The 72,089-nt window shown below is 37.6% G+C and overlaps 2 protein-coding genes across 4 annotated transcripts in view; both read right to left on the bottom strand.

Moving 5' to 3' along the window:
• Positions 1-1,435: 1,435 nt before the first annotated feature.
• thsd4 (thrombospondin type 1 domain containing 4) lies at positions 1,436-41,663 on the bottom strand. 3 transcript variants are annotated; one of them, XM_023331748.1, is made up of 19 exons: positions 41,374-41,663; positions 40,775-40,829; positions 40,562-40,628; positions 36,838-37,157; positions 36,640-36,681; positions 35,026-35,446; positions 34,063-34,165; positions 32,658-32,794; positions 11,194-11,398; positions 8,515-8,690; positions 8,257-8,353; positions 7,765-7,959; positions 7,504-7,633; positions 6,708-6,912; positions 6,221-6,394; positions 4,555-4,728; positions 4,259-4,438; positions 3,706-3,850; positions 1,436-3,494 (listed from the first exon to the last, which is right to left on the bottom strand). In XM_023331748.1, the coding sequence occupies exons 2-19, from the start codon at positions 40,801-40,803 to the stop codon at positions 3,352-3,354; spliced, it is 2,943 nt and encodes a 980-aa protein (XP_023187516.1). In that variant the 5' UTR covers positions 40,804-40,829; positions 41,374-41,663; the 3' UTR covers positions 1,436-3,351. The 3 variants fall into 3 exon arrangements, with proteins under 3 accessions (XP_023187516.1, XP_014328716.1, XP_023187517.1); XM_014473230.2 differs by lacking the exon at positions 36,640-36,681; XM_023331749.1 differs by lacking the exons at positions 32,658-32,794; positions 34,063-34,165; positions 35,026-35,446; ... (3 more) ...; positions 40,775-40,829; positions 41,374-41,663 and adding an exon at positions 21,220-21,364.
• A 3,155-nt stretch (positions 41,664-44,818) lies between these two features.
• Positions 44,819-72,089, bottom strand: part of lrrc49 (leucine rich repeat containing 49) — a 33,062-nt gene continuing 5,791 nt past the window's right edge. Inside the window, exons 9-19 of the mRNA XM_023332935.1 lie at positions 70,650-70,793; positions 65,304-65,365; positions 62,790-62,937; positions 59,845-59,928; positions 57,758-57,933; positions 56,650-56,745; positions 52,587-52,821; positions 51,581-51,766; positions 50,336-50,445; positions 47,979-48,132; positions 44,819-45,568 (exon numbers count right to left, since the gene is read on the bottom strand). Coding sequence (XP_023188703.1) covers positions 45,353-45,568; positions 47,979-48,132; positions 50,336-50,445; positions 51,581-51,766; positions 52,587-52,821; positions 56,650-56,745; positions 57,758-57,933; positions 59,845-59,928; positions 62,790-62,937; positions 65,304-65,365; positions 70,650-70,793 — 1,611 coding nt within the window. The 3' untranslated portion in view covers positions 44,819-45,352. The remainder of the gene's footprint in view (positions 45,569-47,978; positions 48,133-50,335; positions 50,446-51,580; positions 51,767-52,586; positions 52,822-56,649; positions 56,746-57,757; positions 57,934-59,844; positions 59,929-62,789; positions 62,938-65,303; positions 65,366-70,649; positions 70,794-72,089) is intronic.

Here is a 72,089-nt window from a genome sequence, read left to right on the forward strand (position 1 = left end):
GATCAAGATTGTAAAAGAAAGAAGAAAAAAAACAGGACATAAGAATATCTTTAAAATAGTTAGGAAAGTTTACCAAAACTGAAAACAAAAGCTTCTGTTCATGTTTGTTCATTGCTTAAGCATTCCACCATCAAAAAAACAGACGTTGGCATGAAAAGGGACCTGAATTAAAGTATTTTCTTGTTACAACATGAAACAACAGCTGTTTACACTCAAGAATGTATGTATTTTTTGGTCAAAACTAATAATGAATTCCAGTAGCGTTTGACATGCTATCAACATTTATCATTCAACATGCAGCCATTAAATTTTTAAAAATGAGTTCAGTGGGTAAAGAACTTCAGTTCATTATTCTGCTCCTTCCGGTTAGCTACATAAAAAATATTCAAAACTTTACTAAAATATGAAACATGTTAGGTTGGAGCATTGCTCACACAGGAGGTAAATCAGGAGTCCTGCATGTTGGTGCAAACTTTATCCACTAGATGGCTCTAAAGTAATATAGTTAAGTCTTTGCTTTCAATGAAAAACAGAAATTATTTAATATAATTTCCTCTTGGATTGATAATAAACTCCAAACTCCCACTGGCTCTCGACAAATTTGTTGAGGATTACATGGTAAGTGACCTGCAACTCTAGGACAAAATTTATTGAAGACAAACATGCAACAACCTGTAGCTTCATGGATGTGTGAAGCATTTTTACATATTAATCCAAATCTTTCACTGGCCTTTAAATAAACTGAGTTTATTTAAACACAGTTTAAATAAATGTAAACTGTGTTAATGTCTTAGTATAACTACTAAAGGTTCTACTATGTCAAATCCATGAGGTTTTCATTTTTTAAGTTATTGTTTAGTATGTTTTTGAGAAAAAGTGTAGCCATGAAAGGAGAACATCATGTTTCAAAAGGAAAGATTGCTTTGAGATGACAGCACATATTGACTAGAAAATTGCACCTGCCAATGGTTAAACATAGGTCAAACTAGAAAAAAATAAATAAATTTAAGAACCCACATGCCACAATTTGTCATTTAAACAGGAGATGAGCGCTCAGTTTGAACATCTGACCCGTTTGGGGCAGCAACAAGCCGACTCTAGACCGATTCACAGAGTCTGTTTGTAGAAAATGAGGGAAAACTTCACCAAAAATGTTAACTCCACCAACAACCACCATCAGAAAAGTGCAATCTTCTTAGAAAAGGTTTATGAGTCCCATACCACATATTCCTTTCACGTTTTTAAACATAGTCTATGTAAATTACATCCTCAAAGGTAAACAAAAACAAAGAATAGAGAATAGATTGTGTTTTTTTTTTCACATTTACTTGACTTTTTTCCCCCAATAGGAACAAATGGTTGAATTAATTCATATATTTGAGTTTTTATGATAAACCAAATTTATTGATGGCGTGCTGAATCTGAAACCGTTCTGTTTTTTTCTGCTGTTATTCACACAGATGCATACACAAGCTTCTCCTTCGGTGAGACGGAGAACAGGGTAAAGGTGAGGATCAATGAACAATTTGCATCCTCCCATGGCTTATTTTAGAGAGAAAATGAGTTCGCCCAGGCTGGAATAACAAAAAATATTCAAAAGTTGGGATTGACTTACAAAGTGTGGTCTGCAGCTGGAGTCAGTGCTTCATGATCCACCACACATAGACATGTCCAGGACATAAACTACAGCTGCTGCATTCCTTGCTTTAACCCATCTGGAACCACATACATCAGAAGATCAAGGTATGATCTCTTCAGATTTTCAGATTAACATAATCTTAGCATTTCATTTAGAAATCCAGAGATTAGAAGAAAAGTGGAGATGCACAGAGTACAACTTGATTAGGGTTCAGTGTAAAGTTAGTGAAGATTTAAAGAGTCGCGTCTGGAGTTCACTGGTTCATCGAGTCCGAAGTCAGTGCAGCTGTTCAGCATTTTCTCAACAACTTTTAGGGAAATGTTCATTTCCTTTGCTAGAAAGGAATTGAACATGGCACTTATCCATACTGACAAAAGTGCAGATATCTGGTTTAATAACAGTATTTCTGTCCTAGACTAGCCAGCAAACCAGCTTGACCAAAACCCAATAGAGAATCAGTGGAGTATTGTTAAGCTGAAGAAGATCTAAAATGCAGACAAACCTTTTTTGGCTCTCATTAGCAGAAATGAAGGTCTGAAATTGTGTGTAACGTCTTAATTATAATCTCAACTATTGAAATACCTCTAATTAGTAGCCAGAGGTAAATTGAGAGGGGATTAGTAATAACAATGCTCAACACTTGTGAGGTACTACATGAGAAAGTTTATAAACAACATTGTTAATGTAAAAAGAGCTAAATTATAAACAGAAATTCATGAATCACAGACATATCAAATCAAGCCATCTGTACAATGCAGCTATATCAATAAAGAATTAATATTTTAAAAGTTGTGTGTACATTTTCAATTATTGTTCATGACCCACAGGGAAGAAAAAAATATATCATGTTTTCAATTTGTCAAAAATCACCAGTGTTAGGAGCACCTGGTTCTGCCATCCAGCAGCCTGTGGGACGCCCACATCCAGTTCAGAGGCTGTGATTGGCTTAGAGGCAGAACAGCTGAAAAGAAACCACCAGTGGCCGATAAAGTAGCATCCACCCTGGAGAGTCACATACATAAATAAAGAGGACTCCCCCCTCCTTTTAGGTTACGTGGGAGGGTCAGAGAACCATTAAAAAAAACAAAAAAATTATCAAACGTTGTTATACACAAACATATATACAGATAATTATATTACAAAAGTTGCTTTTACATCTCAGGGCAGTGTAGGAACGGACACGTCGTTAGCCCCACGGAGGGTTTAATGCACAGAATTTGTTTCTATGAAAGGAATGCTTTCGTGCTGAGCTCAGTTTAATGAACCGATGTTAGTGAGGCTGGATGTGAAACCGCTTATTATATGCTGGACAGTTTCCACTTTGTTAGAATATATCCTCCACAGAGGGTTTACTGGCAGTCTCCTCTGGACAAAGTGATGCACAAGAGCCAGACGGTTCATCTCAAACTGAGGAACAAGAAACCAACAAGTTTTTCTGATTCCTCTGTTTGTTGTGGCTCTCGTTGATCCGGATAACGTTCCTCATTTCCAGCACCTAGATTCATGTCACACATGATTTGTAGCCTTTTTTGTTCCCCAACAGCAACCTGTAAAAGATCCAACACAAATGGTCCTTCTCAAGTTTTCATCCCTCTTAACATTAACGAGGGTCCTTTCTGGAAAAGGTCCTGTCTGTCTGTATGTCTGTCCAGGTAGGCTCAGGGTCAGAGAGCCTTTAGTGGGTGTGAATTAGGATCGTCAGGAAGTCGGTGCTAGCTGTGACCTCGGTGTACTTTCTGTTTGTGTGCAATGCGTGAACAAGATGCACAGCATGCTGTTTTGTAATAATCGTAAACACAGAGGCGAGCCTGGACCACCACGTTGCAGTTGTAGTACTTGTCTCTGCAGTTCAGGTCTGAAGGAAACAAAAACAAAAATCACTAGTTATCAGGGCAACTTCCACATTGAGGTCTTTTTTTCAAAACAAATGAATATGAATTTCCATGGAACAAGTTCAACATTGCAGATACTACAGTGAACATATGTTCAGGAGGATGCTGAAATCATCAGGAGATACTGATCCCCTGTCAGTGGTATTCCAGACAATGTAGTAAACGTTGGCTGACCTATCTGAGGTATGCAGGGCTCAGGGCTGCAGTCCTCCCTGTCCGCTGGTCTCAGCTGCTCATCACAGGCCTCAGAGGACAGCATGTCGTCTGACAGACAGCGCACCTCCCGAACGCGGAAACCTCCTTCACATGTTTTTGAACACTGAGAAGGGCATAAATCAGTGGATCGAGTAAGAACTGCTTCAACAAAATATTTACGTGCAGTTTATACAGCCGGCACAAATTCTGTATGCATAAAATACGCATAACACTGGAACACTTTACAGCAGGGGTGTCCAAAGTGTGGGCCAGGGGCCACTTGTGGCCCATGAACTGATTTTGAGCGGCTGGACAAATTCAAGAATCCTTTAATTAATTGTATTTCAGAGGTGAAATTCCTAGTGTAGAGCAGCAACAGGAATAAGTAAATAAAGCACACAGTTGCAAAAAAAGGTAATAATAGAAAAAAAACCTTTACAATAAATTAGAGTCAAATCTGGAAAAAAAAAAATATATATATATATATGCATTATATATATATATTTTTTTTTTTTGTTGCAATTTTACTCACCGCACTCCAGTCAGTGTGGTACCACTTCGCCCCACAGGTCTTAATGTTGCAGCTCTGCTGACTGAGTGGTCGGTCCAAGGATGAGCATTCATAGGGTGGCATGACGGTAAATCCTTCATCAGACTTTACCAGGCACACCACTGACCTCTGCTGACTGCCTGTGCCACATTCTGCAGAGCACTGGTTTAAAAAAACCCAGCATGTAATATTTTAAATAAAGAAATGGTAAACAGACACAAGAAAAACACATAAAACACCAATATTTTTCTGGTAAAGTCTTTTGCCTTTCTTTTTACCTGGCTCCAAGGACCTGTGAACCACTCGATTCGATTGTCACAGGGACCGTTGTTGCAGACCTGGGAGTCTGCGGGCTGCTCGCTGCCACACCCCTCCAGAGGGAGGCTGCTGATGTGGTTGGTCAAGCAAAGAATGCTGCGGGTTCGGACACCCATCCCGCATTCAGCGGAGCACTTCGAGGAAAACGAATTGTAGTTAATGTGGGGTAGTAATCAGCAGGTTTGTCATCAAAAACATATTTTTTCTTCTTAGTGTAGAAGAAAAAATTATATAAAAATGCTTATATATAAATATACAATTATATGAAGACTGTGAACATTTCTAACCATAGCAGGCGCCTAATAATAGTCAAAGAAACAAACTGTGTTGCAAGCGCTTCTTATTCTGCCAATGAGGCATTCAAAGTTGTGTTTCCTAATACTCAAAGTTGAGAAGTAACACAGTTTATAACATGGCTAAAGGAAATACTACTGAGTACCTTTAAAACTGAAGGAAAACCTTCCTGCTTAGAGTTGCTTTTGAAACATGTGAAATGAAACATTAATCAATATTCTCATGTGCAATGTTGGCACTTGACAAAATGTAATGCTTCAATTGTTGACTGTGTGCTCTATGACTTTGTATTTCTGTGTTTTTATGATTTTGAGCACTTTGAATAGCCTTGATGCTGAGATGCACTATACAAATAAACTTGATTGACTGATCAACCAATTGTGGTGTGAACATAAAGTTCATAAGTTCAGCTTAGTTTAGTAAAATGCATTCCTTTACCATTACTTTTTCTTTTTATGATCCTCTATCAGGATAAGTCATCTGCTGGTGTAACAGATTGTTTTATTAGGTAAAACTATAGCCACTTCCTCTTAATGTTTCTCCTACATTTTTTTCCCTTTATGCAGGAGCCAAATGAAGGAGGATGAGTATGTTATGTTCTTTCACTCCACCACATGGGCAAGCAGCATGCAAGAAATGAAATTTCAGATCTACTTCCAGAGATTGAGTGGTGATACAGACAGTGTCATTTGAGCAATGTCTTGACCATTACATTATTGTTGTGCAGTTAAAGAAGCAAGCATAAACCATGGCTTGATGAGAGACTGGAGGAATATCTGCATGGCTGTCTAATGCTTTTACCGCCAACAACAAAAAATAACTGGTGGAAAGTTTTACTGTAAAATCTCATTATTGTGCAATGCATTGCAGGAAGCAGTGTTGACAGGATTATCTCTAATGTCTGCCAGCACTGAACGCAGAACTTTACTTCATTACTCAAACCACTGCAAAAAATTAACCTTTAAATCTCTCCATAGGGTGCATGTTTATAAGGTCAGAAAGCTTTTGACTTTGAAAAGCATTTCCCCAAATTCCTGCTCCTCTCTGGGTAAATGACTAATTTCTATTTCATAAACTAAAACTGAAGGTACAGACTTTCGGCTGCCTTGTATAGATATTTTTTTTCTTTCATGCTTTTTTTATGTATTTCATCATTTCAAACACGAAAAAGTTTGTGGGTATGGTGAGCAAAATTAAAACACCAAACTAAAAAAAAAAGAAGAAGAAAATTCAAATTGAACATTTTGTAATACCTGGTAAGCCTGGATGCTGTATACAGAAGGTTCATAAAAGTGAAAAAACTCTATAGCATCTAATTGTTTCTTCTCCTACCCTGTTTCCCCACTCAGTGTAGAACCAGCTCTTGGCACAGGCTCCCATGTCGCAGTTCTCTACGTTGGTGGGTCGCAGGTTCATGTTGCACTCCTCATCAGGAACGAAGTCACCCACGTTGCTGACACAGCGCACCTCTCTTGACCTCTGACCCACCCCACATGGCACCGAACACTATGGAGACACAGACTGGTTGGTTACAACAGGGACTGTTGCCTCTTCATTGCTGTAATGAGTTTCATTCGCTATACCTATGAATAAACTGACAAGACAGCAATGTAAAAACACTAAGCTAATTTATTAAATGTAATCCTTAATGATTACATTAAGGATGTAATCATCCTTAATGATGATTTAAATCATTGCTGATAAACTTATGATAAACTTATGAAAAATGATCTTCTTTGCAGGAATAACTTTTCAAAGCTTAAAGTCACCAGATGAATAATTCATGTTTGAGTCATACCACCGGACTGTTTTCACTCACAGATGTCCACTCAGAGCGGATCTGCCACTCACTGCAGATCTTGAGCTGGCAGGTACTGGCCGTTTCGGGTCGCTCAAGGTGTTGACAGCGACTCATGTGGACGTTGAGGGTGCGGTTGGCATAGACTTGGCGGCACAGAACCTGCCGGTGCTGCATGCCCAGTCCACAGGTCTTGCTGCACTCTGACCACTCTCCGATATCCCAACTAATCCAATGAAAGCTTAATGTTAGTAATACTGCATAAAATATGTATTTTTCTAGAGATGTGTCTCACCAGTAAAAGTTATGATATTCAGATTATGCAAAACAAAACTGAATGTTCAGGATGACTGTATGGGAAAGTATAGGCATGGCAAGATACACAAGTTCTGAAATAGCAAACCAAAGAGTGGACTCGGTTCTGTAAAACTCCCCAAATTATTATAATAGCAAATCATTTTGGGGAGACACAGAGTACAGTTTACTGTTAAGTGGCAATACCATCCATCAGTAAACACTGCTCAATCACTGCATCAAAGTAAAATTCTAAAATAAAACAGGACTCAAAGTTTCCCAGCAGCAAAACATGTATACCAACTTCCATCACTTCAATAATGAAAGCTGAAACCATGTGGTACTAAAGTCTCTAAAATAATTAATATTAAACTCCAATAGTGACATTGATTATAGTGACTCCAAGGATATTATTTTGATCATTACCTAGAGTTTACTTTTTAGCTGTGTATTAAATACAATGTTCTTCAAGTGAAGTAATTGCCAGAAATTAGCCAATGAGAACAGAAGTGATTTCCCTTACAATGCTGGGCAGGGCTGCAAGTTGCAGGCCTCCTCCTGTGGACCTGGGCGGCTGCTGCTTTCACAAAAAGCATCTGACACCTCGACGTGATTCAGCCGGTGGACGCAGCGGAAGATTGAATTTCTGAAACCTGAGAAAAATTTCTGCATTGGCTATAACATCTAATTTGGCCAATGATATAGTCACGATGGAAGCAAAAACTTTTAACATTTGCTTGAAATTCAACACAGTAAACCATATGCCCAAGTAGAGCTCTCTAACCTTTTCCACAGGAGGCGCTGCACTCTGTGGTACCAGTCAGTTTCCAGTTGTACTCCCTGTCACGTCTTGGAGGAACCACAGCAGGTACCTGGTTGTCAGGAAGATGTGGATGATATCTTCCCCCACCTGCAGAGTTGAAGTTCTCCTGCTGCGTGTGGATCTGCTGCGTATACTCATCCTCTCCTCTCGCAGATTCTTTGGAGGCACAAAACAGAAAAAATACCAGACTGCACCAGCCATCACCACCATCAACTGTCATTTAAAATGTCTGATCTCAATTTTTTGTTAAACCTTTCGATCTTAAAACATATTCCATTTTCTTTTAAGAACTTTAATATAAGTAGATTACAGGAAAAAGGCATTAGTACCTATTTCTGTAATCTTTGTGTCATTAATTATCAGCAATGATTTAAAATCAAACTAGCCTTTCAGTTATCTGCTGGAAGTCTCTCTCTCTGTCTCTTTCTCTCTACAGAGTTAGCTGTAATTCACCTTCTGCTGTTTGTGTTGGTTGCTGAGGCTTGACGATTTTCTCAGAGGGGAGAATGTACTCGTAGTGAACCCCAGGGTTTGGTTGTTGAAAGATCATCTAAAAGAAAAGTGATGGAGACTTTGAAGACAAGGCTAAAAAACTTTCACAATATTTTGTCATGCTTTTCAACTTTTTTGCGGTCTCAAGTCAAACTCGTGCCATTAAACTGGAGAGAACTTTTTTTATTTTTTGGAATAAATTATTATTTTTCTGCTTACATAAACATCCAGAATTTCATTGGTGGGGCCCTCAGCAAGAAAGGATTCCCCAGCTGTACTGCTGATCTCATTGGGTCTGCGGTAGGTGAACGTGGTACCTCCACCCTCATATTTTCCCGGTCGGTCAATAGCCCAGTTTCCATTTATAATGGATCTCCCTGAGCGGCTTCGCAGAGCTGCAAGAGACAGAAATTAATGACCATATAATCACCAACAACAACTCTGAGCTCAAACCAATCTTCTCAATAAATATTACACACAAATCTTCTCTACAAGTATTACTTATAGTAAAATCTTGTTGAGAAGAAAACAAAAGACATGCATCTTAAACTATGCATGTTTCAGATGCATGTCTGAAACATGCACACAAACATCTTAAAATGGCTCTCATACACACAGACATTAATGTTATTCTGTACAGAAGTTTACGTATAATTATGAACATTAATGTCACATTCATTTTGAGTTTTTTATCAAAGCATTTGAACTGCTCTTTTTACAGAATGAAGAAACTATAAAGTATTCAGTTTATACACCCTCAAAACTGAATCACCGCTAAATGCTTGAGGAAATGTTTGGTTTTTCAACACCAATATTCTTGACTACTGTTTCAGTCCCCTGATGCTCGCAAAATCTTTCATGCAAATCCTATAACAAACTCTCCCTGGATGTTTTCTGCTGATTTGGTGGATTAAATGCAAGAGGCAATTAGAAAAGCATTAGGAGTGTAACATTAGACTGGCTTGTAAAAGAGTGTTTGGACAACTAAAAGCACTGTTAGATATCTGCAGTGTAAAACAGAGTCTGATCAAGAGAAACAGAGACAGAGAGAGAGAGGAGAGAAAATAGGACATAGTGTGGACATTGTAGATGATTTCAGATTTATTTTAAATGAGATGTCAAACAAAATGCTGGAGTGACCGTCTTTTTTCAGCTACGAGTCACTTGTCTGAAGAAACGTTTCCACAAGTTGCACTTTTCTTACAAGAGAGACTTTTTTGGAAGTAGATATCAAGCAGTACTAGCCCTCATTCTTTGATTTCCGAATACATGAAAAACACAACAATGTTTAAATAGAGTTAAGGTAACATTGTTTGAAACTGCAGAGGAGAAGTTAAGACCACAGCCTTACTGCCACAGCAGATAGCCCGACTAACTAAGCAGCTGATATTAGCTTATTTTGCTGGTGTTGCTATTTAGAGAGCAGAAAAACACAATCAAATTGTATCAAAATCAAATGAACAAATCTCATGGATAATGCTATGCAACTGTAAGTAACCACATATTTTCTAATTTTAGCAGTAGCAGGAATAATTGTTGCTGACTGTGTTGAATTATGCTGTGAAGTTTTGTTTGTTAAGCTAACGTTTCTGTAAATATTGTGAACTTGTGGCATTTTGTCTCAAGTTTTTCCTACAGGCCTTTCCATAACTTTTTAAAACTTATCACGTCATCTAAATTTTAAAAGTGTTACATTTATGATTAATAGTCTGTGTCATCACTCCTCATGAGGTTTATTTTCACTGCTGTCATAACAGTGTGTGCAGGAGATAGATTTCAGTTTTTTTCTACATATGACCAGGAGTAAAATAAAGGAAAGTACTGAAGTAGACGACAGCCAAAAACTGTAAAGCAGGATGGAAAATTAAATGTTCTATTTGGAGGGAAACAAAGCGTGCATTTAGAATGAATGAGAACTCCAACTCTGCCGTGTTTCCAACTTACAGTATTTGTCAAAATACTGAATATAGCTACTCATTCTTGTTAAATTAATGATTGGATTTAAATCTTCAGTTGGTACTGCAAATATTCAAGGACCATTATACTGTTGTAAAAAAGGACTTAAGATGCAGTGCTCTTAATAAAACAAGCAGATACTAAAACTTCTCTATTCAAGAAGCTTTAGTGACGGCCATTATAGACATCCATTCATTGTCTACAATTGTTCATCTTTTACAGCGTCGATTTCGCCAGCTGTCCGTGGACAGGCCACCTGCCCATCAGAGGGAAACACAGAGACACAGAGGAAATAAGCATGCCTTCATTCTTGCAAGCAATCCAGAGAATCCATCAACCTGACATGCATGTTTCCAACAGTTGAAGAAAGACAGACAATCTGAGAGAACCCAGGTGAACATACTCCATGCAGAGAGACTCTAGGCTGAGATTCAAACCCAGAAACCTCTTGCAGCAAGTCAGCAATGCCAATAGTTGCAACAGGTTAAGAGGTTAAGAGTCTGTACAGCCCACAAACTCTTAACCTCAAGGGATGAACCAGTGCCATGTCCACAAGTATAAACTGAAAGTTTGCCCAACAGTTGATCAATTTAAGCACAACATGTTTCTAAGGTTCATTCTTCACTTGATGTTTCCTCTACTATTCATCCACTGATTATGCACTATCTAAAAGTTTAAATACTCTAGCAGCTATACTCCTCCTTATGGTGTTAAAATACAATGCCTGGACTAAAGAAAAATGAAAAATCAGCTAAAATCCAACAAAGAGAGTTGAAAATAATTGCTCAGTACCACTTTCAGAGATGATAAGAAAGTCTAGCTCCTCAGCTTTCAGGTGTACAGATTAAAGTAAACATGCAATGCAAAACCACAGACACTAATATTATTCCACAAAGTTGAGAATCTTCTGTATTGTCATCAAGGTCTGTTTCTGTTGCCCACCCAGGTAGTTTCTGCTTTTCACCATCTCCGTCACGTTGATCCTTGTGGCTCCCTCTGGGATCTCCACGATCTTGTGGTAGCCAATCTTGGACAAGCTGTGTTTGAACACTCCTGAGACCAGCCTGCAGGTTGAGTTGTCACCTCCGCACACGCCGCATTTGTCAACCACCTTCACAGATCCAAGATACTCATCGCACCCAAGGCTCTATGGAGCAGAGAGGGGGAGGACAAGGAAGGATTAAGTGGTAGTTATTACAGGAGAAAGTTCATTAAGGTGAAACACAAAACCATGCTATGTTCCTTAAAATAATTTAGGATTTACAGGATGTGCGAACGAGTCAGTGCCTTATTTTCCTCCTCTTTAGGGTATGAGTTTTATGTGCCACATCGATTATAGTAAATTACAGGAAAGCTGGGTGTAGTAAAAACAGAACAGTTAACATCAGCACTCCATAATCAGGAGTAAAACCAGCAAACTGTGTAAACAGGTGGTCAAGGATCCAAAATGGTTTCGGTAAGCTACCATTCACTCAAACAAACAAAGTGCTATAATCTGAATTTTATGTAGATCTACCATATGTACAATAAAACAACCATACTTCTCCTTTAGGACTGAAGCTGTATTCCCACATTAGCAAGACAAACAAATAAATACATTTTAAATAACAGCTCCTCCAACACAGACTGGATTCTGCGCATGTCACATGGCTGCGAGGTGGAAAACCCAACTCGACAGACAAATGAGACAAACAAATTTACAAGACATGTATCATAAACTCACTCAATTTTTGGCCATCTCAGCGGATTTTGCCTTTCTTAAGCTGCGATAAATCTGCAGCATACTTGTGGCAGAACAGGCATACAGCAATAAGATCATAAACAGGTGGTGAAAGATAGAGTGAAGGAGAGATGGAGGCAGGAAAAGGTGATCTGAGCCAAAAGAGGGAAGTTGTAAAGGAGAAGCTGGCCCTTTCCCTCTCTTAGCATTACTCTCTATTTTCAGCCAAAGCAAGCATGAAGTGCCCACTTTCACACAGGAAATAGTAAATGATGGAAATAAAGAGAAGTGTTGAACAGCTGAACACTTCTGTGGTCAGTATATTGTGGCACAACTTGGCATTGACTAAAGACAGGATCACATCATTAAACATAACAGTTTGACACAGCGAGCGACGGCCACGTTTTATGACCTCTTTTTACAGATCAGCGCAAATGAAACAGCTCTTTAGTTTGCCCGATGAATGAAACATGAGGTAAAACATAGCAAGGTCCTTTTACATCGCTGACCAGCCACATTTAATTGCATGTCTGGTAAAGATGAGTAAAAAAAATCCTAAAATAAATTAGTGTTTTATTGCTATAGCAAAATACCATGTTCATGTACAGTCTCTCTGGTGTTTAATGTGGTGTGAATGTGTTTTTCTACTTGCAAATAAATTTTATGGCAGACCAGGATGCCTGCCATGTCAAAGTTAAATCTGTCTATTCTGACTAAAGCAGACAGTTCCAGTTAAAGACTTTGCAGAGTTTGGTAAACTTCACACATTTATGTTTGTGACAGAAGGACAAAGTAACACTTTTTTTTAAACATAAAAAAGTAACACTTTTTTTCAAACATAACTCCCAACCGATCAGTTGACATGTTGATGGTACTCTTGCCATCATCTTGATTTTGCATTGTGGAAAATAAATGTGGTAACTCATCCAGTCCAGGGGCCTGAAGTTAAAGCAGTTCGGCATCTGCATCACAACATACTGATACCCAAGCAAAACCAGAAAATTATAAGTGGAGGCTTCTTAAAATTCTTATTAATCGATCAAGTAAATCACAGCAATATAATTTTTTTTAAAATATGATATACATCTAAAATACATTTACCCAAGAAAAAAAAATTATAAATATTTACCTTCGGTCCAATAAATGTGTCCAGCACAGTGAGCAGCTACACAGGAACAAGAAGCAACTCAAAAAAAAGAAAAATCTAGTTTGAAATATCTACTAAGCATTTTAATGCATTCTAAAAAAATCTCTACAGCATGAAGCTATCTCAGCATAAAGCCACGAGCAATCGTGTGGTAGTTGTGGTTGGAAATGATGATTCATGCTGTACAGTTGTTATTTTCCTTTACAAATACAAATCCAGCTCTAGGCCCCATGATGTCGAAGAGTATAATCACACAACATCATCACTGTTGTCCTCATTTACAGCTAATCAGCCACAAAGAAACATTAGTCCTACCATGGTTTAAATGAATGACCAATCATGTGCAGCAGTTATGGTTGGAAAATGTGATATGATATTTACTCTTTTCATTTGAAACATAAACATTTAAAACCATTCTTCTTGATTACAAGGAGTCATTTAAGAGCACAACTTCAACAGTTTAATGTTCCCAGAATTTGTTGATTTATTGGGTATTAGGTGAAAATGAAAGGAACCCAATTGCTGCCACCATGTGAGTAATTTCATCTTAGTGTAAATAGAGCTGTTTTGTTAGCGATCCTTACAAAACAAACAACATCATAAAGACCCAGGGACACACCCGACAGGTCAGGGATAAAGCTGTGGAGAAGTTTAAAGCAGAGGTTGATTATAAAATAATATCTTAAGCTTCACAGTTCAAACCATTATCCTGTAACGGAAAGAGTACAACTACTGACCTTCAAAGACATGTCCTCTATCTACACCAGTAACCAGTCATGGAGAGTATTACCATACCAACTAATAGTTACTCTTGAAGAGTGTCAGAAATCCACACTGCAAGTGGGAGAATGTGTTGACAGGACAAATATGGTCTTTATATAAATGTGGTAACAGGAAAGCTATTTTTTGAAGAAAGCCACGAAAGATACTGTTTGGAGCTCAAGTTGAATGCCTTTGGGCATGTTGGGAGGACCACAAACATGAACGATGATCTGGTGAGAAAGGAGATAAACAAAACCTTTTGGCTTGTTTGTAAATTCTCTGTGTGACGGAGAAAGAAAATTGCACATCACCATGTACACAGCATCCCCACGATGAATCACGGTGGTGGTGAATTTCAAAATGGCATGGTTGTGGAACAAATTTGGGCCAGTCTGGGAATTTCAGAAATTGCTGATAAGCTTGTATTTCTACACACAACCATCTCTATTGTTCAAGCAGAACGGTTTGAAGGGGTAAACGTGTGTGTGTGTGTACTTAATGTTAATTATTACGCTCCGTGTGGACCCTTTTTTTTTAGGATCGTCTCGAATAACCAAGAAAACAGAGTTAAAATCATCAGTCCAATTTGTTAAAGTCAAGTAGCAACAATGTGTAGAAAAAACAAATAGTTCACAGTTTCAGCGCTGGACAACTGTCATGAGTCCTTAAGGGACAAGCACAGAGTGGCCCAGAACAATAATATTCAACTCCTCTTTTAGGTCTCTCGCTTAGCTAAACCCTAAAAAGGGCGATCCTCTGTGAAGTCATTTCCTTAGCTTAACATGTGCATGTGTGTTTATGTGTGTGCATGCAAACAGATAAGAGATAGAAGAAAGACACAGAATCATATATTTGTAACAGTTACCAACAGGAAACCAAGGCTACAATTTGGTAAAAGTGGACAACAGGTAGGAATTATATTGCCTTGTCTGCTGACTCTTGATTTCCACTCCAACCTTCTAATGATTGGGTCAGAGTTTGGAGAAAACAACATGAAGGTATGGATCCATCCAGCCTTGCTTCAGAAGGTGGTGGTTTTAATGGTGTAATAGGTGTTTACTTGACACTTTGGGCTTTTTATTCCCCACTGAATGTTGTTATTCATCTTCTTGTGTCAACATAACCATGGTTGTGGACAACATGAAGATGAAAATGAGTTCAATATGTGGCTTCCACAGACATCAGATAACAATTCAATAGAGCACGTTTGGAGGTGTTAGAATATCAACCCAACTACTGTACTTCATTAGTCTTATCAAATTAAATTGGAATAAAATAAACTTAAGTTTGTGCTTGTAGCACACAGGTGTCAAACTCCAGTCCTGGAGGGCCACTGCCCTGCAACTTTTAGATGTGCCTCTGCTGCACCACACCTGAATAGAATAATTAGGTCATTAGCAAGGCTCTGGAGAACTTATCTACACAAGAAGCAAACATTCCAGTGTTTTGTACCTGCGGCACATCTAAAAACTGCAGGACAGTGGCCCATGAGGACTGGAGTTTGACACCCCTGTGTAGCATGACAAGGAAGATCAGGAATGGAGACACAAAACTGGGATTTCTACCTAAAATCTGGAGGATCACTGTTAATTCCCCTCAACTAAGCATGAGGAGGCCCAGCACATTTGTTTCTCTGAAATAACTAGAGCCACGAGACTCTGCTTTAACGACCCAGAAAGATACTCCTCATTTGTTTGACAGGAGCATACATGCAAGAAGGATATGGAATGCAATTTGTCCCTGAATAATCTTTCAAATTGTCAGACCTTCCCTCTGGACTGACTAAATTCAGCCTTAAGTGTGAACCCATGGAAGCGAGGCACAGCTGGTGCCAAAAGAACCCATGAGCACATGCAACTGTAGTTCAGGTAAAATGTTGCCAGCTTCTATATACCTGAATATTATTTTTAATAACTACTGAGTCAGCTTTTGAGTCTTGGATTTGCTTCTTCAATGAGGGAGAACAACTGTTTTTTTTCATCCTCTCTCTATGGGTGGCTTTGTCATGGGCTAATAAAAATTGTTCTGTTTTTAGTGGAAGTAAAACGTGGTTTTTATAGCGTCACTAAAGCCAGCCCTCATCTGGATGTGGTTATGTGCGTCAGGGTAGCAGAGTTGTCTCCAAGTCAAGATGTGAACCCAGAAAACATCACCCAAAGTAAATCCTGGCAGGTTTCCATACAAGCAGATGATTTTTAAACTCGTTGCATTCCAAGGTTTTTGTTAGACAGGGATTCAAACACTTGAGTCAGTAAAGATTTCATCTCTTTCCAGGAAACAAAACAAGTCTTTAAATTGGACATGGTCGCTATGAAAGACTTTGAGTTTTGGTTTCTTTTATATATAGGTTTATCTGGTCCAAAGTTCAGCTCTAACAGCACTTCCACTGCAGCTTTGACTTTACAATAGATCTCGTCAAAGGCGTCTCCAACCCAGAGCTTTATTGAAATATAGCTCTAAAAATGCATTTCCCCCCTTACAAATTTGTTCTGTTTTAGTTTTTATTGTCACATTTAGATATTTCAGTTTAGAAAACTAATTTTAATATTAGACATAGTAAATACAATAAACAACTGTGGGAACCACATTGCTTCAGAAAGCACTAGAAGTATAGCAGGAACATTTTAACCACCAGTAGAAAGTATTTCTTGCAACCCTACTTTAGGCCCAAGGAAGCTTCTAGTTGCCTGGCAGCTAATACTAATGCATTGTGTAATTGTATGTTTGTACTTTTTGAATGGTCTAGCTTTTAACTTACCAACAATTTGTAAGTTGTACTAGACTGCAGGCCATGTACCAGTTTATTTTTGGCAGTCACAATAATATGTGGTCGTATTTAAAAGTGCAGTAGTACAAAAGTAAAAATTTACAATACCAACTGTCTTGAAAGGAAGATATTAGCGGCAAAAAACTTGAGAATTTTTTAGAGAATTCTAAAATAACAGCCAGAGCAACAATGCTCTGGCAACAACACAAGAGCGTTGTTCCCAGAGATTTTTAGACTTTTACTGGAACTTTTAGGAAGGCCCAGTTAAAGTCTGGAACTGGATCTAATTCGAGAAATTAGGGCAAATCTTTTTTTAAAAAAATCGATATTTACAGATGCTATCCATCAAATTTGACAGAGCTTGAGATATTTTGAGAAGAAGATGCCCATCTTTTAAAGTGGGCATCTTCTTTATATCTCTTTGGGTAGAGATATACCCAAAGAGATATGCAACTGTAACTTCTTTTCTGTCCAAATAAATACATATTTGCGTTTGTAAAAACAAAGATGAAAAAGGGAAATCCCTTTCTTTTCTCTTGACCTATCACATAAAATGTAAATAAAATACAGAATGTCTGTGGTTGTATTTTGACAAAATACTTCAAGGATCAATGGGTGAGAATATATTTGCAAGACACTGCACATAAATATTTGCCATTTTATATAATACAGACTTTAGTACATATAGTAAAGGACTAAAGTGGTCATGAATTTACATGAATGTACAAATGTTGCTCCTGTGTAATTAAAAGCGTCTTGTATTCTCACAGACAAAGCTTAAATAAAACCATTTGGAAAATGAAGGCAAGACTGACAGTGGTTTACACCTAAATGTCTTTTTGGATCTGAAACAGAATGATCTGCGGCTGACAGACACTTCGAGTCCTGGCCTGAAATTCAGACTTGCAGCAGCAGCTGCAACGCCAGCATCCAGATGTGGACAGCTGTCCTGGCCCATACACAACAATAGAATCTGCAGTTTTATGACATTTCTGTTTGATGTGTTTCAAGCCAAGTGTTGAAAAGACATAAGACTGGATATTTCTCTGGACTCAGCTTGCATTCCACCACTTTGTATTAGCAGTTTGAGTTAAAAATGAGAAGATGCCTGCTTGAGTCTTTTTACACAAATAACTCCTATGGTTACATGCCGCCAAACTTAATTCTATGAAAAACATGATGAAATTGAAGTAGGATATGCATAAAACGACGGCTTCCCAGGCTGAAAACAATGTGGTGATCCAACCTCCCAAGTCTTGATCCACATAAATCCACACTGGGTTCCCACCGGAACTTCATAACCTGCATTTTGACAGGTGGCCATTCATCTTATTAACAAATAATAAAAGGACTAACTAAACTGTGAGACGGGGACTGCTAACTCCTCCATAAAATGTGTTCCTGTTTTGAATTTCATTACCTGGTAAACTGATGTCTTATTTCTCCTATAAGGTTTAAATAAGGTTTTGAAATAAAAGTGTGATTGATAGGAACAATTTGGAAGATGTAGAAAGGTATTCTGAAACAGACTATGTGCAGAAACTCAGGTCCTGTTTCTGAGTTTATTTTGAAGAGGACTATCAGACATTCATGATGGAAATTTCAAAAACACTTTAGAGGCTGGTAAAAGTATTTAGTAAGAAGCTAATAAAGTTGTTGTAGGTCAGCTTTAACTTTAAGCTCATCTGGAAATGTGATACTGATTCAGGGTGGCTTCCAAAAAGAGGATACAAAGACAATATAATCCCAGTGACAAGGAATTTACAAAGGAGTTGACTTCAGGATTTGACATTGAACTGGAATTGACATTACTGATATCTGACAAACACATAGGCAAAAAGACCTTTTTAAATATTTTATCCCAATCTGGCTTTTATCTGAGAGATAAGCTTATAAGCTTAGATTTTGATAAATAAGAAATAAAAGTCAGTTCACTTTGCCACTACCATCTGCCTCCCACATGCTGAGATGCTGCACAAATTTAACTAGTTTTAATGAGCAAGGGTAGTCATCTCTGTCTTTCCTTCAAGTCAGCACTTTATGATTCAGGGTGAGCATTTCACCCTGACCAATAAACAGTGCTACCGGTCTTAATGTGAAACATGTTGGACTGTGCTTTTCTTGTTGCACCTAATTGTTTGGAATTCAATACCAAACTTTTTAAAAAATTTTTTTACATCAAACAGATACCAGAGTTAATGCAAAACGCAGTTTTCAAATTTTGTAGAGTAATTTTGGTCCGCTTCTTTTTTCAGAATTATTTCAATACATCACCCTTTGATTTTCAAGAATGAACATCATTTTCAACGTCACTCAGAGTATCTCAATCAGCCTCAAGTCCAAGCTTTGACAAGGTTGACAAGGTCAGCCCAGACCATGACTTTTGTGATTCTAAAGCAATTCAAAGTCTGATTTTCTGGAGAGCTTCACATCATTGTCCCCCTGAATAAGAGGAGGCACACTTTCCAAAAAGGTTCCACTTTTATGAAGCCAGTGCAAAGAATATTTTCCCAAAAGTTAGTCTGGCACTACTCACACTAACTTATAAGAATGACTATGCTTCTCATCTGATCTTGAAATTCTTTAGCTTTGCTTTTTCACTCTGACAGACAGGTTCTATATAAATAAAGGCTTAATTTTCCATGGTTGGCAACAAAGACATGCAGTGTCTTTTTCTAAAAAATTATTCAAGTAAATTATTAAACAATAGAGCCCATTTACTTTTGGGTAGCTTTATCTAAATAAGTGCAATCCTTATATTAAGACAGTTTCTTTGTTGTTTTGGTCTGATATCAAAATTTCTTTCATTATCTGAAAGAAATCTTTAAGGGGCAAAAACATTTCACTGGACAGTAGGCAGTAAGTAGACAACTAAAAGAAGAGCTTATGCTTTCGGAGATTACAGATTATATTTAGATATTCACAATTCTTTGTATAAAAAATATATGCAAAAAGTTGTTTTTTTTAACTCTCATTATCAAATTCCAGTCTGACTGTAACACAAATTGATTCAAAGCTACAGAGAAATGTGCCAAAACTGCATATAATTTCACAGGAGACATTATATATGATTTTTTAAAGTATTAAATCAGCCCAAAAATACAATAAGACAAGCTGTTTAGACTTGTTTTGCATCTACAATTTGTAAGATAACTCACACATTTATTCAATTTGCTCATTTCCCTCAGATTTTAGTCCTGGCTCTGGTATAATGGAAACACTAACTTGCAGACTGACAATGGTCTACAACCACAGCACAAACCCAGGTTTGGTGTTTTGTGTAGCAATCATCCAACCTTCTGTTCTCCACAACAGAGCTTTGTTCAAAATCAAAACTAAGGAATGTTAAACCAAACGGCCCATTTTCACAAAACACAAACAGGCTGGGATTCATAATGGAGACCTCAGAAGACATGAACTGAAGACAAAACAATTGCAGCCACGATTCCAGCTAAGTCACAAGTACTCTGTGTGCCGTTTTAAAGACAAATAAATTTTTTTCCCCCTGGTGTCCTGCACAATTTCTTGAGTACACACTGTGGGCCATGTACCCTTTTGTAAGAAAAGTCTACAGGAGAGGTAAAACCTTTTCATCCCAACAGTAAAACAAGATGTCATCCACACCACAGACTGTCCTGAGTAAATGCCAGTGTGTCTTCATTTGAAGATTCCATTGATAGTAAAAAACTCAGAAACAGCATGCAGTGGAGTGAATCTTCAGCCAATGAAATGGATTGAGTTTCTCCTGACAGCAGCACTCTCATATGGATGGTCAGTTCTAGTAACATAATAACAGAACAGTCTCCATTTGCTGAAGGGTTGATTTCCAAACATTGCCTGATATTGGCTGTATTATATAAAAGTGATCTCCAAATTCTGTTGGAGATCCAAAAATAGCTCATTTTAATCTATGTTTAGCTCATTGCTGTGTATGTTTATTACCAATATACAGCAGCATCCCCAATAAAGCCTCAATATTAAGTGACATATTTGTCACCAAACAGATTTTTACATAAAAACAGATCCAGTGGCTGTTAACAAGCGGTGCCATTGTCTAATGAGGTTGGGCATCCTTATCATGACCTTGGTGCTTGATAGGTTCACATAACAGCCTCAGGTGTCCCACAATGCATTTATTCTTCAGCAAACACAGCTCGTCTGAGCTGGTATCCCGAGTACATTTGTTAAGCCCCCGGACTCACTGGCTCTTCCAGTTGGAGAGAAATATAATCCCACAAGCAGCCAGTGAATGTTCTGTGGAAAAATAAACAGCTCAGAGAGCAAGGAAAGCCAGAATCAAAACAGCAATACTGTAAATGCTTCCACTCAATAGCTGGACCACAGTATCACAGGGTTGCAATAACAGACACTGTCAAAATGTTTATAACACCAAGAGCCTGGCAATAAGAGAGGATTCATCTTGGTGCGATGCATATGACACTGAAACTTTCAGAGCCTCCAAAACAATCTCACCCTGAGCAATGCTTCAACTGTCATAATCAGACACTGAGCGACAATGGGAATCCCCGTTCTCCCTCAGGTTCCTCCTGGACCCAGCAAAGGTGATCCTACCTGCGACCGCGGCTTCCCCTGCACACACACGTGGAGGCAGACAAGCAGCAGCAGAGCCACTTCTGACAGCATCCTCTCATGTGGCCACAAAAATGCTCACAAGTCTGATGCCTGCTCCCGTCTGTTTCTTCCTCGCCTCTGTGGCTCTGACAAAGCCAAAAAAGAACCTTCTCACTCCAGAAGTGATCTCTGCAAGCTACTGCAGTAAAATGAGCAGGGGGAGGTGCAGCTGGGGGATAAAGAGGGGTATTTTCTTTAGAGCAGAAAGAGTAAGAAGTTGAAAATCAATTGGAAGGGAGGAATATATGTGTTACAGTCACTACTGACATTAAATTGGAAGTCAGAAAGGAAGCTGTGTGGAATTTTTCCATGTGGGATGAAAGGGAGGGAGGAAATTTTAGAAGCATAACCTCAGCAATTAAAATATGTGCAACTGGCTCGTGGCCATGCTATCTTCAGAGGATTCAAACAAATATAAACTCTAAATCAGAAATTATCTTTAAGGTTGTTTCTCATTCTATGAAAGCAAAACACAATAAAAAATGTGTTAAAAAGGAAACATGCTTAAAAGGTAAAACATATTTCTGTCAACACATAAGTAAAACATTAATTATTTTGCTGCATAATGCAGGCAGTTAAAAAAACCCCATTAAAATCACATAGCTTACCAACTGCACCCAATTTGGTTCCACCACATTAATTCTTAAAAGTCAGAGCAATGTAAACTTAAATTGGCCCTTGAGCCAGAGATCAAAGGCGACTTTCAGCTATAACAGTAAATATAAACTGCCAGATTGCAACATTAACAACACTGTTTGGTGTAGAGGTTGTTTATGGATGACAAAGACTAATCATTACCTACTTTGCCTATTTATTTTTATGGCAGTGAGATATTTTAAAAGTGATGTCAGTGAAAGCACACAAATGTAAGAAACTACTTAAAAGGAGAGGGAGAGAAAAAGATAGAGAAAGACCTTTAGCAGATAACAAGAAGGCTGAAGTCATTAGGTTTATCATTAGAAGTACGTATATGTACCATGGGAACCTTAGAGTTGTCATGACTGTTTCTGCAGAAAATGACATTTTTGAGAATTGACCTGGAAAGGCATACAGTGAGTTAATTGAAAACGTTTCCTGGTTTTAAGAGGCACATGGAGACCACAACTGTCTGCAACAATCTGAAGAGTTCATGCACCAGAAAGCTACATCTGTGATGGCTGTGAGTGGCAGAAGCTCAGCAAGATATGTTTGCAACCGCTGAAGAAATATAATGGTAACTAAGTAAAAAACAGTCAGTCAGTGAGCACTCTCATCACATTTCCACTGCTAAGTCTGTAGCGTTTGCAGTTAGCCTTTCTATAACCAGAAGCACCAACATTAAATTGCAAAGTTAAGTACTTCACTAGAAATATGAGTAGCGTTGAACCAAAATGACACCTACTGGAATAAAATGAGATCTGATACTTGAAGACCTCACACACAAATCTACTTTTTGATAAGAAACTGCTACATAAAATCATCATTTTTAAATTACTCACTAAAACTTACATGTTTTTAATAGTTAGACAAGAATAAATTTCCCCAAAACTGTATTAGGGAATATTTGAGTAAGAATTTGTTAAGCTTTGTCACAATTATTTGCTTTGGACTTTAAATTGATGACTGTTTTTATTGTCACTAAATAACTAAACCTACACCCAAATATTTACTTGGCAATAATATATAACATTTATGTCATTTAATTTCTTAGTGAATCATCTATCCCCAATATTGGGTAATACTCTGTGTAACTACTCAAATCAAATCAAATCAAACAGAGGATTTTAATGCAAAGATCTTTTTCTATTTTATTCAACTGGCTCGACTTATGCTATTTGCTGGAACAGAGCCAGCATGAGACACAGACACACCCACACACGCTCACACACATGAAATCTGATAGGGGGTATCTGCAGGATGACAACTGTATTTTCAGCTGGAGTCATATAAAAGGGGAAGGTCCATTTTCAGCAACCGATCCATCACAGTCGCCGTACTGGCATTGTCCTAGTCTTCTGAAAAATCAGAGATCTAATCATAGACCAGTCAGTGTATGTCGGGCGGGGCCAGACCGACGCTTCAGCACACCCTGGGGTCCATGTGTCTGTCTATAGGTGGGCCAGCCCAGAAGCAACCTTGGCTCAGGACGCCTGATCCTCCCGGTCTCCAGCCCACACATGCTAGAATGCTACAGGTGTTCTCAACATTACTGAGCTCTGTCGAGGTCCAGTTGACTCACACTCTTACAGTTACTGAGGGATGTTTCAGTCTGAAGCTCATGAAGAAAAGCTATGATGACTGCAAACATTTTTTGGCAACTGTGACTTGCTGTAAATGGAAGAACTCAACTTGAATCCCATAACTCAACTGGAATTAATCTTTCAAACCAAAAGACAATAAAACAGTGTTACAACCTTCATGAAGCATGTGTTTAAATCTCTAACGGAGAGCCAACCAAGTTTTCCCCAGTTATTACTTTTAAATCCTTTATATTTAGTCAACTTGACAAAATCCTGAAGACAGGAGGATGCAGAAAGAGAAGACATAATTTTTGTGCATCTGGGATACATATTAGTCAAGCAAGACCAGACATGTAGGTCCCATGATTGTTTCCCTCAAGCAAAGTGTTTTGACTGAAGAAGGGAGGATTGAAGAGGATGGCTAATGAATAAAGCAGGTCAGGAGAAGAACACTGATAGGAGGGACAAGGTGTGTCTAAAAAATGCTTCTGTGTCTACTTATCTCTGGCTTGAAACTAAAAGTTTTTTGTTCATATTTTTTTTTAATAATAACTGTGTATGAATCCAATTATCACAGTTTTGATGAAACTCTAAGACTAAAGGACGTTTTGATTTGGAATGTATTATGTGTGAAATTGATGGATATCATGAGCGGGTCTTGAATTTTTAAGTAATAAATATTCAAAGCACATCTGAATTCTGACCAGATCTGAATTCTGAAGGTCTTATCAACAAGACAATCTGAGAACACAAATCCCAGACAGATGTAACGGTTTCTCTGACATAGCATAGGAAATTGGTAGGACCAACCAGCCAGGAAACCTTTTAGAGGTTAATAATGACAGATATTTTGTAATTATACATTTCAATATACAATAGATAAAATGGACAGTGGACTCCCACAGTTCAGTTCAGTATTAGAAGATATTTTTTAGAACATAACTCCAAATTATGCGTGAAAATGTTGCCTAGTCGCAATTTTTTTCATAGAGTATATTTAAAATATTTGAAAGAAAATGCAGCTTGGAAAGCTGAAATATCTAGACACATGCTACATCAATGCTATTTGATGGCATTTGCAAAGCAACCAATCCAGGAGTGCTATTCATTTTCTTTACTGCTGATTAGCTGTATCCCCGAGTGGAGCTAAGGGCGACTGTAGCTATTAGCTTCTGTGGTGGTACCACAAAAGTTTCAAATGTGAGTATGAATGCATATTAAAGGATATTTGGTGTGTAAACTATTGAAATAGTCAGTTTTAAGTGTTTTTACAGCAGATCCTAGCTATAGTTTTACTATTCGTGGGGTTATAATCCAGCAAATACAGGGTGTCCAGTGATACATTTTTCAAATATTTTCATGGATAATTTTAATTTTTCATTACATAAACTTTTACAAAGTCCCAAAGTGTAGCATGTTAAAGTTACAAGTCTCATTTTTAGTTGTTCTTAACCTTATCATCAGCCTTTTGTGCAACTAAACGTAAATAGTGGCAATATTTTACAAAGACTAGAAAACCAAAGTTTGAGCCACAATTCAGAGTCCAAATGAAGTAGCAGAGGAATTGTAATAAATAGGACTTGTTTTGGATCCAACATTTACATTCAAAAATCATATACTAATACTTCTGTTAGTAGCCACATGCAAAATACACTGATTCATGACACTGCAAAAATATATTTGAAAGCAATGGTACTTTCTCACATTATTCAGAGTATTTCATGATGATATCAAGCAAAGCTTTGATAGCCAAGCCAACAAAGTGCTTGATAAAAAGAGAGAGATACCATGACTGTCAAATTTTAGGAAAATAAAAACTTTTACACTTTAATAAATTTAGTTGTGTGTTATAATATGTTATTTAATCTTTAAAATTGTGAATAATACTGCTCCTTCACCACTGAAAAACTTTACTGAGCAGAAAACCAGGAGCTCCAAGTCCATGAGGTGTAACGACTGCAGAAAACCCAAACATAGCTCAGCATTTGCAGAGACAGCTTTCTCATTTAAAGGGATTAAAGAATGGAACAAACTCCCACAAAGTCTTAAACTTTCTGCTGACCTGAAGGACTTTTCACTTAATGTCAGGAAAGCATTATTGTGTCAGCACTGAAATTTAAAACAGTAATTAAGGCATTTGATTCTGTCTAATTGTGGTAATTTTGACTTTGTACAATGATTGTAAACAAGACATGTGTGGACATTAAATGTATTTTGTATGATTTTAGACTGTTGTATTAACTCACCTCCTAAGGGACTACAAATGGAAACCTGATTAAGTTAATCTGATGCAAAACTTCTTATTTTAATATGAATATTTTTTGCACATTGTCCCAGCTAAACTAACTAAAAAAAACAAACTAAAGAACTAAGGTGTCTTACACAAACGTGAAAGAAAGAAATCTGAGTCTAATTTACTGCCCTGAGAATCACATTTGGCAGACATTTAGTTCAGGACCAGTATTACACATGTCCACATTTTTAGTTATAAATGTAATTTTAACTATCCATTGGCATGACTTTTTAAAGCAGATGCATGACATTTTACATGTTGCTTTATCGTCTTAATAGTTTTGCGTTGTTAAATGCTCACCTAGTAACGTGCATTGCAAATTAGCTAAGGCTATTAATGTTAAAAGTGTTTTGCTTTTGATTACTTAACACTTATCACTATGAAAATAAACAATAAAGACGAAAGAAAGATGTTGATAGCAACCTAACTAAACTTTATACTGAATGCATCTTAAGGAGTGATTCTGATGGATCTTTCCACACACCAAGTTCTTAATTTGTTTTTATAGATTTTAAACTGGCTTCATGCCAGATTGCTTTATATGAAAGATCAATTTTCAGTTTTCTTGGTTTGCTGTTTTTTGGGTCTCATTTTATTAATGTATTCAATTCCTATTTGTATTCATTAGACCTTATTACACAAAGCTTAATTTAGGGACTGATTACTTTCAAATTATTTGTAAGTGTGAGTTACTTGGGTTCTTCTGACACCTATAAATCTTATGTTAATAGCCTCAATGCGGCTATAACCCACATGAAAATATAACCCACAACTACATTTTGGATCACATGGCAACACGTGCAAGAATGATAATGCATGCATTTAATAGACATTCCAAACAAACTGATGAGGCAAAAGAAAAACAATTTCCACAGCCTATTAACAGCAACTCAACAAGCTAATTAGTGACAAGAGACATCTGCCTGAAAAGAACCTCTGTCAACACTGTACTAAATGTGCAACCACATCTGTAGAGAACGTTCTTATAAGTCACTGTGGAGGTTACTGCTTACTTGTGTCTTGGTCAGGAGTCACCTTAAATGAAAATGATCTTAAGTACAAGTTACTAGGGTAATAAAAAGAAAGAAAAAGATGAGGAACCAAAATGCCACCGTGCACAACATAAATGTTGAGAAGTGACATTATATATGTGTAGGATAAGAATAAAATAATTCAATAGGAACTGAGATTTTCAAAAATTGTAGATTTAGAAGTACGATGATGGAAAGATGAATCTCAATTAAAGGTGTATCGAGCCATCTCGACAGTGAGATAAAACAATTTAAATCTCTTTCTGTTTTAAAAAAAATTTAAAACATTATGAAGAAGCGATATGGCATTGAATTAGGTGATGTTTTGTTGTGTACTTTTTGCATGTGTTTCCTGTGCATTTCAAACATGGCTGTAATAGTCTTCTGAGTTGAATAGCTAACATTCTCTTAATTTAAATGGGGTGGAGGAAGATATAAGGAAGATAACACTTCTTTCAGCTACTTTTTGTTAATTTTTTTTAGTTATTACATTAATTATTCAGATTTATTTAGAGTGCATGAAATAAGAAAAAAATAAATGGATACAAATTTGGGGAAATGTGTCATTTCAATTCAAAGGGATGTGAGCGTATTGTCATCACAACTTTTGATTTTCTTTCCTGTTTTATTCCTTTTAGGTTTAACTTCCTCTGTCTAAAGATGAGGATGTGAGTTTGTGCTGATATAAGTGACTTAGGCTGGATTTAGCTGACCTGCCAAAAAATGCTCAGGAAATGGAAGTCCATAGACATTTGCTCTTCCTGTGATTATAATGTCACATATGGTGTCACACCTACACTCAAAAAACTGCTAGGTCATTTCTCTAACTTAAAATGTTTAGTTTGTGCTGTTAGAATAAAAGTGAGACAGTTTCAACAACAAAATGTGACCAGGTTTGTTTCACTAGAGCAAAGACCAAACATTTAAAATGTTTCCTTTTTGTGTTTTCACAAATAATGCAGGTTTCAAGAATGTCCAGTTCTGTTTTTAGCGAATCTCTGTTAATTGAATAATTTTTCTGTTGAGTTTATGTTTTGAACTGAGACTCACAAAAAAAAAACAGACATATAATTTGGTTCCAGTAGGAATTTCCAAAGCCCCAGTGCCGTCCTTGGTATCATTAATAAATTATGGTCAGCAAATCTTGGTTTGAGTATGAGTTTAGGAATGTGTAATAGAAGTTGTTTTTTACATTTTGATAAATACCAAAGGAAGGAACATCACAACATCACAATCTCCACTGCATGTTTAAATGGAATTAAAATAGAATACATTTGAATTATATACATAGTTTAATTTATATCGCATGAATGATGCGACAAACAGCATGATAAGGTGTTGGTTAGTTACTAGTTTGACTCTTTAACCATGTCCATCAGGTGGGAGGATGATTGGCTTGTTGATACATTATTTTTAGATTTCTACAGCCCAGTTAACTAAAGCACATAGCGTGACAAAATGCTAAAATGCTTGTGAGCCCAGCTCACAAGGTTAAAAACTCTTCTATCCCTCAAAGAAAGACTTTATGAGCTGGAAAAGAGACCAGCAGAGGTGTGTGGGTGGAAAACAAGTGTCTGACCCACAGAGATGGAATATCTGAGCCTGCTGGAGAAGGACAGGTCACACTGACTCTGAGAGTATTAATAAAGGGCCAATATTAGCCAATGAAGTTGAAGTAAAAAGGAGAGATTAATCTGTTATCTCCAACACATCTTAACATCAACTTGTCCCAATTGTTCTTCAACTATAATTGCTGGATATCAGAAGCATCATCAAAGGTTTCAATATCTCTAACTTCATGATGTAAGTGGTTTCAGCTCTAAAGTAAAAGCTGACCTACCAAAGTGTATTCAGAGAATGATCGCTTTTGCACAAAGCAAAGAATCAAACACCTCATCAGTGAAAAGGGGGGCTTAATGCATCATTTTACTCAGTAAGTCATATAGAAACAAAATGTAACATTGGAATTTTACAGAAAATCTAATCCAGTGGAGTTAAGTGAGTTTCTGTCTTTCCACGCTGCAATCTGTTGCCAATACTGATGCAATCATTTTTACAAGGCAGTTTAATGGCACTGTTACTGAACACTAAATTCTTTGTAGTGTGACTCGCAGCTGCTAACAGTAAGTCTGTAGCAGTCTAAACGACGTCTAGGTAATTGAGACATTATATTAAAAAAAATACATTTCTGAAAAAAAAATTATTATTTGATAACCATAGATATAAGTGCAGAAATCAAATCTAATAATAGCTGTGGTGGAACTTCTGGAAAATATAACAGCACTTATAGATTTGCTGCTTCTTTAAAAGGTGTGAATAATATGGAAAAAAATAAACTTTAATACTGCGACTCGAGATACTTTCAAGTTATTTACATGATGTTTGCTTTTACCACCATCAAAATGCTTACAGGTGACTTCAAATTAATTTGCTGAGGATTAAATAGAAAACAAGAAAAAAGAAATTGAACATAATTTAAACAAATTAATATTAAGAAGTCATGTTTTGTTCAAGGGAAAAAAACAAATGTATGGTGTTGGGGACATTGTTGTTGTGATGGTACTAAAATTGAAGGTTTACTAAACTAATTATGTGATTAAAAATCTTTAACTATGTTGGAAACCACAGTTAGAACAAATTAAAGAGAATAGTTAAATGATAGCTACTGACACCATTTGTTCATGCTCTGTGATGGACTGGCCACCTGTCACAAGTATAAAAATGTGGATATAAAATAAATTGATGACTGAAATGTCTGTACATATTATATTGATCTCTTTAATTTCCTTATAAAGTTCCTGGAAAAAGTATGCCAACCTTTTTTACTTTTCTCACATTACAAACTATTCATTATTTTTGGCATAAAAGGGATTTATTGTAAATGATCAACAAAGAGAAGTGCACAAATATAATGTGGAAAGAAAAGGAAACATGACCTTTAAACATGTAGGATGCGTTTGTATCCCACATCAACCTAAGTAAATACTTTGTAGAAGTTATTGTTCCTCCAATTGCAGCTATAGGTTTTCTTCAAGTTTTGCACAACATTGATATTTTTACCATTTTTTCTTTGCCAAATAGCTTAAGCTCAGCCCGGCTGGATGGAGAATATCCGAAAATCAATTTTAATGTTTTGCCTCATTAACTGGCCAAAGCCAGTTAGTGATTTCTTTGAGGTTTAACCGGTTGATTCCAGTTTGGACAAGTTCCAATCTTTATTGTATGAGTATGACACAAAATCATTTTGTTATTTTGTAACAATTTAACCACTAAACATATTGAATGCATAATGAACAAGAAAATGTGAAGCATGTGTCTTGATAGAAACAGTAGTTTTCAAAATGAGGAGATTGAAACCTTTTTTTGTCTTTAATCTTCATGTGACTGTATGAAATCCAAAGCAAAATGCAGCAAGCACCTCAATCAGATTAGTTGGAAAGATAATTTGTTTGCAAAGCAACCTGACTGGATTTGTCACTTCATGTCCACTGACATAAACACATGACCATCTGCAGTGTGTAATGATGAACAGTCTTGTGAGCCAGCAGCTGGGGTTTGTCATGGCAAATATTAAGCTATCTCCAACAGTGTGTGCCAGTCAGGCTGTTTATCAAAGCACTCATCCCTATTTTAACAAGTCTGCCTGCCCACCTCAGCAGAGAATGCACAAAACAGATGCAGCTGTCAAAGAAGAGAAGTGAAGCAAGGTTCTGGTTGTTTGATTAGTTTGGGGCTGAGCTGCTCTCTGGATCCTTGGAAACTTACCAGTCAGAGAGGAAAACTATCACCGAGATCTCAGCATACCAAGAGAATAGATGTGTACTTATCCAGCTTCACTGGCAAATAAAAATACAACTAAATCAATTCTGAAAATCGTTACATCTATCATTGTGATATAGAGATAAAAAGAGACCATTAATACTTAAAGGCAGCACTATGAATAGAAAGACTGATGGTAAGCTCAGCCATCATATGAGATTTTCTGTTATTTCATCATTCCTTCCCAAACTGTACTGAGCTGGAAATCCATGACTGAGTACGCAATAGTTCAGGGAAGACCAATTTTTAACTTCAGGTGGGCCAAACATCACCAGCAGTGAAGTGTGTGTGGTCAGTGATCGCCCTTTAAAAATACAAACACACGTCTCATATTCACTCACTTGGCTTTCACTTGGGGAAGTCAAAAATGGGTGAGAGCTCTACAATAAAGAAACCTTTCTTTCACTATTCGTCTGAGACACTCAGTCATTCAGAATGGTGTCAGTGCCTCAGTGTGAACTTTTCCAATATACAGACATACAGTAAAAGTACTAATGCCCCTTCAACTTAATCCTGTTTTGTCACATCACAGCCTCAAACTTCAATGTGTCTTACTGAGTTTTTATGTAGCAAACCAACATAAAGCAATCCATAACTGAAGAGGAAGGAAACAGTTTTTTTAATGTTTTACAAATAAAAAGCAGTATTCAAAGCTTTTGTGTCAATATTTTGTATGACCACCTATCGCTGTAATTCCAGCTGTGAGTCCATTGGAGCTTATCTGCACTAGCATTATAAACCCAAATACTAAAATATCTGTGTAGATCTTGGCAAAATAGCTTCAGCTCAGTCAAACTGAATTATGAGTGTCCTTTGAGCATCCTTTTGAAGTTTTGCAATGATTTTAATTGGGTTTAAGTCATTCTAAACTACTGTACTAAGTACTCATCCAATTCTAAACTGAGCCACTGGTATATTTAACTTACAAGGCTATACTAACCCAGCTGAGTTGTAAACTTACATTCATTAAAATATGTTGTTTTGGGGTGTGTACCAAATATCTGCCTCAATATTGATTTCCTTGCAAAATGGCCAAAACAAATCGAGAATGTTTTATCTAATATCACTTGTGAAATGCTGATCTCCTAACTGTATATTTTAGCTGCGTATATGTGGTTTATTAATGTAATTCCTGGTTAAAAGCAAGCTAAATACAACTAAATGCATAAACTCAGGCATGCACGGAACCTTTTGGTTTTTACCCAAAACGCTAAAATTACATTATAAAACACAAAAAGAAAACAAATTTTTTCTTGCAAAACTAACTTTTGGAAGAAAAAGTTAGGATCATGATTTTTTTATAATGAGCTATGAGCTTTGGACTTGTACCAAAAAAATGTCCAACATCTTGACTCAAACTAATAATTTTCTGTTTTGTCCCAATTAGTCACAAAAATTCAACTCAGTCCCTGTGAAGAAGCAGCAGCAAAACATGTTTTATAGTGGTGGAAAAGTGATTAAATCCAAACCCAGAGATTAAAGACCTCACTACCCTGATGTAATCTTAATGCCTCAGTGATTAATGATGGATTACAATGCATGAGAAACACAGAGCCCAGAGCAAGGTCAGCGTTGTGATCACACGGCACTTTGCTGCTTCTTTCGTACATTTTTGACTTTAAAAACCCGATTAGAAGAACAGGGAAGTTCACAAAACATGAAAAGCCAGCCAGAAGTGCCACTGACCATCACTAGCAACAACACAAAGAGCGAGCCTACTTTTACGCTGTGCTGCCCTCTCCTGTTCACAGCCATTATTACACTTCAAAATATAAATTTTTATTGTTTATCAAATGCATTCTTCTGTTTAAAAAATAATAAAACAAAGTCCAAAAAGAAAGAATTAATCCAAGAAAGAAGAAGCACCAACAACATAAAAGAGTCTGGATGAAAATACCAGGCAGGATAATGATGGCTACTTTTAGGTACATGAACTGCAACCATCATCCACGAGAAACCGAACATTTCTGTGCTTCAAGGGAACAGCTCATCAGGTCACAGGTGAAGATTGCTTACCGTGCATCGTCCCGCCACACACAGATTTGTTTCATTTTGTCCACACGGCGTGCCATCAATCACCCTGTCTGACTGTCGAACGTAGAATCTGAACCCAGTGGCCCGGCAGTTTAGCTCACAATGCTGCCCCCCAGAAACTGAGAAAAGATCAAAAAGAGTGAGACATTTAGATAGTTTGAGATCATGATGGTTTCACACAATGTATTAGCAAAAGAAAACAGTGTCAGAGTCTAAAAGACAATGACAAACTTGACGTATCATTGATGAAAACAAGGTAATTCATTTAGTCTGTTAACGCGAGTTTGATAAAAATCCAATGGTTTCTAACGGGGAAAAAAGTATAAAACTAAAAGAATGTTTTACAGTATGTCCACAGACAACTTGTTTTACATTTTGTCAGGTTAAAACCAGAAACTTTACCAAGTTTTATTGGGATTTTGTGTGATAACCACCATAATTAGTAGGAGTAATTGCATAGAGAAAGATGGCAAGTGTATATATGGTTTCCAATTTATTTCAATTAATGGTCTGAAAAGTGGCATGTATTTGTATCCTCCTTTACTCAGATCTTCTAAATGAAATTTTACTCAACACCTTTAGAAGTAACATAATTAATAAACTCCACTTGTATGTGATTTGATTTCATTAAAAAATTAGAAAACAGTAGTGAACAAACAGCAACATTAGGACCAAGTGACTCCACAGAAAGGTCAAAGATAACACTGTGGAGAGGTTTTAAGCAGCATTGGGGAATTAAAAATACCACAAGGTTTGAACAAATCAGACTATCATCCTATCTGTCATCTGAAAACGGAAAAGCCGTCCACCTTAACTGAAAACATAGATCACAGAAATGGTAAATTGCCTGCACTTGTATAGTGCTTTATCAAGTCCAGAGGACTCCAAAGCACTTCACACTACAGTCAGTCATTCACCCATTCATGCACACACTGATGGTGGCAAGCTACTGGATAGTAATAAAGGGCAGTCTGACAGAAACAAGGCTACCAGGCACCGGCGCCACCACCACCAGGCCCTCTGACCACCACCAGCAGGCAAAGTGGTTGAAGTGTCTTGCCCAAAGGCACAACAACAAAGGCAGGAGGAGCAGGGATTGAGAGGAGCTCCAGAGATTCACAGTTCCATCAATCTCACTGACTTTTCCTTTGGACTAAACACATCACAAGCCTTGCCTGCTGGTGGTGCTCGCCAATTGAATGGCAGTTTGCTCTAGGGTAGGTGTGGCTAAAATGTAGTGTAACACCATCAGTATGAATGTGAGTATGAATGACTAAATGTAGTGTAAAGCACTTAGAAGTTCTTGCAAATCACCTACACAGGTGGCAATTTACAATTTACCACAACTTGTATACTGAGCAGAAATAATTATAATAATGAAGCCTACCTTCATTAAAAGGTTCCCATTTATAGAGTCTGCCCATGAAAGGCTGGTTGTTGTAGGAAGAACACTGAACCGCTCTGATGTCTTTGCTGGATGGAGGACAATCCTGAGATGAACAAGAGAAAGGGTAAACAAGCATTTATTTTTTCCATAAACATGTAAAATCATCAGTAACAACTGCTGACTCTTACTGTCATGTTCTGACAAATAGTTGGAGTCCACAGTCATGTTAGTGAAACTAGATCTCACTGAAGTCTGAACAAATTTCTATTCAGCTTTTCCTCTGACTTAACAGGAGGAAAATATAAACCTAGACATTGCCCACTAATTTAAATGCACAGAAGTGTTGTGGCTGACTGAAAATTGGTTTTCATAGATTGCTGCTTCATCTTTTTTCACAGGTTTCTATTTTACTCTGAAGATTAATAATAAACAATTCCTGACATTCTCAAGATGTTTGGCTTGTTTGCCTTGCCTGCACCATAAAACCTTTCTTTGATTCCAGGTGTTCTAAATACAGACTAGATGAATAACTTATTTTTTCTTGATTTAGAGGCATATTTGAGAACACAAGGCTGCCTGGTGGGACAGGTTTTAGCATTGTTGACTTGCAGAGAAGAAGTTTGTGTAAAGTTTGCATGTTCTAACCATGTACTAGTGTTTTTTCTGGATAGTCTGGTTTCTTCACAGTTTTTTTTTTTTTAAGATTTTATTGGCTCTAGTGACCCTTATTTGACAGTGAATTGACAGGAAAGAGGGTAATGAGAGAAGGGGGAAGACATGCGGCAAAGGTCGCCAGGCCGGGAATCGAACCTGCGACAGCCACGTCGAGGACCAAGGCCTCTATATGTGGGTTGTGCTTAACCTCTGCGCCACCACAGCACACCGGTTTCTTCACAGTTAAAAAACATGACTTTGTTCAACTAAATCCTAGCCCTACTATTGTGGGAGTCCAGACATGCATACATTACTGTTGCAGATCCTGTAGTGAGCATGCTCCCCTGTACAGAAGGATGAAGGCAATGGGTTGTAAGGTCTCTCCTTGTGCAGCTGGTGGCTGGAGGTGTGACTCCCAGTCTGGACCTCAGCCTGGTTAGAGGATACAGGCTGGTAAAGGGAAGTCCAGAGTTGGTTATTCCTTGGATGTTGAGTCCTGGGATGCACATATGGCCTGGTAAAGCGATGGAGGTTGTTGGAGGCATCCAGTTTGTGTGATCTGAGGTTGTTGTGCCCTCTAGGAAAGGCCTGGAGGGAGTTAGCAGCAGGAGAGCGTTTTTGTCTGTGGAGGCGAGGGGAAGCTGAGCCTCTGCCTGAATCCACTAACAGTGGAGCCACATGAGGTGCTCGTCCATAGCCGTACTTCCCTGGGACAATGTGGGTGACCTTCCTGGGAAAATAAATGTAGATTATGATGTATTTATCCCAAAATTAACACATTTTATCCAAAAAATAAGGTTTAGTGAAGGTGGTGGTTTAAAAACCACCAGTATGTCTCTAGAAAAATGTCAATGTGCTTATTCTCTTTTTCACATGGAGTCCAACTGAAACAACTCCTTCAGCTGTCAGCATTATTTGCTTAAAGGCAAGCCTGACAGGAAGGAGGCCACCAAGCTGCCAAACACAGGCTAAACTTTTGACTGTAACTACAAAAGACTGGCTTTCCACTGGAAGGCAGTCAGATGACCCACAGCGACGGCTCCAAAGAGTCACTTTTACACCAGCCTGCTCAGCATGCAGCACACATCCCAACAAATACATGAGCTTTATAAAGCCAAGTGTACTAAATGTTCCTGACAGTTGAGACAGCTTGTCTTTAGTCGATGCAACATAGAAGATAAAACAAAAAATCTTAAGTAGTTGATATTTCATATGCTTAGAAATTTAGGACAGATCCGTAATACACAAGAAACTTCTCCTGTGGGCAAATTAATCCCACACCAGCTCCCTCACCTGAGCTAAGATCTTTGCAGCTCCTCCCGGGCATCCATAAGTCTCTTGTAAAGTGTTTATCAGCTTCTCTGATTAATGCTCTACTTGCGCCACTTCATCTCAGGTGAATGGACATGTCTTAATTTAAATTTTGGTATCTTCCATTTTTAAATGATTAAATGAACTGTGCTCCATAAAATTATCACTCTAATTTGGCCTTAGGTCTGGTTGTCTGTAATGTGCGTCTCTGTGTTGCCCTGTGATGGACTGGTGACCTGTCCAGGGTGTACCCCACTCCTCACCCAATGAGATTGGCACCAATCTCACCGTAACCCTACAAGGACAAGTAGCCGAGGGCAATGGTTGGATAACCTAACACTTATTTAAACTTTTCCACAAAGTTCTCAATGTCTGCCTTCAAAGAACATTTGTATATAGATAAAATTGCACAGAATAAGTCTGTTTACTTTTCAGGAGACATCTGATGGCTGTGTTTGTTTTTCTTTGTAAAAGAAAAAAAATTTCACCTTTACAATTATATCCTTCTTTATGTTAAGGCATAATTAACACAAATATAATTATGCTTAGAATCCCAATATACATTAAGACAAAGTGTGTGAATGTTCAAAGGGTATTATGATGTTTGCATACCATGTCCTGTATACAGTGTCCCAGAACAGGGTTCCTGCAGAGCTAAGTGAAGTAAGAGCATTACATCCTTAAAATGCCATCCTGTTCGGCAGTAGCCTGTTAATCACTCATTCATTTAAGATAACAGTGTGGCAGCAGGGAAGACATAAAATAGTTTCAATTTTATTTATGAAAAAAGTGATCTCACAGTTTTCTTACCTGCGTTCGCCTGGCCTGCTCTGCTTCTCCCTCCTCAGCTCTCCCCTGCTGCTGCTGTTGTTGAAGGCTCTGACACCACTGTGGCGTGGAGCAGCAGCAGGTTTCAAAGCTGAAATGACATGGCCTGGCTGCTGGGGCTGAACGGCAGCTCCTCTGGAGGGGTATTGAGTGTACACAGGCAGACAGGGCCTCGTCTGTTCTTGTACCCCTTTCCCACATGTCCGGGAGCAGGTTGACCAGGCACCCCAGGTGCCCCAGGCTCCCTGAATTTCCCCATACTCTGACCTGAACTCCTGTTGAGACTCTGTCCTCTGAGGCACCTGTACGGACGCAACAGAGTTTATATTAGATAAGCAGCTAAGTGCAAAAAAGTGGGACAGGACGTTTAGATGTGAAAGCCAAGTACTCATGGGAAGCATTCATCAACAAGACTTTAATCTCTGCGGATCTTGGTTTGGAAAAACGCTCAAGTCAGTGACCTCATCTCCTCACCATGAATATCCTGATCCGCCACCTCTCTGCCCCAGTACATGAAGCAGACCTCTGTTCAGTGTAATAAAACCCTCATCTGGCTGGTTAGTCAGCATCTATTAGTAGCCTATCCCTGATTGGCTACCTGAATTACTCCCTGTTGACTCTACTTTTCTGTGCAACTGCGCCAGGGACGTTTTAGCAGCGATCAGTGAGCTCACTGTTTGAGAAACAGTGTGCCAAACCGGCATTATGTATGGAAATCCTACTTTTTGAGGAGCACTTTGTCTCTATTCACATCACCCTCTCTGGGCAAACACATGGCTGCAGTAAAAACTTAGCGACCACCGAGTTTTATCGGATGAAAAGAGAATACAGGAGCAGCCGGGGGAGTTGGCAGAAAGCTCCTCGGATGTCAATCAGCCTGGGTAGCTATTCAACAAGACCTCAGAACTCCCCGCCCCTGGCTCCTTTACTGCTTCAACTCAATGCCACTGTCATCTCTGGGTCAGCATCGGGTCACGCAGCTGGACTCCAAGTGGAAGCACGTGAAGTCAACTTCGCACAAACTGCCGTCCAACTTTTAACTGAAGGGACTGTAGATGTGTCACAGAGCTTCACACGTGAGCTTCTTCCATGGGGTTTCTGTTCCTGCAGGGTTCAAGAGGTTGACAGCTGTCTGACAGCTGACGCCTGCCTTCTCTGTGTCACTTGGGTGCACTCACTACTTCTCAGAAGTTCACAGATTATAAGCAAAATGAGCTACTCTCAGGAGGTAATCTAACTGGCTACATAGAGTAAGGGTGTTTTAATAATTGTCTGACAGACTCAGTTTGAATGGGGACCAAAACTGCAACATTTGTCATATTTCAACTGGCTTGGTTCACTTTCACTCTGTGCCAATCTATCCAAACACATTTGAGCAACCCATTCTCCACAGTGCCTGTGGTGGCGCTGCACCAAGAACTACTGAAGGAATTACACAAAAATATCTGAAAAAGACATTGATTTCAACTTCCTTCTTCACAAAATGTGAACAAAAGTGAAGTGGCGGTAGATTTTAGCAGTTGTAAAATTTCTCTTTTGTCCTTTGTAAAAGTCCACAATCCATTTCTCCAGATAGCACTAGACTTGTACGTTTGTTTTTACCCAGAATGCCCTACTCTATGATGGACTATGTTATTTTTACATCCGGAAATTTTGCGCCTGCGCACAACGCTGGAGGGGAAAATATTCTTTTACAAGGTAGAACAATTCCGTTAACTAAATGAAACCTGGAGATAGAGGTATTCTTAATTTGGTCATATGTGCCACAACAAAGGGAAAAAATAACGGAGAAAAGACGCTGATGAACAACTCAAAACCACTTTTTTCTTACTCTGTGTCGGCTAGCTACGCTACACGCAGACTCGTTGCCAGAGCAACTGACAATAACGCCACATCGGGATTCAAGACCAAAAAACACTCAAAGATTTCCCACACATAAAACAGAATATTCAGTCCGTTACAGTGTCATGTTTTTAGGCTTGATGATTATTTTGCAGTTATTAATAAGTGACCACTGTAGTAGATTAGCTACTTCTGCTATAAGCTAATCTAACACTTCAGTGGTTGATTAGCTAATTTAAACACTTGTTCAGACTCTAGTGACGATCTGTCAGAGTTGGTGTGTAGGTCGCCATATTTAGTTTTAAGTGAACCGAAACACACCGAATTCCACATCACATCTACATGTAACGGTTGTCAAAGTCAAGCAAGGATAACTGAACTCCTTCCCCCTCCCTTACTATTTTTGTCTTAATTAAAACGTTTTCCTGACCTTGTTATCTTGTTGTGATAGTGTTGACAATTAGTTGCAAAGCTCTGCATTCCCTTTTCTTTTATATATCAGGCTTACATTTAAGATGCAGCACGTTATATTGATAATAACTTTGCTAAACCAGTCGTAGTCATCGTCAGCCAGCAGCATTTTCGTCCTACAGCTGGGAGATGGGGGCGGGATCTTGCGCGCGTAACGTCACGCTGGAAACAACATAGTTTGTTTCCTAATTTTGGAGTAGTCTATCCGATTTCATGTTTTGGTTTAATGAACGAAAAAACAATACGGACTACATTACAATTGTTTATTTGTTGTTTTGTTTTGATCTGCAGTAATGTTTACCTACCGAAGGCTATGTCACTGTGTGGTATGTGAGCTCAGAACTTAATTGGATCGGTTAAGATTGGTTAAGAAGATCCAGGTTGCTCTACTAGCTGGTCTGGACTGTCTGTGTTGCCTCTAATCTTCTTTTTTGACAATACCCTATAAATTCTCTGAGAGGTTTAGATCACACAGGTTTGTGGGCCAAACAAGCACAGTGATACTATAATTATTAAACCAGGTATTGGTACTGTTGGCAGTGAGAGCAGGCATCACGTCATTCTGGAAAATGAAATCAGCATCTCCATAAAGCTTGTCAGCAGAGAACCATAAAATACAGTACAATTTCTTGATAGACGACTATATTTAAGAAAATATGGAGCATTGATACTACCAGACAACATGTCTCCCAAAATTGTCATTGAACTCTAACTAGAAGACTTTAACTCTGGGAGGTTGGTGTCTAGATAAATAAATACATGTAAAAGTGATTTTCTTCTAAAGGCAGAACTTTGGAACATTAAGCAAAAGATAATTGATTTTTCTTCTTGGCCCACATGATACAGTTCTGGTTGCTCTTGGTTTTTCCACTGAAACGCTTGGATACAGTACACTGTGATCAACCAGCTTCCATAGCATTGACCTTCTCTGGCTTAGCCCCATTGTGGAGAGTGTCAGTGACTCTCTGCTGGACCCTTGTCAGGTCAACAGTCTTCCAAATGAATGTGGAGGCAATGAGAAATAACCATCACATTTCTGTATTTAAGAAATCCTTTTCAATTGATGTTATGAAATATCGTATTTTCCACAAAATATGTCATACGTTTTTCATCGCTTGATTGGTCCTGGAATCAAGCGATGATTGATTCCAGTCATCCAGTCATAAGTCATTTTTGACTTATGACTTATGTGACTTATACTCTGGAGTGACTTATAGTCCGGAAAATATGGTATTCAAACCGTCAAGCTAAGGAAAAGTTCACCAATTTCACCAAATGGGCAATATTCAATGAACTCCAAGTCTAACGAAGTATGAAAACTTTTTAAATTGAATTACTGACATACATTTCTGGTCAAAGGCTACTCTATAAGTAATAATCAAATATTGCTCACCTTCCTGTGATCTGCTGTTTGTTGACTGTCCAGGAGTTGTGACCAAAGCAGCAGCTGAACAGATAGTCTGCAAGCAACATGAAGAAATGATTATTCAAAATTACAGTTTTGCACAAAGGTGCCAGATTTTAAACTGTAATTCCGTTTATATTGTGTTGCTGAATTAATATGAATCATAAAATAAAAAGGCCCCAAAGCAAACTGGTAAATTACCTGATGGACCAAATCCTGACTTCTTGCATGGCGACTCGTTCCACAGTGTTGGACACTATGAGTGCAAAAAGAAAATAATAGTGCCATCTTATTCACTTTTTTGAGGAGGAAAATTAAAGCCTTTAAAATGTATTTAGTCTCACCAAGTGTCCACTTCTTGACTTTTCTTTTATATTCTCAACAAGAATCATTCAGCTTGAACACCCACAGATAGTGACTCTGGCAGAAACCGTTAAAGTCTTCCACCCACTTGACCATGTGAGTTGACCTCTGACCTCTTTGGCTCCTAATGAGCGAGCTCCTCTGGTGAACCCCCCCTACTTGCAGACAGCCGATCTAAAATCCAGCTAGAGAAAGCCTTTCACCTCTCAACCCCACACTATTTAACTCAGTCATGATTTGCACGTTGTCCTATTTAAGTTCACTGAAGCAAAAAGGCTTTCAAACGCGTCCCGATAACAATTCAGCATGAACTGATCCCAGGGGAACAGTGGCTTATTATCTTCAAACATTTAGAAAGGTGCAAATAACTGTGATTATATCAATACAAAACACAAAATTAAGACAAAATCTAATACCTGCATTCTTCTCACACTTACCTGTAGCCTAATGATGAAGCGTTTCTGCTTTTTATACTGGTGTATCCTCTCCAAGTGCAGGCATCCTCACAATGGAAACTTGAATCTGTGAAGAAATGGAGGGCTTCCCTCTCAATACCTGGTGCAGATCCATGTGACCCACTGAAGCCATGTTGGGAATTCTGGATCAATCAGACCATAAGCCCCGTTTGTAGCTCTTCATTGAAACTCCAGCGGTTCTGCTTTTACGCGCAAACACAAGGGCTGTGACAGAGTTGAAAACTGACACGGCAGAAGAAAAACACCCTCTGCTGCGCCCCCTGCTTCAGCCAGCCTACTCCACTTTGTTCTTTGAGCTGTCATGTAAAAAATACGGAGGTGGGAGTCTCCTCCTGCTTTTTTCCCCAGAGTGCGCGCTTGGATTTGTCTGAGCGTGAAGGAGAAGCAGAGCAGTTTAGGGTTTTCATCTGCTCAGCCACATCAACACTCTGGCACTCCTTTTGCAGGGTTAAAACAAAAGCAGCGCACACAATCAATTACTCATCGATTACTCATCAACACATGTTTGAGCCAATATCTGACAGATTGCATTAAGCGATATTATGCTGTTTGCTGAACCAGTCTGTCCAACATTACTTAATTGATACCATTGCCTTGCAAAAACCTTCATCCACCTTAAGCTTTTTCACATTTATACACATTATAATCAAAACCTTTATGTATTCTAATTGGGCAAACTCACAGTAGTGCATAATTGTGACCTATAAGGAAAATGTATGCATGGTTTTTAACTGCTTAACAAATACAAATCTGAAAAGTGTGGCGAATATTTGTTTTCAGCCTCCGGAGTAAATAATTTGCGGCGTCTTTTGGGGTATGTGTCTTCCTGTTTTGCACATGTATTTGCACTGCTTTTACCTTCATCCATCTTCCCAACAGTTACTCTGCTCAATGAAGATATCCCCCAGCATAATGCATCCATCACCATGTTTCCTGGTGGGATGGTGAGTTTAGAGTGATAAGCATCATTAGTTGTTTTATTATCATTATCTTATTTTATTGAAATGCTATTGCAACCATGCCTAAGTATTACTGGAAAAATAATTTAAAAAATTTAAATTGTTGTGTATTATTTTCAAAATATCTGACAAAATTCAACTTTTTAAAAAACTTTAAAGAAAGATTTTGCTTAAAATTAGCATCAGTTTGTAATTTATTGGAAAACCTGTCCCAATTAATGCTTCAAAAACTTGATTTTTTAAAAACATGGCTATGATACAAATTAAAAACAGTTTATATTATTTTCTTTTAATTCTTTATATTTCTTTGACCCAACACAATTTCTTTATTCACAAATAAAGGAATTAATCCTTTAAGCAAGCTAAATGTAGCAGATTAGTAATAAGTCTTTACATTTTTAAGCTTCTATGTGCACTGAGACATTCTTCACACACTCGTTCTGCATACTGTCACTAGTCTTGGATTTGTGTCAGGCTTTTGAAACTGCTCGCAGTGTTGGCGGCTGAAGTCCTCTAAACTGTCACAGTGTCTCAGCACAAAGCAGTGATGCTATCACAGTTGTTCAAAAGGAACTAACAGAAGCTTTTCTGACAGCACATGCTCACACAGACTGGACTCCTGTCAAAGCAGAATGGAAGATTTTTATGTAAGATCTTCATACTTTGAATATAACAAGATGCTTGTCTCCAAATTGAGTTGAACTAGTAGGTTAGAGCCTTTGGAAAGAAACATTTCTCATGATCAAATCCATTTATTTGAAAACAGGTAAAGCTATGAAAGAAATGTATAAATGGGAATTGAAAAGTTGAATTCTTTCAATATTTCAGTTCAAAATTTAAAACTCATCCATTATATGGATTATACACATTCATTTGTGGTAGTTTCAATAATAATCCCCCATAGTGAATAAAACCCAAAAATTAGAGTATTACATAGCATCAAAAATTATTTTTAGTACAGAGGCTGTTGAATTGTGTCCTTTATCTCTGATGAAATGTGTTGATCTTCAGATAAACTTGTTTCTCAGTTCTTCAAGTGTTGCTTGAGTCTTTCCTTTACTAGATCTTCAACATTTCTCCTTGCACCTTGGGAGTCATTGAAATCATGGCAGTAACTTTTCTGGACCTTGAAAACTTTGACAAACAGCAATAAATGGCTAAAACTGATCACTTTTAAGTCTTAACTCCATATAGTACACCACTTCTACTTTAAAAAAAAAAGCTTTTTAAAATTAAATTAGTGCAAGTAATTAACCTTACAATTATATGTTTTATTTAATAAATTAACACAGTGACCATCACAAAGCTGATATGAAAGCAGTTAGAAAGATGTGGAATTTAAAAAACTAAATTAAGAAAAAAACATTACATAACAAATTTACTGACTGATTTAGGTAAAATATCTGTAACCAAGGCACTGATCTCCGACACAGCAAGTACCCCAGACGGCAGAACCTGTCAAGTTGTTAGTGTGAAGCTGTTTGATAGTTGATTCCACTTCAGTCATTTGTCTGGATTGGTGTTGCGTTCTCCCTTGACTTGTCTGGGGTTGAAGAGGTTATTAGGGAGGGCTTAAGCAAAGGTGAGCAAGAATATAAGAGAAGCAGGTGAAGCCTCTACCTTCAGGGACATTCCAGTGTTAATGCTTAACACTAAACAGAGAAGCTTCACCTCAGATATGACTTTATACCTGCACTGGTCCCTTCAAAATGTCTCAGCTTGACTTGTCTCAGATCTGGTCAAAAGAATTGTTGAATTTTTAAGAAATTAGCACTTGCTAGTTTCTCATGAATGAAAAAGATACAAGTTTTATTATAGTTGATGATCTTAATTTGTCTGATTTCTCTTGTTACCACTCAGTCTGCGTATGGTTGGCTGAACAATCCCTTGTGACAACAATGCCCCCAAAGCGCCTGCTCTCTGTGAGACTCACCACCAAAACGATTTTACCCAACTGGTTAAGAGAGGACTGGTCACTCTTTTGAGTTTTAAAGTGGTAAATGTTTTTGTTTGAACTGTATATTCTTACATACTCATACTTATGTATGCATGCTGGGTGCTTCTGTAAAATGTGTTGTTTCTTTCTATTTTAAAGGTTATTAAGGCTTCATCTGCTTAATCCAGTAAATGTTTCTATAGAAGCGTCAAACTTTAACATTTGTGGTTTGATTCATCATGATAAAAAAATGGGGAACCTGCAGACATACAAAACCTGCAGAAGAACAGACAGCCTATCCAGGGACCCAGTGCATCAACTAAAAAAAAGAACGGGGCTGAGAGATGACAGAACCCTCACTGTCACACTGAAGAAAGGCACTTGTTTTAGTTTTATGGTAGTTCTGGTACTAAAAGCTTGTCTGAATACCCCCCCCCCCCAAAAGAAAAAAAACTTCAATTATACGTCAACGTTTTCAGAAAATAGAATCAATAAAACTATGAACACAAACTTTGTGCTAATGCAGAATCTTTTAATACTAAGTACAATACAGAAAGTCAGTAGTAAACAAAAAAGACCATGTGTTTGTCTGTGCCCTTTCTTTCATGTCATTCAGGACGAAGTGAGATAATGCATGATGCTGATTAGAAGACAGAAAAATCCTTCTATTCTCCAGAAAAAGAGACTCTGGACGGTGCATGAATTCATTCAGAAAGCTTTTAAAGTGCAGAGTATTTTTTTTAGGGAAGTCAGTGCACCACAAGTCAGTGAGTCCTTGTAAGCTTCCTTAGGCATGATACAGCTCCACACTCTGAGGAATGGAATCAGTGAAAATCTACATTCAGTCAAGATGTGCTGACAATTTTACAGACATCTTTAAATCCTCAATCTCAAAAGGGCCTCCAACTAACAACTGATCAAATCAGAAGGAGATGAAGCGTCAAGAATTGGGAGTTTGACGTGGGGAAAAAAAAAAAAAGCAGCGGGAAGCAATGTCCACATTTAGTAATGTGTATGTGATCTTAGGGTGAACCTTTGGTCCTTTTCACTTGGTCTCAGTGAGCTTTGCAAGACTGGCTTGGCGGAAGGCCCCTCTGTCTCTCATCTCCAACACGCAGTCTCTCACCATCTCTGCAAACATGGATGGCCAGAGCTTGTGTAAAGCCTCACCCTTCAGATTGGTGTCTGACGCCCTTTTGACCAACTCCTGAAGGTATTGTTCTATCACGGCGGCACGCTCTGATGACTCCAAAGTGCCCTCCTGGGACGAAATAAGCAAATTCACAGAGTGAAACATTGTGTAGATTAATTACACTGCTGGAAGTTGCCTGAGGCACTTTGCGGATACCAAAGCAAGACCTTAACTGAAATTACTTAAATGATTAAGTGATGAGCAAAAGCAAGAGTGATTACATTTTTTTAAATCCCTCTGTGGCAAATTAAAAATTGTGCCAATTAGAGGCACAGTTTTAGTAGAATAGAATATAATGGTTTTTAATGTTTGTCACTGTACATCTGTACAATGAGATTAAAGCCAGCTTCAAAACCGCGCTGGTATCACAAAGAAAACAATATCACAATGAATCAAAATGTACAATTGAGAACCTGCTGCCATCTAAAGGAAGTATCTCTATTGCCCTTTCTATTGAGGGCAATAAACTACTGAAAATCAATGAATTTATTTGGCATTTCTAAATACATTTTATATATCTGAGAATTTAAATAAATACAATAAAGAAAAAAAACATAACTATAACATATCTTAATGCATGACTAAATGTGGAAATAATTCAATTAATTATTTCATAGCCCTGTCGTAAATTGGCTTTTTGTCAGTGTTCCCACCAAAGTCAGTAAGAGGAGCTAAAGGTGCTACGTACAAAATGATTGGTCTGCAGTAAGGTTGCTGTGCAGGTTAACCAATCAGGTGCCCAGCTCCATCTGGCAAGCCACATGACATTATAAATTTAATAATGGATCGTAGCACATAAAATATGAAGTAATTAAACACAAAACTAATCTAATACTATGTATAAATAATTTATTTTGTGATTGCCATAGATAGAAAGGACAATAGAAATATTTTCTTGAGGTAGTAACAAGTTCCTAATTGTATTTTTGATTCATTGTGATATTGTATGTTTTCTTCATGATCTCAGATTAAAACTGTGCCACAAATTTGCACAATTCTGTGTTTACCACAGACTGATGTAGAAGATGTAATCACCCTTGTCTTTGCTCATCACTAGATCATCTAAGTAATTCCACTAAATGCCTGAGGCAGTTCCCAAATCCTTTAAAGTTCTTATACACACAAAATATAATTGGGACAAGCTAAAATCAAGGAAACCTAATACACTTATTGTGGTTGCATGTTTAAGCAGTTTCAAAAGCTTCAGAAGATATATGTGTAGCTGACTTGGAGCTGACCTGAATAGAATAAAGAATAGCAAGAGGAGTTCAGGGTGAACTCATACGTTACTCCTCTTGATCCCCCAGTGAGTTAAAGAATGTGCAGCGAACACTAAGACAGACTTTAAATGTTTTGGATTTGATGTTGTTGTTGACACTGCATGCCATGTTATCTGATATGCAGCCTGTGGCAATACTTATAGAGGTAGCTCACTGGAAAAACCCCAAAAGTACATCTTCAGATTCCAAATCAGATTCTGACCACATTTTGCCATCAGGATAATAAACGAGAGACAAATACATGCAGCGTAAAGTCTTTGAAACTTGAGCTTAATAGGTTGTAAATTAATGCTAAGGTTGTTTTGAAAACAGGCAGGCATGTGCAAGCTACTAACATAAAGATAAACCAAGGTTTTAAGTATTTAAAACCTGAACAAATTTTTCAGGTTTTAGAAAGTCTTCAGTTAGAAAGTGTTTTGGGTCACAGAAAAAGTGTTAGATTAATGAGAGTTTCCTGTGGCTCTTTGGAGTATAGACTATTACAGGATATGTAATGTGATATCTGTCTAAGATAAAGGAGGTTTTTTCAATAATGCCAGATTTATGAGCTGATATTTAATGTTACTTTACCTCATTCTACACTATGCAGATATTCTGTATAACCTGACAAAAATTCACTCGCTTTAGCATGCCAAATTATTTAAGTGCCTCTAATGGCGGGACAAATCAGCTTTTAATAACTGTTTGACCACTTTGGGATTCATATGTTTTTGCTTAAAACTAGTCACAATGTTGCAGAATACTTATGTGTGGAAAAAAACTCTGTCCAGATTTTACACCCTTCATCCTAATTAACAATGACTATACAAAGTGGCACATCCTATGTGCACATGTTTCAACTAAATGTGCAGTGTTTCTTCAGACTTAGTCCTCTTCAATTATATTTTTAAATATGTCAACATATTTGGCAGGACACAAGCAATGGGACAGGAGCTACACTAGCAATCACAGTTTAGTAGCAAAAAAGAAGTGTTTCAACACTTCTGTGATGGCAAGTATCCATGTGGAGATATCCCTGAGATCAGTGTGACATCTTCCAAATTAGTAGCTTTTAGAAGGAGATTCCTGTCTGGCAGTCAGTGTCTGGCATTTAGTACACCTCAAGTGAAGAGGTGCTTGGTTTGGCAGACAAATGTCTAGATCTGTTTTTCACACCACCAAGCTTCTGTAACACATTTGTTAATAAAAGCAGAACAAACCTCAGGGCTCTCTGCATTACAGTCTCTGCTTGGATAGTTAAAGAGCGCTCTGCTCAGGCCTTCACCCAGGAGCTTCCCATTATCCCGAAGCTCCTCTGGACTCAGCCCCGCCCGCCGACCACGTCCCTCCAACAAGAACTGCAGCTGCCTTTTCCTTCACAGTGGAGACAGAAAAGCAGAACAAGTGAGTCAGAGTAAAGAAACAGCCAGACACAGCGAAACAGTGGCAACAAGAGAACAAAACTAATTAGATAGCAACGTTCTCCTTTAACTCTGCAAAAAGGATTTTTAAGAAATAAGAAAAATAAATAGTTGAAAAAACAATCAAGGATAAACAATTTGTTTTGAGAATCAAATACATACATTTAAACGAAAACACAAATATTATGGTTTGTATGAAATAAACTACATCAAATGTTTCTGTAAGTATAAAATCCTGTCTGATAAAGCTTTGTACCAACATGTTCAGCAGTGCCAGGATGCTTAAATTTTACAGAGCAGGCTGGAGGCTAACATTCCACTTTAAATGACAGAGTGTGTGAAAGCATGTGGAAGTGCATCAGTGTCGACTGAAACCCATCAGTGTGTAGAAATCCGTTTTATAGAAACCAGCAGGCTCCAATCACAATAATGCAAATTGCTTTAAATAAACATGTTTCAAATCATGGGCTTCCTATGCAAACACAACAAATGCTTTAAGTGCCTTGCTTTTGCTGCATTACAATAAAGTAACAAAAGCTTACAATAAGCTTCAATTTATTTTATTGGAAATTGAAGTTTTATTTTATTTCCTTTTTCAAACATGCTTTGTCACAAAATTTCAGGAATGCAGCTGGTAAGAATATGTGCCAGAGCAGCTTTGCCCTACAAAAAGTTAATCTCGAGATGGTATCCTAATTGCTTGACTTAAAAAATTATTTACAAAATACAAATATCAAAATTGTATTGTAAAATGACAATATCTGAAGGTTTGAATGTGTCACAAAGCACTGAAAATGCAAAGAGTTTTGCACAGCTGCAAACCTACAAAGAAAATGACTGTCAATTCAAACTTAAAAAGAATTAGAAGAACATTAAGCAAAGAAGCACCAAGCAGCCCATTTAGACTCTGGAGGAGCAGCAGAGTTTTACCAGAAAGGGAATACAGAAACTCATAGTCAGGTCACTATATGCAGTTTGGCACTATTTACTAAACAGGTAACTTCTGAAGCAAATTAGTTATAGTGGGTTTTATTTGGTTGCTGTCAGTAAAAAGGGTTGAAAACATGTATTAATTACTAATGTAAATTTAAGAAAACTACATAGCCTTGGCAATAATGCTCTACTTTTTGCTGAGCTGTGACATAAAATTCCAATTAAATATGTTAAATTTAATGACTGTGACCTGACATGGTTAAGGGGAATGAATACTTTTGCAAGGCACAGTACTTATTAGGAGAAGGCCACCAAAAACAATACTGTTCTCTGCAATAAAGATTTGAAACTGTAGCAACTGAATGCAAATAACAGCTCTGCAGGCAGATTAAGACTTCAACAGTGATATGAAAATGATAAGCCTCGGGCTGATGTGTTTAATCCATGTGAATCCAAATGTGCACAAATTAGGTTGAGAGATGAAGATAAGTGGTGGGAGCCAAAACGTTTGAAAATGAAAGTCAGGTTGAATCTCCTTTTCTGAGAATTACCAAGTATTCAGGAAAACCTTCATTATGTCCAATGTGAAGGTGACATTATGCTATAGTGATAAATAAAAGCACAGTGGAGATGTAAAGGAGGCTTTTTTTTAAAAAATATTTAATGTAAATGCTAATTATTACCACACAACTTTCCTGAGATTTCACAATCCCAGATTATTATTTTAATTAAAAGAATAGCACTTAGTAACTAAAATAACAGGTCAAAAGTAAAAATGTTTAACTGCACTTATTTTTCCTTTAAACAAGTCCATGTTTGCCTCAACCAAGCTTTTTAAGAAGCAATTTGAGAGCCATCTTGTGCGTGACAAGTAGAGCAGATTCTGGATTCGTGAGGATGTTTTTGTTGACCCAGAGTGACAGACCTAAAGACTTATTTGGCTGGAAGGAATGCTTGTGTCCAGGTGCCAAATACCCACCCTTAGCCAGAAACACAAAGTCTAAATCCTCTGGCTCCTCTGTGCCAGCCTCTGTCTCATAGCTACACACACAGTCGCAGAAATGTATACTCGCACAATGCTACACACAGGCATGAATGCACATGTACAGAAGCCTACATATTCAGGAGCTGAAACTCATTGAGGAATCCAAACATTCTTGATTCATCTAAACAAATACTGCTTACAGCCTGAAACAGTCTACTGAACATCTGACAGTTCTCACCTGGACTCTTCTAGCAGCAATAGGAGCCGGCAACGTGGGGTTTCGGTGGCTGCTATGTGACCCAGTGTCCCAAATACACGCTCTGCAGCAATTACATCATTCATGGTCACCTAAAATCAACAAAAAAGTTCACTGATTGCTATTTAGAATGTTTCTACAGTTGACTTAGAACCTAAAAACTTTAAGTCTGTCTTTCATGGTTTATGAAGTACAATAACACAGGTATAGGAGAGTAAACTAAAGATACAATACACTTAAGAGTTTAGCTTAGTTAATGTGCTCCTGCGAAATACAAATAACATAGGTAAGAAAGATGCTGACCTTCAGTCTGCCAAGAGAAAATTATAGTTAGGTATAAAGATGTGTTCATTTTACATGGTTCGTACAGCAAAGTTAAATGAGAAAACTATTTATAACACTATTATAAATACTGCCTTTAAGTCACTATTTGTTTCACAAAACCTTCTCATCTGTAATATACAGTTTCCAACATTTTGGAAGGAAACAACATTTACATTGTACTTTTGCCATTAGGAGTGCTGTTCTTGATGCATTTGTGCTTGATTTCTAAACTGACATTAACCAACCTGTTTTAGTCAGACTGATAGAACCACCTCTCAATGCAGTAATAGTAGGATAGTTGGGTTATGTTTCTACATTATCCTAGCCAAAACATTTAACCTAGGCCTCTTCGGACCAGGCCACCTTCCTTCACATGTAAATGGCCTGCAGTTGTATAGCACATTATCGAGTCCACAGGACTCTAAAGCACTTTACACTACATTCACCTGCTGATGGTGGTAAGTTGTATTACCTGCCCTGGGGCAGACTGACAGAAGTGAAGGCTGTGACTAATGTTATCTAACAAACCTCTGAGATCTTCATATAACAGCTAGATTTATATAGAGATTAAATTATATGCAGATAGACCCAGTTTACTTGTTAGGTGGAAGATATTTTGGGGTATCAGAGTAAAGGGAACTGAATACATATCCATATCAGAGTTTTAGGAGTTCTATTTGTAAAATATAAACCTAGACATTCAAGTAATACTTTCCTTCCACTAAACAATAATGCACTAATTTCTGCTGGTGTGTCACAAAAAGTCTCAGTATTGAAGTCTGTGGTTGTAACAGTGAAAAAGTTCAACATACAGACTATACTACATTATGGATACTGTACTACAAATGCAGTATGCATGCACTGTACATACTGGTCTGTACTGAAGCATAAGCCAGCCCTCACCTCCTGGCCATTGATTTTTTGAAGGTTGAAGTGGTAGAGACGATAGATGATGAATGAGCGCCACAAAGCCAGACCGACCACTGGGTTTCCTTCTGGATGAATGGTCAGTTGGTCCAGACGCCTCACCTGAGCCAGAGCAGCGAGCTGGGGGAGACGGCTGATGTTGGTTTCCAGAAATATCAGGTGCTAAGAAAGAAAAAACAAGTTCTACATCAATGTCTTTAAAATTATTTGTTAAAATGCCAAAGAAATAAAGGACAAAAATTAGCTTTAAGCTAAAACTCTATTTCAGTATTTGGCAATTTAAAGTATTACATTGCTATCAACAAATGCAGAGTGACTAAATGTAATGTTTTTGTACCAAAAGACCAAATACCTACCAAAAAAAGACAAAGAGTGAATTTCTAGCTAACTAAACCAATGCAGGTACCAAAAACACAAGTTTCTAAATTTTACATTTGCACCAACACACAGAGAGCCTCATTTGGACACGCTCGTGTCTCCCTTCCCAATTTATCACAAATGCAAGCGAGGATTCATGAATCCTGGAATCATGTTTTATCAAGTTTATCTTGGCTAATATTTTACAACTGTAACATGTAACAAACACATGTTGAAGTTTTGAACCTAACAGAAAGAACAAGGTCATCCTGAATTGTCCATCAAAGAAAATACCTCTGCTTACTTTTCAACTTTTCTTTGAATTATTCTTAGGATTGTTCTAACCCTGTTTCCTGGTGTGAATTTGCCACTCTTGCATATTTTTCATAAAGAAAAAGTGTTTTCTTATGTGATTTTTACTCAGTTAAGAAAATAAAGCCATAGATTGATGAATTAAGAGTGGGAGTTTTTTTTTTAAGAAATAGGAGGAAAAACATATTTTTCCACAATTAACATGCTGATCACCAACAAAAGCCAATTTGAAGATTCATTTCCACTCAATGTATATTTTCCTATTTTAGTTTTGATTTAAAAAAACAGTTTTCCATGTAACTGGTGACCTTACCGACAGATTTGGGAACTTGACTCTTATCCTAGGAAGTGTGGGAACGATGGCATCATAGTTAATGAAGCGGAAGGTGATGACGGTGACAGCACCAGCAGTCTGAACACCCCAGCCTCTCTCCAGGGCCTCCAGGGCTCCAAGTCCAAATAAACGCAGGGTGTCTCCATCAAGCTCCGCCAGATGACTGTCAGACAAGGACAAGCTCTGAACGTTGCCACTCCCTGTCTCCACAAGTCTGGAAAGACAAACATGAAAACATTCTATTGGAAACAGAAGTGTGTTGCCTTGGGAAGTTTAAAGGCTAATCTTTGAGGAGGCAAAGGTGGATACAGCTGGTTGAAGAATTATAAAGAAGGCGGCTGACAGTATCCTGCATGTTTTGGTTAATAGCTGCTCTCTACTTACCTGCACAAAAGCTGAAGTGCTCATTTAATGAGAAGAAAGTCTTGAAAGCAGAGAACTTGAGCAAGGCTAAAGGAGATGTGTACCCAGATGATAATTAGCAGCCTGTGTACTCACCTTTTTAGGTCTCAGGGGACATTGCTGGGTATCATAGAGTATCACTGAACAATTTGAGTTCATAAAGAACTCAAATTGTTCCAACAAACTAATTACCCGTTTTCATATTGAACATAATGACTCTGTGGCTGAGAGCCAGAGTGGATAGACTAATCCTTAGATTATAGAAGCTTAATCCAATAATATTTTGACCAAGTTTTAGGAATCTAATTTCTTGACTTCACAAAGGTAGTCAGAGGCAGTTGACAACACACAGTACTATACTTGGGTAAAAAAAAAACAGACACTTTTTGAGGAACTACAAGACTGGGCCTATGTAGATTCCTGTAAAATAAAATCAGACTTTGAGTAGCTATCTCTATTGAAACATCACACCTCTGTCAAAGTCTTTCAGCTAGACAATGATGTCAAACACAATACCTGGACTTGAATCTATGGTAGTTAAATCAATGTAAAGGTGAAGAACAAAGTGCATAGAGGAGACCTAGACACTTTAAGTTTAGAAGAAGTTTGTGAGAAAGAACGGGTCAAAGGATTACCTGAGCAATGAAATTAAGTAATCTTCAGTCATACTTATTTATACTGTACATTGGATCAACTAATGATTTTATCAAAAGCATTCTGTTTAGCATGCCCAGCAGCTCTGTGAATATTACACTGCAGAGCTTGCCATAAAGTAAAACGCTATGGACGAAACGCTAAGGATGAAAGATATTGAAAAATCATGCATTGGTATTATGATTATTGTTAAATGTTGTGATGAAAATATAGGAGGTGTGAAAATCCACATTTTCCTCATTCATTTCTTTCTGATGTGTTTTTCCAGCACTCTCCACAGTTTGGGAACTATTATATGTGGGCATCTGTTGCAGTTGTGCTCCATCCATGAGGTTGACTATTGCATTAGTACGCAAATTGTGACATTGTGACACTTGGAATATATTAGCCAACAATTATGCATTGCAGTTTTCTGCAATATAAACAATGGGCACACTGGACTTCTCTCCTAATACAGAATTACCAGCACAATAGCGAACAGTGGCATTGATTTAGTTAACATTAATGCAGTATTAGAAGATATTTCACATCTCCACTGCAGCTAAAAACAACATGGAATGTGAATTAGAGTCAGGTCTTAATAAAGTGGAGATGAAGCATGACATATGGAGAAAGCACACAAAAAATGAGAAAAACTTGTGTGCACCATCAATCCTCTGCACTATGTCAGATGATGTCTCTCCATGATCAGGGCTGAAAGTCTGCCAGGTGGCTCTGAACTCCATTGTGTCACAACGCTACAGATAAATCATGAAGGCGGAGAACAAGGCACGGAAAATGATGTGAAAAAAACTATGGCAGCAACAAACCCTGAATCTACTTCAGTTAGCTCTATCTCACATAATCCCACAGCACTATTAAAAGTGACATCTGTCATCTCTAAAGAAGCTTAATCTTTCCAAAGAAACATCCAATGCATGCATTTACAACTGCCTGAATAATGTAAGGCAGTCACACTGTGAGTTAATTTCATTACAACATAGCATTCCATCCTTTCATTAAAAGTGAAAACTAGTAGAGTCGTTGAGGCAAATAATTTGTGTTCAACATCAAGTGTTGTTTCAAGATTTCACCTCTCATTAATGAATCTGAGTAAACCTTTTTCCTCATCTTTCTATCACGACTGATGTGCCAGACACATTCCACCTGTCTTCTGCCTTAAACATTTGGCAAATGAAATAGACATGATCCTGCATTACCTATGGTCTGGTAAATTCTGCTCCTATAAATCACAATTTGATAACAAAATTAACATGCTCAAAGTGGCGCCAGCATTAACTTCAGTGTCATTCTGATTTGTCACCAAGTCGTGGTAGCTAATGTCAAGCAGAGATGAGATCATGTGTTTTCTTTCTCCATGAAAGAAAATTCCTTTTTAATCTCATTAATCTTATGATCTGTTTAAACAAACTGAGAAAATTCTGTTTAAAGAGAGAGAACATTCTGTTCTCTCCGAATGTGAGAGCAGTGATCAATTAATACACACTGCTGCAGATTTCAAAGTAAATTTCCATTATGGCAAGAAAATGAAGAATTAGTAGAAGCTAAAGTAGAGAGCGGGATGCCTATTCATAAAAACAAAATTGAAGTTTAGAGAACTACTTTGAAAAGTTGAGTCTAGTTTTGTGCAAATATAAGTGGTATCTTCATCTTAAAGTCTGTCAGTCTGCCCATACGACTTACCTGTAATGCTAAAGTTATAAAATTATAAATAGGTAGACAAAATGCTAGTTTAAGAAGAAATTATGTTATATCTAAAGTACCTTTAAATGAACTAAGTAAGATTAAGCAAGAATTTGTTGTGCAGATGATTAATGTTAATAAAGAACATGTAAACTTCCTTAATAACCAATTGTATTTAGTTGTTAAGGTGGAATATATCAAACATAACTTAAAAGAAATTTGATTTTGCAATTTGACACCTTGAAGTTGGCCCCTGTGTCCTTAAGAAGCTCTTGCTCTTTCCGACACTTGGCATTCAGCATGTCATTACAATAAGCTCAATTAAGCCATTAACAACCTTTCTTAGGAGCGTTGCACTGAGAAGAAGTTTGTATGATAAGCTCAGCAGAGTCGCTGTTCCACCATGCTTGCTAATTGTTGCTGTCACTATTCTGGAGGATCTGAGTAGGGAAGGCAAAGGGGAGGGGCGCTCTGTGATGCGGAGGCTCGGCTGGAGAAATAAGCTGGAGTAGGTGACACTTTGTGAAAGCAAGCATTTAAGAAACCATGAATGACTGGAATCAGGATTCAAGGATTGCTCAAACATGTGTGAAAGAATTAAAGCAACACCTCAGGTATGTGTTTCATAAGGTAATAACATTGTAACATGATAAAAAGCTAAAAAAAAAATCTATTGAATCTATACTGGACTGAATTATATCAGTTGTACCTTTTACCTCAATGAAACTACATTGTGCTTTTAAAACAACAGCACTGGCACTGAAGGTTTTTGCTTTGAGGCTATTTTTTACATCATGATGTCGGGAGGAAAGGCATTCTCTGAAACATGTAATAATATTCCTTCAGACGGCCCTCGCTTTCATCTCAGCCCTCCTCCTCATAACTCATCCAGAACTGGATCACAGTGTGTGCATGAGAAGCTACCAGACATTTGACTTCACAAAACAGTTTTCAACATCGTCTTATGAAGTCTAGCAGGGGAAAACCTGTTTTTAACATCTCCCACAGATACTTGTCTACTATCTCTCAAAGTACATGACTAAGGAAGGTCTTTAGGTCCTGAGCATGTAAATAACAGGGTCACACTGTGTTACCTGAAAATATTTTAAGGTGTGTTGGGAACAACAGCTGTGGCAGATATTGACTTCAACTGTTAAATGGTATTTTAGCTGCTGAAGATTTTACAGGTACATCAGTTCCAGAAGTCAAGTAACCTATCGGGAAACCTACCTCAGGAGTTGATGGGAGTGGATCTGTGAACAGCATTATTGGTGCAGTAAACATGAGAGCAGTTTTTCCTTACTTTGGATCTCGAGGGCTGTTAGGTCGGCTGTTGGTGCGGAGTCTGTTTTCTGTTCCGCCTGATGGTCGTTCTGGTCCTGAACCTGGACTTATCCGTCTGTTGGAAACATGCAAAAACCTTCAGCAACATTAAAACACAATGTGTACAAACCTGACCAAATTAGTGTCACTCCTGCTCTTCATTTATTGGCTTGTCTCACTGGTTGTGATGAATTTATATTTTGAGACTTTGGCTATAGAAACAAGGACCTCGGATGAAAGTAGTAGTTTGAAATCATCCTAAAGAGACCACACATGTCTGAAAAGAAATCCTGAAAATTTGTCCTGGTCATGACACTTATGACAAACTAGACCTAGAAATGTTCATGCCTATGCCATGTATGATAAGGTCACGCAACTTTGAACATACAGGTATTTATGTCTACTTTGGGTTTAGTAATGGAACCACTGTTATAGTATATTGAAAAAAAACTTAGATTGTGCAAGAGGTCCATGGTAATTCTACATAAAGACAGATTTGGAACTAGTGACATTTGGTGAGAAAAATTTTATTGTTCAAAAACAAGCAATAGAAGTCCAACTTGCCCTTTTGCCATGGGGCAAAACAAGTATGTGGAAAAAGTCAGGACAAAATTCAACAGTTTAATCTATGAATGACATGTGTGGGGAAAAACTGATACTGCACATCACCCTGAACACACCGTTCTCAAGGTCGAACATGGTCTTAACAGAATCATGATGGGATGCTTTTATTTCCTAGGCTGTGCAAGATGGCCAGAGTCAATGGAGAATCTGTCATAAGAAATAATAGAATTGTGCTCATGTTTATTCCCTATTCAATCTAACTGAGTTGGAACTATACAAAAAAGAAAGGGCAAAATATCAGCCTATAGGCGTGGAAAGCTATTGGGGACAAACAACAAAAACCTGCAGCTCAATTTGCTTCTTAACATAATTTCAAAAAATACATTTTGACAGCAATGTGACAAATTGTAGAAAATTGCAAGGGGTAATGGATACACAGCAAGGTACTGCAGGTTTGGCCAAATAGTGATTCCAAAAGTTAAAAAAAGTCTAGTATTTAATAAGAAACATTATGCAGTACGTACCTTGGTTCCTCTGGAGACGTCTCCTGTGCAAGGCCATTGGTCTGCGCGGGGCTGTGAGCAGGACTGTTCTCTGGACTAGCGTCCTCCTTAGAGCCGTTTGTTGGAGGCAGCTCCAAGCAGGCTTTGACACCCTCCCACTGCTGGGCCGCATTACGGATCGCTAGACGACGCTTCTCCTTGATGAATACATCAAATACACAAACACAAAAGGTGTAACTACTCCAGTACATTGCACAAAGTGTATAAATTTAGAGTTCAATTCAGTTATTAGGAGACCAAAAAATAGAAAAAAAGCTTTTGGTATTTGTGGTTCTGTTTGGTCAGTTGTCTACTTTCAGCTCATTCTGCAGAATGAAGTATGTCAATAGCTTGCCACATTATTCCTTCCTGATAATTCACTGCAAAACCTAATCAGAACAAATTCCTACTAAAAGTGTTTAAGAATCCATGGCTTCCACATTCATTACAGAATGTAATGAATTACATTCTCTGTTAGGAAAGCACAAGTTATTTGTCAAAAGGTTCATGCACAAGACTGAATATTCAAGATCACATAAACAAAATGCTGTTGACAATAAAGTATTTGCCACCTCACATGTTTCTTCTGTTTTTGGTTTTTCATCACATTCTAAATGATTCAGATCACAGGAATTTTAATATCAGGCAAATTTAAATTGAGTAAATACCATAATGAGCTTAAATGATTATTTTTTTTGTAAAGGGAGAAAAACTATCCAACACCAATGTGAAAAAGTTCTCCTTATTAAATCCTGAATTAACTATGATTAGCTTTGTTTTTGTAAAGTTTAAATCAGTTTTTCTCGAGACATTGAGGCCGGATTACAATCTAACGTGTAGAATCAAGACATTACTTAAATACTTACCTGTCTGACAACATGAAGAAAGGTAACTGATCTCAAAAAGCAAATTCCTCTGATTAAGGAATTCAAAAACAGATGATAAACAAAGTCATCAATATCCATCAGTCTGGAACGGTTTACAAAGTAATTTCTAAGGCTTTGGGACTTCAGTGAGTCACAGTGGGAGGAAATATCCGAAAATGGAGAACACATTAAGTTGCTCTGAACCTTCCTTAAAATAATTGGTCTATCAGAATTACTTTAAGAAAGCATTAATAACTCATCCAGCAAGTCATAAAAGAACTTTATGACTTGCTAAGTACAACATTTAAAGCAATGTAGGCTTTTCTTGTTTTAGCTAAGCTAAGTGTTCAACAACAGCAACATGACTCTGTAAAAAATGGTGGTGGAGACTGTAAAAAATGGTGTTAACCAAAGACAAACACAAGCCCATCTCACATCAGTTAGAAATATTTTAGTGATGCTGAAGACCCATGAGGCAAAAATAAAACTTTTTATAACAGTGCATCCCTGCTGCATCTGGTGTAAAACCAACACAACAAGAGGAGCAATTGCTTTTCACACAGGGTCAGTTTGGTTTGGATAGACTGTTTTCCTTAATAAATGAAATCCTAATTTAAAACTCATTTTGCTCATGTTACCTGATCTGGTAATCTGATGACGTAAAACAGAAAAACTCTTAAGAAATCTCTGGGGGGAAGCGAATATGTTTTCACAGACTCTTCTTAAGATCCTGAAATACAGCTTTCAAATAAATTCTGAGAATTTGTTTTACAAAAAAAGCATGCTACATTATTTAAACAAAAAAAAACTTGCATATAAATGCCCCAGGAATAATTGTAATACACCACTCTTTCATTACCTAACTATATAGATTTTAAGACCAACTAAAATGAAATAAAATGATCAGAATAAGACAATTGTTATATCTTTAGTAACAACGTTAGAGAAAGTATATAAAAATGAGTAAGAGATATCAATAAAAATTGGTAGTAGCAGTCTGCTTAAATAAAAGAATTAGACCTTAGGATGCCTCAGGTAAAGCTAAATTGAACTTTTTCAACAAATACTCATCTATGTACCAAAAACAACTAAGCAATTATCTGCAATCTAATATACAAAATATTAGATGTACTTGAAATTGCACATCAGTACACTCAATCCATGCAGAGTTTAACACCAGAACAAAGCAAATAGGATTAGTACCTTATGAATTGTCTGCTTGTGACTCTCCTTTTTCTTTTCTTCCTCTTTTCGAGTCAATACACCTGCCATGCGCCGATCCTCGTCCTGAAAAGGAAAGCTGGTGCAATCATGGTGTCGCTCCATTCATGAGTTGTGAATTATTCAACAGAGCTAGGAGGGAATGAAGGGGGATCACAAAAGAGACAGTCTGGGTCTAAAAGACTCTTCTCAGCACCAAAGATCAACCACTATGGGAGCAGGGCGAGGAATCCTAACACCAGCCAACTGCATCACAGGATTATCTGTCTGATTTCCAGTCACAGATAAACTGAGCCCAGCTGTTGTGGAAAGGCAGAACTCCCAGAATGCAATGCTCCCAAAACAATCTGAGCCTGCTGGCTAAGAGAGAGGGGATATTCAGCTTTCAGTGAAAAGCTAGCAGAGGCGCAGCTTCAGAGTGATCAACAGAGTTTGATCCAGTAAAATGAAAAAATAATTTCAGCAGCTGGGAGGAAGTTTTGATTGGATCTTGTGAATACTGTCGCACAAAATGAAGAACAAAAGATTCTAATTCTCATCTCGAAAACATGAAAGTCTTCTGTGTTAAGTACTTTAGTGCTGAAGTTTAAAGCAATTAAATTCCAAGTGATTTTGTGAATAATTGCATTTATAATAAGAACAATTAGAAAGCATCTTCAAAGGTGAACTGCCATGTGACATTTAATTGGACAGTTTTTGCAAGTGGAAAAAAACTGATGCAGTGCCTTCTAAAAGTACTTTTTTATCCTTGAATATTTTTACATTTTGTTTGGTTAGAATTGGTCTACAGTAGACCCAAATTATTTTAGAAAATATGACAAAGCTTTGAATGCTTTTTTGTTGACAGTGGCTCTCCGTCCAATCTGACAGAGTGTTAGCAAATTTACAAAGCCGGAAGGGCAAAAATCTTTCAAGATGGTACATCAAAACACAATTTATTTGGATTTTTTATTTTTTATTTTTTTACAAATATGATCAACTTTGAGATGATCCATCATGTAAAAATCCAAATAGAATGCATTAAGATTTATGGTGTAATGAGTCAGTTTGTGAATGTAAGGCTATGAACATATTTTAAAGTGGTGTATTGCATTTCATTGGATAGTATCTGCAAGTGAAAAAAACAGATACATTTGGATCAAGTATTTTGCTAATCTATAGAATTAAATTTAACTAAGTCAAATATATTTTCCCCTCAATAAATGAAGCACTTGCAGTATATGGGCTGTTTAAACCTCCTCTTGATTTTCTTCTAAAATGTAAAATTCTTTTCTCTGTTTCATTAATAAGATTTAATCTTCCAGCAGTTAGCCTGAGGTCTTGACAGATTAGTAACAACGTAGTGCAGTGGAGGATTTTTTGTCCAAAGCAGATCAGGTGAAATATCATTTCACCTGATCACTGTTAACAGAGAGACTCGGATAAACTGAGTGCAGTTTAATGTCTTACTTGCTGGATGAAAGAAAAAAACAGACTGACTTCTAGAACTTTAAGCTGTAGGCAGTAGCTTGCTGAAGATATTTTACATATCACACAGATCATGTGATATTGAAAAACTTGAAAAACCTGGTGTCATTAGACTTCAAAAATGAAAACCCGAGAAAGGAGTTGAAATTGAAGTAAAGTAAACAGGATTTGTCTTTATGTATCAATCTATATGTTGTATATATGCATGTATACATGCATCAATACATACTAGAGATGGTGTGTTTGCATTTAAATGTTCTTAAATAATATGGCTGGTTGGGTATTAGTATCTTTATTAAAAAAAATAAGTCAGAGATTACAACCCCTTTTTAAAGATAGGGGCCAAGGCAGGCTACCTCTCTGACATAATTTATCTTAGTAAAAACAAACTAGTTTTTATCTGCTAAATAAATACATTAAAACTAAAATTTCCAGCATCTACAACAGGGGTCTCAAACTCAATTTACCCGGGGGCCGCTGGAGGTAGAGTCTGGGTGAGGCTGGGCCGCATTCACACACACGGTCTCCTCAGCCGAACCTTTCTGATTGCCTATTACCATATTTGGCCATAGTCAGGCGCTGTAACAGCCGTAATTGTGTAGTGTATCTCTAAGATACTCTAGTATTGCTAATGATGTCAGAAGTATGCGCCACGGCTTCTCTGTAGAGATCGTGGGAGAAACGTGCTAGACGGACATGTTAGCTCCCTAACTTTTTAGTAATGTTACGGGTTGTTTGGACGCTGCTCAATTTTCATGTCTGATAATATAGCAGCCGTTCAACCGGGCTTTGTAAGGTTGGTGAAGAGCGTATTTATTAAAGGACAACACTGTGGAATTCCCAGTACCAGTGTGGTTGTGAGTTTTTGACCGTCCTGACGAATCTGCCGCCGCCTCCTCTCCTCCCTTAAACACAACCCAAGCGTTACAGCGCCTAACCTTAATTACGTTACACTGATCAGCAACTTCCGGGTCTAGACTGGATGCTGAAGCACGTGAAGCGGGAGCGGCCACGGAAATTGCGCATGTACCGCATGCAAATAATGACAAATAGAAAATGCAAATAGGCCCGGCCGATGTCCCGCCCCCGAGAGCAATATACTCCACCGTGATTGGTAAGTTCGTTCAGCTCCGCACACAACACTGAAAAGTGCCAATTGTATCAAACTCGCGGGCCACACTAACATTAAACTTTCATATTAAGGCGGGGGCCACAAACTATCGTCCCGAGGGCCGCAGTTGGCCCGCGGGCCGCGGGTTTGAGACCCCTGATCTACAATGATGCTCCTACAGCACATTTTCTCTCTTTCAGTTGTAATAGTCTTTAGAAAAAAAATACTTAGTCAGCAGTCAAGATCTCTAAGAAAGTAAAGTTTCAAAAGTGCTTCTCAAACTACTACTTATTTGTGCCATTAACCCATTAACGCCTGAATGAGCCAATGAAAAAAGAGAGAGTCTTACTGTGATGCGCTTCATGTCCAGCTGTTTCAGGTGAAGCACACAGCGCAGGACGGCCTGCTTGTACCATGTCTCCAGGGCTACAGGATTCCCATCCAGGGTGAGCTCAGAAATGGACTGTGACTCTCCAAGGCAGGCTAGCTGATCAAAACTAGATAGAAAGGAAGAACATTGTGAGCTCTTAAGAACAATGCGTCACTACACAAACCACTGAGCCATAGCTTATGCTTAAATAATGGAGCTTTTAGGCAGCCTGTAATTAACACTGAAGTCAAAGAAGGACATCCTTTACCACCTTTGTATCATAAAGGGTCATTTGTAGACATGAAGAAGCAAAAACATGATAATATTGATTATATTAGCATTGTTGTCCTTTTTGGTGTTTGACTGCCTATTTTTACACCTTTCTGTGGTATATATTGAAATACACAGGAACAACTTTATAAATTAGAATATGATTCCATTCTATTGAATAAATTTATTCCAGGGACTATTTCAAAAATAAAATTAGTAAATGAGTGACTTATACGTAGATGCATATAATTCAGTTAATTTTGTGATTATGGTTTAAGCTATATATATATATATATATATATATATATATATATATATATATATATATATATATATATATATATATATATATATATATATATAATTAAGTGCTTAATTCTTGGTCAGGGATCTCTGTGCATTTAATTACTGCATCAGTTGTCGTAGCATTGACGCAATCAACCTGCAACTCTGTTGAGGTGTTAAGACAGCACAGGTTGACTTAATAACTGCCATCAGTTTATCTGCATTGTTGAGTCTGGTGTTTCTCATCTTCCTTTTTTTCAATACTCCTGCACCTGAAAATAAAATCCATAAAACTTTTCAGCTGAGGGAAGCATGAAATGCTAAAAATGAATTCCAGGTAGATGGCTGAACTGAACACAATGAACCAATAACAGCAGATGACATGGTTTCATAAATCTTCAACTCTCACACTAGACCTCAAACAAACTGGATTTATTGCTAAATCTGCTAAACTTTTCATTTGTAATTGACTGTCCACTGGGCAACTGTCCAGTCAGTTTCTGTTTTAAAAAAATTGTAATGATTAATTATTATGTAACAATCAAATTTTCCGAGAACCTGAATTGTTAGTTTTCTTTAGCTGTAAGCTATAATAAAACACAAACAGTATATCTGTTTGTGTATATATCACCCTGTGTGTAATGAATAATAATTATAATGTGAAGGTTTCATTTAATTTTATTCAGTCTATTTAAATATACCCATTATAAAAAAAGATAGATAATGCCATTAAAATTCCTCAACCAGTTTCAATACTTTATAGGTTTGCAGGAAAGATGATTGTCTTTGGACAAACTGCTCTCACCAGGACTTATCCCTTCTTTGTGTTATATGTTTTCTAGTACTGTCATAAATACAGTACCTCATCCATAGTGACAAGTTCTGACATACAGAATGCTGCTAAGAAACAAAAAAATGGGTAAAACAAAGTGTCATTTAAAACTTGTTTAAAGTAGTCTATCAATACTTTTAAGGCCTTAAAAAAGATTTTAAAATGTAAGCCTTTTTAGTGGCCTTTTAAGATTTTGTAGAGACCCTAAACATCACACTTGTAAGGCAGGTACACCAAACAAATGACTGTGCTCTGATTATCTACCTAGCAACAGACCACAACTGTTCCTCTTTCAGTATTATATATTTTCAAATGTTTATCCCAGGCTTTGAAACCCTTGCTATAAATTTACATTCAGCAGGATTGGCTTAAATAAAATAAAATACAAAAAAAAAGATGAACTAACTATGCATGCACAAATTACACATTTCTTATATATACATTGTAATTAAACTAAGATGACATTGTAGAGTTAATTGGAGCTTTTTTATTTTCACTCAGTATCTGATGGTATTTATTTGTTCCTGACTATGTGTGACCCAATGTTGAATCATGCTGACACTTGAACAACAGTGCAGGCAAGAGATGTCAGGTCAGATCTAACAGTACAAGGTTAACATGGACAAGTAGGCTGTCCCACCATGAATCCCACATTCAGTAGAGATGATGTGTTGTCTGACAAAGTAACTCTGAGATACCTCTTTTTTTTAAAGATCAATGAGGAAGGAAGAAAATAATATATTTCTAGGGGTGACAAAATTTGGGATATAAACCAAAACAATGCCTATAACTTAACCTCAAAATCTCAGTAACACCTTTATTACTTTTTCTCAGATTGTGTCTTTGGTTGCCTGAATAACTTTAAGCATTCATCACAACTATTTCATACATAGCATTTCAAATACATACAAAAAGGATACATGTAAGTAGATTACATCTGTATTATTCTCAGTACCTGTGTGAGGCTGTGTGCATTCTGCCTCTTTTGGCAGAAGCTGCCAAATCCCACCTTCCCAGGGGAAGGTTGGCTGGACGTGGCACAGTCCAGTCACCATCCCTGCCTCGGCTCTGTGAGAATGAGGGAGTTAAGCAATACCAGCTCTTACCTGTGGATGTTGTTGCAGCTGAGAAAGAGACGCTGCAAGCCGGCCAGGCGGTCCACCTCAGTCTAGAAAGAGAAAAGGGGAGAGAAAAGACAGAGGGATGGATGGAAGTGAAGAGAAGAGGATGTTCAGGATGAGGGCACTGCATCGTCACAGCTCTGTTTGCCTCTCCATTCCCTCAGTCACCTTGCAGCTCTTTGCTCTAGCATTCAGCATCCTCAGCCACTCTGCGCATGCACACACACACACAGAGCATGCTGCCTTGTCTGCACATGGAGGGGAGGGGCAACAGAAAGAGAGAGAGAATGAGAGAGACAGCATGAAGAGAACAGTGGGAGGGGAGTGTGTGCTGCGCTAATGCAGAGATTTCCTGCTGCAGGAGGCTAACTTGACATGCTAACTGGGACATTTACACATCCAGGAGTACATACAGCTAATGGCCACAGAACTACATCTCACTATAAAACATGGACAGCAAAGATAAATTCAATAAGAAAAAAAGGCCTAAGACTGCTTTTACTGACTCATCAGCTCACATTCAAAATCAATACACACAAATACAGTGAGGGGGTGGGGTGAAGAACAGCAGCTGGCCAGCTGGCATGCTGACCTGAACACAGAGGAACAAAGGACAATGTCATAAAAACAGCACCTAATCAGATGTCAGAAAGGTGGTACTTCATGTAGAAGAGCATCTTACGATGTGTATGTGTGTGTGGATGACCAGTGATGCACATGATGGGAGCAGGGAGGGCACTCCCAGCAGCAGCCTGAATGAGCTGTGTCAGCATCCACCCATCCTGCAGCCAACGCCTCACATCACGGTTTAGATTTCCTGCCCAGCTTCCGTATAAATTAGACTGTAGCCTAGCTTAGGTTATGCTACTCCTTCATTGACAGCAATACACCAATGCAGCAGATACGCATTTCTTAGAGTTATCCACAGTCTACATCCATACACAAAGTATCTTTCATTCTCAATATAGGCCTTATAAATTGAATAACATAATTTTGATGGTGTGAACCATCTGGCTTATAAGCCATTAAAATGTCTGAATATCACTCACATACCAGTGTATGTGAGTACACTTCAAATTTGACAGTCTTTGTGTAACGTGTGAGGTATATTTTTCTGGTATATTTTTCTTCCAAACAACTGAGAATTGTTTAAGCACCACATTATTGTTGCCCACTATCATGACCATTCAGTAGCATAATCCATGTCACAAAGCTTAAATAATCTCAAACTGGGTTCTTGCATATGAAAAATTGATTACTCCAATTGCCTTCACAATTAAGGCTATTGGAGTAGCCAATAGCCTTAATTAAGTTACTTGTTTGCCTCTGGGATGTGGTGGATGGGACAGTCATGTGATCAATGTTCAGTTGACCAATTTGCAGCAACTGTGTGACAGTCATATAAACTGAAATAGCTGAGGAACCCTTGGCACCTTGGTAAATCTAGGACAACAAAAAGTTTAGTACTATCAAGCAGCAAAACATCCCCAGATCATTTCACCACCACAACCCAGTTCAACTGTCAGCAAGTCAGCCTTTTTGGAGGTTCTGTGTCAGTTCTAGACAAAATGTAACAGGATACAATCCTTACAAAAACATCCATAGTCAACACAAAAAACACTAAGAATCATATGAGCTCAGATGAAAGTAGAATAGTTAATTGTACCAACCACTCAGTTAGAGGACCATCAAGCAAGCAACATCAAAGCTTTCCCTTAAATGGAAAAGCATACAAGTTAATTGCACCTTTTACAGCAAATTGTTGTTTGATACTACCATGTTCGATTAAGAACATGGGATTTCTCAACATGTAGTGCCTTTTGGATTGTGAGAAATTTGAGTTTATTTTAAGTAATTCTATTCACTGTATTTCCCAGGGAACCTCTAATACTTTTCTTTGAAAAAGACCCAAGTCATGCTGTCCAGTGTTATCCAGCACTGACAATGTACCTCACTCCCCAAATCCCTGCCTGTTTCAGCCTCTGTGTGGATGCTGGTGAAGAAGCAGCAGCTGCATACTGTCTTTAGCTAAAAATAGCAGCTCTATCCCAGACAGAATGATGTCATCACTAGGCTGATGAGCTACAACAATTACCCACCAATGTGCTCTCTTTTTCAACCAACCTGATCGATTGGAACCAATCAGCTGACAGGATTTGCTGAGAGCCTGTGCACAGCTGCATGCTTGTGCCTCCTTTTGTGCCTGCAGGGGTGTATTTATCTGTGTGCCCGTGCCTTCACCTTTTTTAAATCCTTGCCTCGCCCTCTGCTCACTGACAGCCTGCGTGTCTTCAATTTTCACACTTACTCTGAACTCCAGTGGATGTGCTACTCCAAAAACATAGAATAAGCTCTCACCAAAGCATGCAAAATGACACACCACAAAAGGGGAATGAAAGGCACTCAAATAAACACCAGTACGCGTGGGCCCTGATGGGAATTTTTCATAAGTTGTTGAATTTTGTGGCAGGTCTTTCAATAGACCAGACATGCAATAAGATCCTAGCAAGTCTTTTCTAAGGTGCACCATAACTGCAGATTAATTCTTTGCACGAAACCTGCTTGAGGTCATATGTCAATCAAAATCCTTTGGTATACTCTGTACAATGTTGCATGCTCTTGGATCATATTTGAACTATTTGGATTGTAATAGGACTATTGTTCCTGTTAAATGATCATTTATCATGTGATCATGTAGATGCAGATGTGATTGTAATCAAGCAAACAGTTTTTATGTTAATTCCTATGGGAAAAAATCTGAGTTATCCTCACACAGACATGTTAAGATAATTAATCTATAGTAACACTTTGAAAGTGTGCTGCAGATTGTCTCGCATTAACCATTTTTAGACTGCTTAAATCAAGTAGCTCAGAAGATGAGAAAGCCCTTGTGCTAATCCAAAAAGATAGTCTACTTCTGGAAGACACCTTTTTGCCTCGTCTCACTGTTGCTTGTGTAGACTGCTCTCTCTCTCTTTCTTGTTATATAAAAAGCATTTTTCCTTTCTAAGATTTGTAAAATTACATAAACTGCTTGGTATCTAATTAGAGTGGTGTGGAGAAACTATTATTAAAAGTATCAAGCAGCATTTGCTAACAGAAAAAGATCATCTTAGTACATACATCAAATCAAATCAATTCAAGTCAATCTGGCCCTACATAAAGAAGTAATTACCACCTTGTTAAACCACAACTTACAGTAAATAACAGTAATATCACAAAGCAGAGGCTTCGATAACAGAGGAGAAGGGAAGTTATGGTCATCTATTAATCTGGAAAGGACTATAAACCCATTCATAAGGCTTTGAGACTCCAGCAAACCACAGCGAGAGCCAAATGGAGAAAACATGGAACAGTGGGGAACTTTCCCAGAAGAGGTTCACCTACCAAAATAAATTTGTCATTCTGTTTTACGCAATCAATAGTGAGTAGGAAAACTTGTTCCCTCATTCTATTGCAAATTATCTCATGTTACATTTTACATCTTTTATTTTAAATATAAATTATTGCAATGCATCTAAACACATTATAAATCACTCTTAAATAATTAATTCAGTGAAAAGGTAAGATTTATCCTTCAGATTTATTTTTGAGGAGTTAGAGACTGAGCAATTTATGAAAATTAAACCAGCTAAATTCAGTTCAACAGAAGACAAATTATTTTAAATTATTATCAAAACCAGAACTTTTCATACATAATCCCAACTTTGTTTTTTTTTTTTGCTGATTTCACTTTTCATCTGCCTTCCCTTTCGTGTAAAGGAAATGCCTCTGCACCTGGAGGATGGCGTTTTACTGTACTGTGATAAAAATGCTTGGCAGAAAGAAACACTAATGATAGAGACGAAAGAAACTGCTGATGGGTAGCAATTTCTATCTCTTCTTTTTCAAATAACATTAAATCCAGTAATTACGGTTTCTCAGCTTGAAGGCAAAGGACACGATGAGTGATAAGAAAAGTTTTCACTCAATACACAAAGTTGGGATTTTTCCCCCTCGATCAAGGAAGCAGACCAAGACTTAAGGGATTTGCATACAAATGAAGGGGCTTGTTTTGGCACGCACGGCTCTGTTTATCAGATTAAAACTATAGTAACCAAAGAGAAGTGATTTTCCGCATTTCAAACACCCAGTTTCTCTTTCACTCCACCGGAAAGTCAGTGGGAGGTTATGGATAATGACCTCCAAGGTCTCCCTAGGCAACAAAAACAGGACGGATTTCACCCCAGACTCTCGGACAAGGACTCTATTGATTTCACTTCTGGTTTTGCTGTATTTTTAACACTCATGGCCCATTAAATCTTATAAAAATGAGAACAGAAATCATCTATGGAAACTGAAAAAAAATACTATTTTCACATGCACCACATGTCAAAATAAGCATGTGTTTTGTTTTTTTGTTTGTTTGTTTGTTTGTAGTAAAAGTAATGTGTGTATTATTCCAAGTAGATGTGAACAAAATAAACATACACAGACACATACACGCATGGTTTCATTGAGGAATTTACTTGTGATCATTACAGCTCTGAGCTGAGGCATCTCCATGCGGAAAATAGTGTTACAAAATAATATCCAGAGCTTTTGAGCTAACGCTACATATCAACCTGTACACACCACCCCCTCAATAAAACATGGAGGTTGTAGCATCATGTAGTATAAATGATTTTCTTCAGGTGGGAGAGGGAAACTGGTCAGAGATGATAGGAAGATAGATGAAGTTAAATAAAAGGCAGTCCTGGAAGAAAGCCTGCAAGAGATTGCAATAAACTGAAGACTAAGCCAGGGGTTTAGCTTACAACAGAACAAGAAGCCTAAGCATACAGAAAAAGCTACAATGGAATTAATCAGACCATACTATATTCATATGCTAGCATTTGACAGTCAAAGTATAAACCTGAATCCAATTGAAAATTGCTTTTAAAAGACATTCTCTGATCAAATTAACTGAGCTTGAGCTAGAAAAATTAATGAACCAAGTTTTCAACTTCAAGATGAGCAAAGCTGAGATATACACAAAAGATTTGCAGCTGTAACTGCAATAAAAGATGAGTCTTCAAAGTATTAACTAGGGGAGTGAATATATACACATAATACACCTTTGGAAATTTCTGTGTAATTCTTCTTTATGTGTGCCATTATGCCCTAATTAGTTTTATAGTACCAAATCCCAATAAAATTACATTAAAGTTTAGGTGGTAACATGACTTGTAAAAAAGTTAAAGAGTCGTGAAATGTTTTTCCAAGGTACTCCAGTTAAGATTTCTAACTTTAATTTCATTAAATATGTAGGGAAAACAAGACAGACCACACGTTGGTAAAGAGGCTTCTTACCACCACAGAGATGCAATTGTACTGCAGGTTGAGTTCAGTCAACGAGCTGAGGCCCTGCAAATTCTCCACACTTGAGATGCGATTACAGGACAGGTTCAGAACTTGGAGTTCACTCAGGTGAGATATATTCTCTATCTTCCTGATCTGTATCAAAGCAAATTACATAAATTTAACACATTTTAACACATTCAGCACTAAGTGATTTTAATGATCTTCAGATATTACAGTAAATAATATCTGTTAGGAAATTATTCCACAAAAACTGAACTACCACTCTTCCTATGGCTTTCTTGAAATGTCATACTACCTACATAAGAGCAATGATTGGCATCACTACCAAACACAGTAATTATTGTATTTCAAGCAAGCAGCAATTCACCGACCCATGACTGCTGGTTGAACCTTTAAACTATAAAAACAAACATGTAACTGGAGGCCATTCAGTGGTGAAATCTTTTACTTCCTTCCTCACCTTATTATTAGTAGGAGGGGATATCTAGGAACCTTTCTGTTATTTCAAAAACTTCACATGAATCCCTCGAGGCTGTTAAGAGGCTGTGAGATGCTGTGCTTGCCCTCTAAATTTCTCTCACACTGAGAAGAACTTTTAAAGGGCCATTATGAGTTCACTTTCTAATCCTTGAGATTATTCCAGTTGCATGTACATGCACTAACATCAATAAATACTATTAGAATTTGTTTTTGATTTTCTGTATAAATATATAAACTGAAAGGATGGAAAGCAGCTTCTGTAAAACGTTTCTGCTAGCTATAGATTGGAGAGTTTAAAAGTTCAAAGTAGATATGACAATTGTACAGATCACTGTTAAAGTAAGTTTTTTTACGTATTAAATTAGGTTACTATAAATAAGTTTAACACTTTTCTATCAGCATCATGTATAATAATCTAATATAAATGAATATTTGAGAGTCCAGAACAAAATCCTATTTAACCTTATATTCACCCTCTAATTTTTATCAATTTTATAGATTACCACTCATTTTTGATCAGATTTTGTTTTGGTAATAAAGTCTGGAGATACTGATAGAAACTGATCATAAAAGGTTGAAAGGTTGGACTGGTTAAATTTTGAAATAATAAAAAAATACAATAAAAAGTATGAAAAGTTACATTTATTAAAATAAATAAACTCCAGAAAGCTTATTAGTTACTATTTTCATGTGTCACATCAGGTAGCATAACAACCCAAAGACCTGGGTCAGCAGAACAGCTGTAGGATGGATACACAGTCCCAAGGAGAGTATAGCTTTTAGAAAGCCAAAGCCAGCTGGATGTGAAACCACATCCTCCTACTAAAATCAAATAGGCAAAAAGATTTGTGTTTGAAGCAAAGTCAACCTTCCTGATTGAGTGAGAAGTGAGAAAAGAGAAATATTGTAATAACGACAACCATGCACGTACAGAAAGAGGGCTATCAG

The sequence above is a fragment of the Xiphophorus maculatus genome, chromosome 4, assembly GCF_002775205.1.
Source record: "Xiphophorus maculatus strain JP 163 A chromosome 4, X_maculatus-5.0-male, whole genome shotgun sequence".
In the NCBI taxonomy this organism is placed as follows: domain Eukaryota; kingdom Metazoa; phylum Chordata; class Actinopteri; order Cyprinodontiformes; family Poeciliidae; genus Xiphophorus; species Xiphophorus maculatus.

Bases quoted from the DNA above. Each gene is read 5' to 3' on its own strand.
- thsd4 (XM_023331748.1), bottom strand. From the start codon at position 40,803: ATGCAAGAAGTCAGGATTTGGTCCATCAG. The intron at 8,354-8,514 runs GTAAGCAGAAAA...CTTTTCTTTTAG, and splicing joins ATGAAATTCTGGATGTTTAT to ATGATCTTTCAACAACCAAA. The intron at 7,960-8,256 runs GTGAATTACAGC...GTGCCTCCAAAG, and splicing joins ACCAACACAAACAGCAGAAG to AATCTGCGAGAGGAGAGGAT.